Below are 72,089 nucleotides of genomic sequence, written 5' to 3' on the forward strand. Positions count from 1 at the left end.
GAAAATCTTGCAGAAGTGAAATTCCTGTAAATTAAATTTTGGATAGGGCATAAAGGATAAGGACAGAGGGATATTCCATTGTACAAGTCTAAGTTTGAGGAGGAGTATGTAGAATGAGGAAAATGGAAACAATGAAAATATGATGCATTCAAATAACAAACAAGTTACCAATGTCTGTGCTTTTGACTAGTTTAATTTGTGAACTGAAGCCTGAAACAGTGTGATATTTCCAAAATGAATGAATATAATTTTGAATATAATGATTAACTACTAGGGAAGTGGTCTGGTTGAAATAAGATAGGGTACCATGCTTCTGTGTGGTTAGGGAACAAAGCTCTATATTGCCACATCATATTCCCAAATTTTGGTTCTTGGCTGGAATAGCCTGATACTGTTTGACCTTCTGGCAATATTGTCTAGTCACATTGCCAGTAACCTTGCTGTTTTGTCTCAGCCATTCAGTCTTCCTTCCGGCAGGTGAACTAATTTCGCAACAGAAATCAGTGTTCAGTCATCACATTGCTTTTGTCACATTTTTTCAGGGCATTCAGGTAAAATCCTTTATTTAAATGTAAGAATATAATGTATATGTAGCTAGCACAGCAAAGGAGTCACAGGTTTTTTCAACCCCCTGGAGTATTGATTCGAATTAAGCAGCTGGAAGTGATTAATGTTAACTGAATATGAAGGCAGATAAGAAAAAAATCCCAGCAGTTTCCACAGTCAGTTTATTTCTTGAAGTGATGAACTTGATTTTCAGCTCACCCACGCAGGACTTCAGAATCTTTAGGTTGAAAGTTACTACATTGCTACTGAGTGGGAAATGTGAAGTCTGTTGACACCAAAAATGTGTTTATTTCGGCTCTGCAAATTCTCTGATGTTCTGGAGCTGAGGCCATGTAGGAGAGCTGCACTAAGCTAACACAAAGGAACAAACAACTAATCTGTTCAAAAGCTCTGGCATAAAGATCTGTTGGCAAAAAATGGTTGAATGTCATTCTTCCCTCTGGTGCTAATTTCTCCAGAGGTAGTTGAATGGGCCCCTGCTTAGAAGTTAAGTTTTAATTAGTTCAAACTTGCTTGACATTAAAAATACCTCTTGAGAGCTTCTTGTTTGAGTTTATGTGTTTATTAATTAATTTTGCAAATGTTTGTTGTGGGGAAGGCACTTGTTTGTTTAGGACAACTTTATGAATATAAGCACTGGGCAATTTTGAAATTTTGAAGAAGTCTGAGTTATAAAAATTTTATTTGCTTTTTTTTTTTAATATTACAAAGAAGAGGTTGGTGAAAAAAATAAAATGAGAAGTCTCAGAATACAACTGCTCATTTCAGGATAGAGTTCGGCTACTTCTCTGTTCTGCTTCTATACACTGTGCCTAAAAAACTGTACCCTGGAAAAAACAGCAATAAAAATCCAAAAGTCAAATATAGTTTTCAGGTATAGTGCCTGTACGTGTGGCCCTTGAAGGGACATTGGATCCATAGGGCAGAGAATTGCTATTTCATTTCTGGAGGATATTGTAAAACTGGAGTTTAATGGCTGTTGTTCATCTCATGTTTTCCCCAGGTTTCTGAGGCTTAACAGCAAAAATTAAATTTCACACCAGCCAGCCCAAGATGTCAGCATACTGTTTGGATTTAAATATCAAGTTCTGTTTTCAGTAACAGCTAAATATGAACAGGAGTTTGCTAGCACTTCTGTGTCTGCACCAGTGAAACAATTTCCATAAAGTGAAAACACAGCAACTTTTTACATGCTCTCTACTGTGAGAAGAAAATTACTCAGACTGTCTGACTCTGCAAATATTGTATGAGCTGGTTAAAAAGATGGAAAAAAAGGATGGATAATAATTTATTTTGCAGTGTTGATATTTCCCAAATGCAAGTAGTACTGGAGAATTGCACTTCTTTTGAAAGGCAAGGAGCGAACCCCACAGCCTTCATCTGATATAAATATGGAGGTGGCAACTCATAAATGCAAAATACATTTTTAGAACTGGTGGTTAGATGCCAGAGAGAAATATTTGCATGAATGTATGTTTCTTCTTACTTCCAATATTTTTATACACCTCTGACAGCCACCCTCGTTCCTAAATTTCCAGTGGTTAAGTTCGATGGTCAGAGTTACTGGAGGAGGTCATGCACATAATCACTGAAATACCGGGAGTGCTGGAAAGTTCAATGCCTTTTGAAATGCTCTAAATGATGACTCTCCTACATGAATTACCTACGGGGCTTGATTTAGAAGTTGGGCTCAGAACAAATTTTAACTCTTACCAAACCTGATCAGAAATAGTAGTAGCTTTTAGTACTGAGTGATACATACCTGACTATCCTTACCTGACTATATTATTGTTATGGTTTGAGGAACGCACAAAAATTTATTGCAATTTAGACAATTATTCTGTCTCCTGGTGACCCCTCCACCCCTCGGAAGGGGAATCAGAAAAAAGCAAGGAAATTCAAGGGTTGAAATATAAGCAGATTTAATAGAATAAAACTCAATAATTAACATTAATAATACTAAGTAACCAGTATTGATCCCAATAACAATATAAAATATGCAAGGATTACACTCAGCCAATGCTATCAGTAGGAAGCTGTGCACTCCCAGCAGTGGACAGCTAATATCAGACACTGCAAGTGCAACAACTTCAGGAGGAAGGGAAGGCCCCAGGGGTCTGGAACTGGAGCAAGAAGTTCTCAGGACATAGGCGTCAAGGAAGAGAGACAGCTCCTCAGCAAACTTTCTAATATTGAATGTGACATTCATCATTTGAAATAATCCTGTTGGCCAACTTGTGTCAAGTGGCTGTATCTTGGTCCTCCTCATCCCTGCACCTGGCTAGCTTGAAAAAATTGAGACATTGAAACGCACATACCATAGCTGGTTATAACGTAAATATTTTCAAAAATTCAGACTACAGAGTCTTTTAAGAGTGCAGTTTTACCAAGCATTTCCCAAGAGACCTTACTGAAAAGTAAAGTTACTGAACAAGAAATTAATCCTATGTCGAGTAATCCAGGACATTAATAAATGTGGAAGACTTACAATCAAGATCTTTCTCCTCTTTCTCTTCTTGTGAGGGAATCTGAGTTCCCATTTTTCATCCATAGAGAGCCTATCCTTGTTCAAATATCTTTTATTTGTTTGTTTATGTCACTCTGTGTTCGGGAACCCACTTCCTGCAAATTCCCATCTTGGATGTCCAAATGTCCTTGTACTTTCCCTCATAAACCCGAGCTTCTCAGCTCAGGATTGTGATTGTTATCGAACATTGGAACAGGCTGCCCAGGGAAGTGCTTCAGTGTACTTGAATCACCATCCCTGGAGGCATTTAAAAGACAGGGAGATGTGGTGCTTAGGGACATGGTTTAGTGGTGGTTTTTGCAGAGTTAGGTTAATGGTTGGACTCAATGATCTTAATGGTCCTTTTCAACCTAGATGATTCTATGATTACAAAAAGTGGTAGAGCACTGAGAATATAAATGCTCCAAAGATGGGTATTGTGACCCTGAGGTGATCACTGCAACTCTGGCTCTGGGTGGAGAAGTATATTCACCTCTTCCAGAGTTCAGGCCATTCTTTCTAAACTTGGACCTCCAAGGTAAATACACAGAATGTATTACATCTCAGAACAGAATTCTGAATTTTTCAGATATCTGTAGTTGCTTCTCACAATCAAAATCTTTGGCCAAAATCTTGCCTGTGTCATTCTGTCAGAAAGCAAAAGCAGAATTTTGAACAGTTTTCCCTGATGACATGTATTTTTACAGCAAGACAAGAATTTCATTATTTTGGAGAATATCTTTTTGCCAACTGTCTATATGAGACCTCCTACCAAAGTAAAAAAGTATTCATCATCCAAAGGCCTTTCTGGTGTAAGGATTCAAAAGTGAAAAATGCACTGAAACAAACAATAGATCTAACATTCAGATCCAGGTCCACACACTGGCATGTAAAAATCACACTACATTCAGATGTAGTCTCAAAACCTTCCTGGGAAATATAGGCTGTCTGGAAATCAGTTTCAAATTCTGAACACTCCTCATTACTTCTATATTTTCATTTTCTTTAACAAGAATGGAAGGAATAGAGTACACATATTAATAAGTAGCAAATTTGTGAATGTTATGGAAACTGTCTGTCTAGGGGAGAGTCTTTTTAGCTTTTTTAATGAGGTTTAATGACCACCAGAGTCACGTACACCTTCATCGCTAGGTCTATGTACTTAAGAGAAGTTGTCTGAGGCCACTGGCAGCTGCTGCAGTGATGGCAAAACACACACATATATATACACACAGATATATAAAATTCTGAAAGCCACAATTGCTTCATTAACGTTATTGAAGGCATAAAATAGGTTTTAATTGTATGGCTGATTTCCCACAGCAATTTAATGGGGTAAGTATTTGGCAGAAATCAAAAGCTGTAAAATTCATGTTGTTTGTTCATGAAGTTAGCAGAGAGCTAAATCTTTCAGCTATTACTCAGGCAAAAATCCCATTGAAGTGTTTTGAAGTGAACTTAAGTTTCCCCTGAGGACTAAGGTTTGCAGCACTTTTCTCAAAACGAATAGCAACATTGAACCTTAAGGAAGCTGTCATGGTCAGAAAGCCTTAAGGCAAGAACACTGTTACTCTAAATTTAAAACATTTTTCTTTTTTTTTCCTTCTTTTTTTTCTTTTCCCCTCCTTTTCTTTCCAGTATGACAGATGCAGTAATTTAGAGGAACAGCTTGAGATTGCATGGACATTTATTTTGATTAACAATACAGAATCAGTCAGTTGGTTTCCATAGGTGCTTCATTTTTAAGTATGTGCTGTTGGAAATATCAAACATCTGCCTGGAGTGAGTAACTAAGTAGCTGATAGCACTGTATCTGTTCCTATTTTAGGCTTTCAAAGCCAGAGGCTACTTGAACACCCATGTAGGTTCCTAGGTGCTCATGAAGACTTGGAAGCTGGAAAGACCCAAACCATATAAGATCAATTGCTCCTGGCACTTAAAAGGCTAGTAAAAACAGGTTATAATGTCTACATGACTTTTTATGGGTCAGAGTTTATTATAGCTCCATTCTATGGCCTACAGCAGAGGAGCATTTTACAAGGCTTTTGCTGTGCTTGACAGATATGTTTCAGTAAGTTTGCCAAGGCAGGCTATTTCAACTGAGCTGCTAACATTTACAGATTTCCAAGATCCTCTTTGCAGCGAAAGATACTTGGGAATTGGACAATATGAAGCCAAATTGGATTGGACACAATTTATAACAATAAATAAACCCTGTGACTTCTAATCATAAGAATGTTTATACATGTCAAAAGACATTATATGCTGTACTCAAAATGCTGTATTGAAGCACATTGTGAGGGCTGCAAAGTTAAGCTATCAAAAATTAGAGAACGCTGGAATTGAACTTGCTTGTTTAATCCCTTCCTTTCCCTTAAAAAAAAAATACTTGCACCGTGCCTATTACAGGACTGTCTCTCTCACTTCCAAGAGTATTCCCCAACAGTTTACTCTATTTTCTCAGTTCAATTGTTGACCCGTGCCTCATCTATTGTACAATACTGAAGTTGCTCTCAACACAGATTTATTAATTACCTTACAGAGTCTTCTATGGTACCTACAGGTAATACCTGAGTATATAACAGTAGGCCAAAAATGCTCATGATGGAGACAAATTTTTGTGAATAAAGAGAGTGGTGTAAGGCAAAGAAAGAAAAAGTACTGTGATGAAGGTAACAGATTTAATATTTTAGGAACAGGAGCTTGTTGGTTTACTCATGTGGTAGTAACACTTAGTGGTAGTTAAATAATGAACCCTCAGTATCTCAGGGGTCCAAGGTCCTCATCTTGCCTTCTGGATGGAGTGTGTGGGAAGTCTGTGAGAAAGAGAAGAGGAAAGTAATTATTTCAAAGGGAAGAAATAGGAAACATTTCTTTGACAGTTTTCATTTGTTGTCAATGTTGTTAGATCTTTTTATTTAAATATGAATGTTAGATGCAGTATGGTGTAATGTGCCAGTAGGTAGAGTGCTGATGAGGCTTAGAAGCAAAATTCATAGTGATAAGCCTGGCATATAAGGAGGGTCACAATTTCCACGTCTTTCTGCCTAGTTTGTATGTTTTCTTAGCTCTCTTCTTCCTAGACTGCATGTTTCTCCAAATTGGAATTATTTATTCCAGCCTGGAAAAGGAAATTACTAAAGTGATAAATCATGTTGTAACATTGGTACTGGAGATCAAGTGAAATTTCTCATATATATGCAGTTAATACTTCAGTCTCTGGTTATAAAATGCTCACTGTGACTTGGGCAGGTGGAACATCATGGGCAGTGGAAAAGCAGAGAGTGATTTTTTCTAGTGTGATAATTCAGTAACAGATGGAAAACCTTAACAGTTATGAACCACTGAAGACAATTGTAATTTGTAGCAATCTTTATATATTTATATACAAAACTTCAGCAATTTGGCATCCATTTTTAGCAACTTTCAAATAAAAATGTGTACTGTCAGATGAAAATATTGGTGACAAAAGAATCACCAGAAAAAGTAAACCTATAACCTTTTTAAACACCAAAGTTTTAACCTAAAATATCTTGCTTCCCCACCATCAGTGTTAACACTTCAATTTTTGTGGAATTTCAAGTGTTGTTATGGAAGTTCTGATAACACAAATTGTTTGTAGCCAGAAAGCTGACTTTCATTAAAAACAAACTGCCACACCATACTGTACAGTAGCATTTTATTGAGTTTGAAGTATCTGGCTTGTTAACTCCATTTAAGCAGCTGCTATCTCACTTCAGTCTGATCACAGGACTGTTTGAAATGAAAATAAAACCTGCTTTGTTTACAGACCTCTTTTAACTACTATGGATCAAGAATTGTTTGTTCTTTCTGACAGCTTTTACAGGCTTTTGTTACATTTCATTCTCACTGTGATAGATGCTGGTAATTTTCTGCTTGCTTTTTGTGAGTCTTTTTCTACCAGACACACCACAGGGAGTTTATCAGAAAAGGCTGATCTTTCCTAATCCACTACCCCATACCATGTGCCCTTTAGACCAGGTATGCTTTTATATCACAATGTTCAATACAATATTCTGTTTAATAAACAGTTTATTTTTAATTTGTTTTCTTTTTCTTCCTTTTTATTTTTTAACTTCAAAGTAAAATAAATGTTCTTTGCACATGTTTAGACAACTACATTTCCTGTTATTGGTGATGCCAGCAACAGTGATATCACCTTAAAGCATGATTTTAACTAGAAAAACTGTCTATACTTCCTATTTCAAGATCAATGCTTAATAAGTGCTTCAAGATTAAGCAAAAAAATAGCAAATCAATTATTATATGCTTGAATATAAGTAACTTTCTTCACATAATCTACTTTATTTTTTTTTTGGCTTTTTATGACTACTCTTATTTACTATGCAAATATTAATGGCAACATGCAAACACAAATGTATACTAATAAAAATTCTGCAAAGGCAAGATTTGAACTCTTAAATCACATTTAAATCTCTAATTTTAGCATAAATATTGTGTCATTTCTTCAAACAAACAGAATATTCCACCAGATTTAGTTATACAATAAAAATAACTGAATGCATGTCAGAACGTGAGTAAAAGTTGTCAGATACAAATAGTTTGTTGTGAGAATACAATCTATGGACTCTCAAGACCTAGAGAAATGAATATGCAATGAACTTACAGAATTTAGTACATTGTGGGAAATAGCATAATAAAAATAACATAGCAACAGAAGAAAATTGCATACTAATCAATTTAAAAGTTATATAATAATTAGTAAGCCTTCATTTGTATCTCTAGTCATAGGGCTTTATCAAGGGATCATACAGAGCCAAACTTTCTGGGAAAAAAATATGATGAGACATTTTGCCACATTTTGTGTATTTTTTGAAGAAATTTCAGCATGGCCTTGTGTAATTAGCTGATCTGAATGTTGTTATACTACACCGAATAATAGAAAAACTCAAAATGTCTTCTGTCCTTGTAGTGATTTTGCTGTTTTGTCTCCCAGTTCTGAAATCTAGCTTCAGTCTGGGATGAACAATATTCCTACATTTGGAAATAAACTGACCTAAGTTCAGCCCTAGAATTTTAGTTTCAGGAGTTGCCTGTTTCAACTCATTCAGTCTGCAGCAAATGGATCGCTTCATCTCTCACATTTTAAACTGAGAATATTTTTACTGGAAGCAATATAATCAGTATTGTGGGACCAGGCAGAAGTTCTAGACACAGTACTTTTGTGAGGTCTTTGGAAGTCTTCAGACCTGGAGCAAGGTCTGAAGATAAGGAGACAGATGAATGAATGTCTTTGAATGTTTTCTTCAACATCTTGTGTTAATCCACATTGTTTGAAGTTCTTACTTACCTGCTATCCAACTCTAAAGACTAAAGAAGATATCAAGGTTTTAGCAGTAGGTTCCTTTGGTACCTTAACACCAGTTCAGTTTATGTTTAGTTCCACTAACATGGACAGACTCCAGATCACACTCAGCAGTCAAGAAATATTCTTTGACCTATATCATTAGGTAGAGGAATGGGTATTACAAATTCAAGCATCTGTGTGCTGCGACATTCTCAGAGGACACCTCTCTGCCTGGGGCTCACTCAATACCCCAATACCTCATTAGATAACAAAAGACCTCATATTCCTGGGTTCTCTTGTGGGAATATAGCTGGAAGAATTTCTCTTGCACAGGTTTAGACAGTCCTCCCGGCTGATATTTTGTGGTGAAGACAGAATAACATTCTTATGAGACTTAAAGAAGGAAAAAGTGTAACGTTATGCCTTTAACAGTGTTTCTGGTAATTTTCCTATATATATATTTTACATATTCCCTAAGTAGATGATAAAACTTAGTTCTGTGAAATAAAGATTAGACTCCCACCTGGCTGATTTGCATAGGTAGAAACACTGTGCAGGTTGTGTAGCCATGCAGGAAAAGCGTTACTTCTTCTCTCTTGCTTCTCACTACTCTCCTTTAAACTGCAATACACCTGTTTAGTTCAGTTCGGTTTTCTCTATGGGGTTTTCCATCCTATGAAGTCATCTATTCAACTGATGTTTCAGGAGTAGAGTTAAAAAAAAAAAAAAAAAAAAAAAAGAGCATTTGTCCCTTGGAGGCAGAGCACATTAATCCACCAATCTGCCACAGCTTTAACTCTAAAAGTGCTTGGTGCTGCTGAAGAGCTGGATTCCACTCCATCAGCCACCCAGAGAGATGGTACCTCTCGCTCTGCTTCAGCCTGCCAGACACGGGGAGCTTCCCTACCTTTGCGGGTCGAGGAACCAACGCTAAAAATACTGTTTAAGTCTCTTTTCATTCCATAAAATTGAGTTGATCTGCTGCAGCTGGGGCTATGACTTAGGACAAAAGACAAATCTTTTTTATAGTTCATTTTGCTTTCTTCTCACCTCCATGCAATTCAGAGTCCTCCTTGATTTTACAACAGAACGTGGTAGGATGCTTCCTTCAGAGAAAGACTGAGCTATAATCACCATATTGGACATAAGAATTGATTCCAGGATTAGCAAGATTAGATGAAATTTTTCATGCAAAACTTAAGGCACCAACAGAGGGAATTCCAGTGACATGAATGTATTTCTAGATGGCACTGAAAATTTAGATTTCAAGCCTACTGCTTTTGGTGAATGATATCCCTAAGGAGGGTTGCATATGCCAGCTGACACATTAGAAGTTGTATGGTTTAATTAAGGGATAATATTAATGGTTAAGGATTTTATATGCAGCAATGAACGGCTTTTGCAAGTAGTTAAATGCCACGGTGAAGGTAGGCATATAACAACAGCAAAGCTATTTAGTAAAAATAGTATAAGGTGTGTAAAAAGAGAATAACGGTTCAAGGGAGAGAAACAGGTGGACATGGAGCAACAGGCTGTATGAATAACAAAATATCAGCCAGTCTGTGGTAAAAAAGCAATGTATTGTCTTTGCAATTATAGTGACACATGTACCTAAGCTAAATCACCCTCTCCCATATATCTGTGTATATATATATAGATACATACACATAAGTAAAAGAAAGAAATTAGTTTCTTATTCTGTGAAGATATTATTCTTAAAACACAAGATCTTTTTTCATATGGTGGAAAAAATTCTTTGCACCTATCATTTCTATGAATTTCCTATATAGATCACTGGCATTCAGGAAGATTTGTGCATCTTTAAGCAAGACCTTACTGAGGATATGTTTCTTTTCTATGTGTGCAGTGGCTTTGAAATGTTCCCATATCTACTGGAAGTAGTTTGTCAGCTTTATACTAAATCCTATCACAGTATCAGACTTTTAATGAACACCTTAATTAGGTGGCTCTTAACTCCCGGAAAGTTCTGTCTTGTCTGCAATTTTGAATTTATGAAAGAAAACTTTGATGCCTGAAAACCTGAAATGAAAAATCTAAGTGCATTTCTTGCATTTGGAATTTTAAACATCACCAGGTCCAAACACTTGTATTGAGTTCTTCATGTGGGATTGTTTTACTCTTCTTCATACTTGTGATCACATTCTAAGGTTCCAGGACCATAATTTACATAATTTTGTTGCCAGTGTCATTAAGGAAAATAATAGACCATATTAAGGGCAACACATCAGACATCATTCCCTTTTTCTCCTAGGGAGAAGGCACATGTTATTGCTATTAACTCTCCCTGATCTGGAAGACAGAGGGAGGACTCCAAGGGAACTGCTTATTCTAGCTGTGAAGAGAAAGAATAACAAGCTACTAATGAGATCTTATTAAGGAACAGGATGCCCAGCAACAGAATCTGTTCTTCAAAGGGGAAAGTTTGACATTGTGAGCTCAAGAGAAGAATGGACATTTTTCCAGAGCTTCTACAGTAAAAAAAAAAAAAAAAAAAAAAAAAAAAAAAAAAAGCAAAGTTATTTTTCTAATTTTATTTTTGCAAAACCTCCTCCTACTATGAAGTGGAATTGCACTAAGAGTAGTATCACTGAAAGGCTGTTAGCTTTGTAGAAAGAAGCTGCAATTCCTTTTTGGCAGTTTCTAGTTTTAAATTGCTTATAGAATTGTCTGAGTTCATTATTAGCTGAGCGTTTGTCATTTCCAACACCAGACATATTTTTTTAATGACTGGTCAAAAAAAATTGCCCTCCTGCTAACTAGGTTACTTAATGAAAAAATTAGAAGTGACAGTTTCTTAGGGAAAAAAAACCCACAAAAACAATGAACAAACAACAACAAAATCTCAAAAAACTTCCTTTTGGACATTGATCCATACAATTCTTAGAAAGGAAAGTATGGATGGTACTTGTCCCATTATCATCAGAAATGGCTATTTAGGGTTATTCATTATGCATTTAAGCTGTAAACCACACAAAGGTTACAAAACAGCATTGAATCACCTAGTAAAGGTTCCTTTCTTTTTCCTTAGTTGATGCAGTAACAAAAAATTTGAAAAATGATGTAAGGGAGGGGAAGGGAAGTAGAAAGAACAAAAGATCAATAGTTGGATGATATCAATGTAAGGCTAAAGTCTATAATCTCAGTCTAAATTTGGATAGGTTAGATTTCTTGAATAGTTCAAATCAAATTTTGATGGAATAAATAAAAAATCAGTAGGCTTTCATGATTCTATAAAGAGAGCACCAATAAAATTTATCTTATAAGAAGACTTCATTATTGTAATAAATGTAAATACATAACTAAAATATATAAAAAGTGTGCTTCCCTCTACCCAGCTACTCTGAGCTTATGTGTCTTATGTTTAGTGTTCAATGATAGAGAGTATTTGATATTGGCTATAGTCTGTTTTTCTGAGGTTTTGCTTTGTTTAGGTAAATAATTTAAATTTGAAAGGTTTTGGAAGTGAACTATCTCATGCTGCTTCCAGGGTATTTTATCATAAAGTGCAACATTTTAAAACAGAATGTGAATGACTAAAGAAATACTGCAAAACATTTACACAGTTCCAGCATCAGCTTTACTGTAAATTGCACATAAATGGTTTCTTGGGACATGACACAAAGTTAGTCTTGCTGTAGATAGACATTGGTTTTGCATGTTCTTTACACATTCCTTTCCCTAATTTGGGTGGTACCTCATGTATGCTTGAAATACTGTTCCTTTAGTTTGACTGGTGGTTTCTGTATATTGCTTCATGAGATTATTTAAGCCTTTCAGAATCAAATTTACATGCATTTTATGAAATAGCTCAAAAACGTAAAGGTTTGCATGGGAAGTTTTACATGGAACTCATATGGTCATTCATCCTTCAGAAATTACACAAATGAAAATAAGAATTAGTAAATAAAAAGCAATTTGTGTAAAGTAATACAAATACCATACCAAAGATGAATAACATCTAGTCACTGGCTTTCCTGGATAACCGTAGAACTGCAGTTTGTTTATAATCTATAGGTTTAAAGACCTTTTCTGTCTTCAGAAAGTTTCAGAAAGCCACTTTTTCTCTAAGACATCTTATCACACCTTCCAAAATCTTTCCTCCACAAAGAAACCAGCCTTCCTCCTATGAATTAGCTCTCAATCTCTTCTCAAAAGCATCTTTTGTCCTCAATCTCCCTATAGTAAAATAAGCAACTGTTCGAAATACCTTGAAAAAATTTACCTGCAAATGTATATTTTAGGGCAAAGTTGGAGTTTCCTTAAATTGAGATCTTTGCAAGCCTATTTCATGACTAAAACCATCATATTTTTCTCTACTTTTCTGTTTATTCACTTATGTAATAATTCTGGACACGGATAGTTTATTGCAGAATGTGAAAGTAATGCAAAGTACTAGTATTGCAGTTGCACTGTTTTTCACTCTCTGAAAGCAGCTGAAAGTAAAGATTAATCCTTTCTACTGGGAAAATCAATCATATGGAGCCTGGACTTTCATCTTCTGTGTCCATACTATTTTTTCATTGCCTTTGCAGATCCAAATAATGTACGCATGCTTCTAATACCTAAAAGAAGCAAAGGGACATATGAGCAAATATGATGAAGAACTGTCTTTACTTTGGTTTTGATTCCAGCTTTTCTAGCATGCTTCAATGAGGTAAAAATACGGTCATTCTGGACTCTCTGAAGTAAGATTTCAATTATTCTTTGGGCATTCTGTGAAGGCTTTCACTACTTGGAAAAATGAGTAGTAAACTCAGTAAATCCAGTAAACTTATAGGAAAGATATGTTTTCTCTCCCTGTTCTAATGGTACTTAAAGTCCTGTATATCATCACTGATTTCGGTTTTTTAAATAAAATATTTTATTCTCTTTATCTTTTCAGTATTTTTGTCTTCCTCTGTTTCATTTAGACTTAATTTAAGGCTAAAATTCTAGGGGGTTTTTGATGTATATAGACATTATCTACATCTACATATCTCCTGATACATCTGGGTTCATATGCTCTGTTACTGGAGAACTGAAAACAGTTATGCGAGTTTTGGTTTAAAATATGTTTTTACAAAGGACATACCCATTTAAATCTATACTGACATATATAAAAATTGGTTACAAAGGAACTGTGACTCATCATTTTGGATTCTAAAGATATTCTCAATAAACTTGGAATGAAAACTTTTTGTGAACTAAAAATAGTTATTTGTCAACCAGTAGTTGCATATGTGGATGCTATAGGTAATAAAAATGAAACAACTTGCAAGGAGTTTTGGCAGGTCATGATGGCTAGAGTTTACAGCATAACTTTTAATACATAAAATTGCTTCTTTGTATCTAGCAATTTCTTTGCTAGATATCAAAGAAACTGTATACATGTATATATGTATAGATTGCCCATTGACATGATGAAATCATTAGACTTCTTGATTTCAGTGAGTGCAAATAACCCGGATAATTCCGTCAGTTTCAGTTTTCTCCACTGGTGCTCAGTTAATAATTTGTTGGAACTGGGGATGATTTACTGTTCAGATAAGATAAATTAATTGACATTCTCTCATTTGTAATTTCCAAATGGCATAGCATTGTATTTAGAAGTTTACATACTTTTTAACACTGATTAACAGGGAAGTGGTAGGTCAGTTATTATTCCCTCATTATGAGCTGTTATGAACTGAAGTGAAAATTATGATTAAGTGGTTTTGCAAAGGTTCATACTGGGATAAATAGTTCTGCCAACAACATGAGGCATAGTCAAATCCTGAAACATAACATGAAAAAATGTGATTTATATTCCATATTTTGGAGTTGTTTTATAACCTCTACTTCTCAAACTTTCATAAAAATGTTGTTATGGTTTCTCATGGAAATTATGCAGACTGTTACTGTTTCACATCTAGCACATCATTCCAAAAATTACAAGGTAGCAAAAATACATGGAGGGAAGAAACTAATCCTTTAGGAGAAAGCTTGTCTTAACTCAGTTTGCTTGGATAGCACCACATTTTTCTGCCTGGGCAAGTCATTATCAGAATTTCATGGTTCTCCCAATATATGAAGTCACATCTGTTCTGGAATCCGATTAACATTTCCTGACTGAAATATCCTTTTTCTCATCAATTATTATTTCAGTCTTTATTGTTATTTTTATTATTTTTATTTGATTATTCTTTGAATTAAACAAACAAACAAAAATGCCACTATGCTATGCTTCTAACACCTTCATAGTTTTTGCTGGTGTTAAAGAAAAATTACAAGGGTTTCCAAAATTGACTGCTGCTTTCTCCTAGCATTTTGATGAAATTTGAAGGGAGAAATTGCAGAGGACTTGGCCGTGTTTTCTGTGCATTGGCATAGGACAACTTGCAAACATGGTCCTAAAATCTCTATAGTAAGGAATGTTACTTTAGACAAAAAATATTGCTTTTAAAGGGTTCTGGTTTTGGTTTTGGTTTGGGCTTTAGTTTAGTTTTGTTTTTTTTTTTTAAAGATAACAGGGATGTCACTTTGTGCATTACAAAAATCAAAAAAAGCACTGAGTATTTTTAATTATTGATAACTACATATAACTCAAAAGTTAGGAATATTTTCATATAGATATATTGCTTTTTTTCTTCTACCTTTAATTTAACACTATTTTTTCATCATGTGTTGATCCACTTATACCATAAATTATCTTGATTGCCCTTTTTCCTTTGTCTATACATTTATTTATTTATTGTTCTTTGTCTACACATATATATATATATAAAATTGATTGTGTAAATATAAGCAAGTACTCCGGACTAATGTCTATTTGCATTACTTAATGATGTTATTTAAAAATGAATGAACCCTACAGGTGTCTACATACTACCTGAAATAAGAACCTAAAGAATGGTTCAAAGAAGTTGATAACAAACCAAAGAGCCTGTGGCTCCAAGGGCTTTTTCACCTCGTGCCTACTCAGATTATATTAGAGGTGTCTACTGTTTCTCCCAGACTGTATTTCCATTAACTACTCTGCATCTTCTCTTCAATATTTTGAATGATACAAAAGGTACTACACATCCCATTGCCTGCCGCTATTTTTTCTTTCCATGTAAAAGTTGACCTTGTTACTTTTCTTTTTTGAACTGTAATTTCCTGTTAATTATAAATGTAAGGAAATTAATCACTGCTTCCTCTTGTTAAAAGAGTTTTTCCTCTTGTATTATTTGTGTGTGTGCAGTTGTGGTAATGTTAGACAATTTCAGCACACAATATATTTCACAGAATCACAGAATCACAGAATCTTCTAGGTTGGAAGGGACCTTAAAGATCATCCTGTCCAACTGTCAACTTAATGTGGACAAAAAGAAACACCCACACAACAAACAAAAAGCAACACCTCCACTAAACCATATTCCCCAGCACTACGTCAACCCGTATTTTGAACACCTCCAGGGATGGTGCCTCAACCACCTCCCTGGGCAGCCCATTCCAATGCCTGATAACCCTTTCAGTGAAAAATTTTTTCCTAATATCCCATCTGAACCTCCTCTGGCGTAATTTGAGGCCATTTCCTCTAGTCCTGTCACCTGTGACTTGGAAGAAGAGACCGACCCCCACCTCTCTACAACCTCCTTTCAGGTCGTTGTAGAGAGCAATAAGGTCTCCCCTCAGCCTCCTCTTCTCTAGGCTGAATAACCCCAGCTCCCTCAGCCTCTCCTCATTAGACTTTTGCTCCAGACCCCTCACCAGCTTTGTTGCTCTTCTCTGGACCCGCTCCAGCACCTCGATGTCTTTTTTATGGTAGGGAGCCCAAAACTGGACACAGTACTCGAGGTGGGGCCTCACCAGTGCCGAGTACAGGGGGACAATCACCTCTCGGGCCCTACTCGCCACGCTGTTCCTGATACAGGCCAGGATGCTGTTGGCCTTCTTGGCCACCTGGGCACACTGCTGGCTCATGTTCAGCTGACAGTCAACCAACACCCCCAGGTCTTTTTCTGCCAGGCAGCTCTCCAGCCACTCTGCCCCCAGCCTGTAGCACTGCATGGGGTTGTTGTGACCCAAGTCACAACAAGTCTCTTTCAGTGCATAATTTGCCTGAAAGAGAAGTATTTTTCCCAACTCATTGACGATGAATGCATGTTCAGAGAAGTCAAATGATTCATCCTAGAAATCAATGATTGGTTCAAAAACAGAACTAATTCTCATTTTTGTGGTATATTGGTCCCCGTTTTCATAGCATTTTCTAATGGATGTTCTCTGAACATTGAAGTGTAATGTATGAAATGAGACAGGAAGAAGAAGAAGTAGATTAGTATTCCTAGATCAATGAGAGCCAGCGACCTAGATAGAAGTTTACTGTCTAAGGTAAGATTTAAGATCATGTTTTATAAGATTATAGTTCTAGGAAAAAGTAGGTATGGTATAGTATAGTATAGCATAGCGTAGCATAACATAGCACAAAATAATTTCATGCTGAATACCTGGATGGCATACCAGAATATCTCCATACTCATATGCTAGCAGTACCTCTTTAGAAATTTAGAAATGGTTAAAGATGGAAAAGCAAAAATAAGGAAGACTGATATACAGAAAGAGTAAAAGTGAAAGAGAAAATGACTCATGTCTTTATAAGACAGTAGACTCATATTTGAGATGAACATAATAAAAGATTATTTCTAAGGGGAAAACACCAAGCATAGCCTTTTTGGATGACACGTTTGACTAACAAATAAAGCTCAGTATGGTGACAGATCATGGAAAGCAAAGTTCAGAAGAACTTTGTACATGAAGAAGAAAATTCTGCACTGAAAAAAATCAGATACCTTACATTTCTTATAAAGCATCTTGAACCCAGAAATTAATGAAAGGTAAGCATTTTTTCTGTGTCAGAGCATAGAAGCCAATTGGGAAAAAGGCAGCTAGTCATTGATAAATGATCTAAATGCATAACCACTTAGTTCAACAAAGAAACAGAAGATGGAATGTTTATGAGTCAAACAACCAGAGAAGAGAATTGTAGAATTGCAGAAGGAATTGTATAGGACTAGGGTGGGGGTGTGGGTCTGGAGTGTGAAGAGGGTATTCTGTGTCCTTCATCAAAGCTAAGAACTGGGGAGAAAAAATTATCATCGGTAATGATGAAATACTGATGATGAGACAAACAATAGAAGGATACTAAGGGCATAATATCTTAATTAAGGTTAAGTAGTAACTTAGCATCTTAATTAAGGTTAAGATATTAATGGAAGAAATATTAGTTTTAAATCATGGAATATTAGCTGACAAAACTCAGGCAGATATATAGATTAAAGGTATGACAAACAATTGTGAAGTGCAACTGGAGATTTAAAGTCATAAAAGAGATGAGAGGAAGCTTTCATCACTATTTTCTCAACAACAGCACTCACTGGGAAGGTCACAGAATTGCTGGGCACTTCTATGAGTGCAGGAAAACAATTTGACTATGAGAAAAAGGTAGATGCTGAGAACAGATACTTGAGAAAGAACTGAAGAGCACACTTCAGTCAATATAGATAAAGAGAACTGAACAGAAACTAAATATGAGATAAAGTTTTCTGGGCCAGAACGTGACAATTAAATATACATCTTTTTCTGATAATCAGTTTCTAGGCAAAATAAATTCTGTACCTAAAGTTCTGTAAAGGAAGTGTTTTAGTGTGACAGAACGAGATAGGTAAAAAGAAGAAAAGAACAATCTAAGAAACTGTCTGTGTGGAGAAGATAATAAACAGTTCTGAAAAGGCTAGAGAGAATCATTCACGGATTGTTCTTGGGATCAATCTTGCTTAATATTTTCATTTCATTAATGACCTTGGAACAAGTAATAAAATTGTGCTGATGACACATGATTGCTGAGGTATTGCCTGCATGCTACAATATCAATGTATGTAATGCATGGGATGGTGCTAAGGGACTGAAAATTAGAATTGGAATTAAAAGGAATAATACAAAATAGATCATGAACTTAAGGATTAATTACAAGAGTATGGTGTATAAACTAGGCTAAGTTGAAAAACTGTGAGAGCAAGACCTTCATTTATTAGTTCATCACAGGATACCTGAGAATAATGAGTGTGATACCACGAAAAGCAGAACAAGAAGTGTATTAAGAAGCATATTTGTGTGACAGATAAGGAAGTTTTAATATCACCCTGCAAAGCTGTTAGTTTCTGCTCCATACAGCAGAATTCAGAAGGAAACAAATACAGAGAACATATCATACAAGACTTAGGGAAATGAAGATATTTCAGTACAAGAGGAAATAAAAAGAGGAGCTAGTTTGACACAGTTAGGCAATGTCTTCAATGCATGTGAGAACAATCGTATTTCCTTACATCAGTGCAAAGAGAAATATGAAGAAAAAAAATACTGGTTAGTAGAGGAAGATAAGTTAAACATGTGAATTCAGGATTAATAATAGAGAAAAAATTGACTATCACTAAATACATAGAAAGGCAACCCAGTGCGGCTTTTGTAGACAAGAAAATATGGTTAAACAGTTATATACGAAAATTAAATAGAAGGGTTGTTTTTCATATCAGGGGACACAGCATAATGAATCAGGAAGAGTCTTTGGCCTTTTGTGTATTTCTACCCTTTGTTGAAAAGGAAATCCACACAATTATTGCAGAATTGAATTTTGTACCTTTTAAGATGAATATGCAACCTCACTGGATTCTTACTCAATGCTTGTAGTGGATGTTGATACAAATGTTCACAAAAATTATGTGAAATATAGAAAGGAGGTGACAAAGAGTATAGCAGTAATTCAGCAGTTCACAGATGTCGCAGCTTGTAGGAAAATCTTTCCCAGGCTCCTCCTCAGCTTTTGCAGTTTGACTTGTATTCTGAAAAACCACAGATTCTAGCACACCAGAGTACAATTTTTCTTATGATTTGTGGGATTTTGTTGTTTTTACTTTGTCTGTGTTTTGTGTTTAGTTTTTGTTGCTTCTTTTTTTTAAAGAACACTATATACGACTCCACTAGGGCTACTTTCAACATCAAATCACTTCACTCCATGAGAAATTTACTTATTTTAAGTGGTGGGCTACTGTATTGTGAACATAGCAATACAATAAACAGAAGTGTTGGCTTAAGCACTAAAACTGGAGGCAGGTTTTCTAGAAAATTGCTCCACTTTTCTAAATACAACCCACATGCTTATTGTTGCCCAGAGAAACATAGTTGCTTATCTATGAGATTGTTTGAGTCAGGTAGGAAAATACATGAGTCAGAATCATGACTATATACACCCTGCTGTCTAAACCGCTGAACAATGAACTCCAGCTTTCACATTCTGTAGCACTTTTACAATTCACATACCTTACGTTCATGAGCCACAGTATATTATAGAGTTACTTAATAATAATTCAAATGTATCCATACCTATTATATTTATCGGTAAAAAAAAAAGGGAAGGGAAGGGAAGGGAAGGGAAGGGAAGGGGAGGGGAGGGGAGGAAAAGTCCTAAATAATCCTATTAGTTCCAACTTTAACTCTGTTATATAAAGGATCAATTTCACAAGGCACATTGGAAGATTACTGGAGACACTTCTTTAGAGACGCAAATAAATAAATGAACACACTGATTTACAACTGACAATGAACTGCAGAAACTTGTGAAGAATTGTAAAGATGTGTAGACAGACTTGACTGGAATTGTGAAGAGATTTTTTGGATATCATGGGATACATCCATTATATAGGCAAGTTCAGATCTAAGCAATTTTGAAAATCCTAGTAGACAGGATCTCTATCTTTTGACATTAAACAGTTGACCAGTTAGTACCAGATGCCGATTATGGTATATAAGTTAAGCTCAGGCTTCTGGCTGTATGCGTTAAAAAATATGTGGAAATATTGTGTTACAGTGTTACTGAAAGCAAAGAAAAATAGTATAGGAATGCAGTCTGAAGTTTGGATTGGCACAGTTATGTGGAAAAAGATGATCGAAGAGTTAAAGTTCTGCAAACTGCTCAGAACATAATTCATAATGTGGTATTTGCCTGGCTTAATACTTAAACACATACTTAGGATCTTATTTAAATGAAGTCACTGAATGTTGTCTGCCTTTTTGCCAAATATAGGCTGAAAAGCCAATGGTAGCATTTGACTTCGAACCATGTGAAGCTCTGACTTTTTAGGTTTGCATGGGCTCCAAATGTCAGCACCCAATATGAAGGAATATCCTGATACTACACACCCTTTATAGCAAAAGTACAGAAAAAGGTGGCCTTGAGGACCCCTGCAAAGCAAATTGCAGCACAGTATATAGTTTTCTAAATACGGAGAGATTACTTTGTCTGAACTGGAATAGTTCCTTAGAAATAAAATTAATTATATTAATGAGATCAGAAGTGTATGAATACAGGGAATCAGAGAGGTGAAAGAATTCAAGCAGATTCTGTAACTGACAAGAACAACTCTATCCTAAGTCATCAAATAAATTGAATTATTGAATCTGAATTGGAGAGCCAATTTAGATTGATTATGAATAGCTTTAAGACAAAGATTTTCCACGTGGAAGCAAGAGGAAACAATCAGAAGTAAAATATCTATTGCAAATTGAGCTTTACAGTTCATCACGTAAGAAGAGGAGTGTACTTTCAGGCAGAACCTAAATATTTGATGATATTCCAGTTTGAGAAACAGGATGATATCATGATAAAAGAATATTGGAAAAAAAAAAAAAAAGCAGCTCTGGCAGACCAGAGCTTCTGTATTTTCACAAGGTCACTTTAACTGAGCGAAAAAAAAGGAAAATTCAAACCTCTTAAAAATAAATAAATAAATAAAAAGTATATAATTCACTTGATTAGTGTTTAGATTGTGGAATACATTGCTGTTGACTGGATTTTCAGGATTTAGAACACTATTTTTTTTTAACCTGTGATTTAGAATTGTTGGGTAAAAAGGATATATAGATTGTGCCTCTGAGCACAATTCCTTCTCCAAATAATAATAAGGAAACAGAAGTGATTGTGTAAAAGAGACTGGAAATAAAATGCCACACGTCTAATGCTTGGGAGTTAAGCATCTTTCCAAGATAAAATTACATATTATAAGTCATGGGATTTCTGTCCTTTGTAATAAGGCAATTTTTGAGTCCCATCTATGTTGGGTTTTGTTCTCCTTTACTACTGACACGATTAGATTTGAACTTCCTTCTCCCCAAATGTGCAAGTGAATATATTTTCAGGAATATTGAGGGAACTGAGAAAAGAATATATACATAACAAGCACAAAAATTAATGCATGTAAGTATCTATTTTTGAAAAGCTAGCTTAATCAGAAGTTGGATATGGTCTTTTTGGTACAATCGTGAGGGAGATATAATATATAAATTGCTGTACTGACTAGTGGTACAGACCTTTAAAGAATAAATCTTCCTTTTTTTTTAAACCTAGAAAAAAAACCAACTAATATATTGTTGGCCTACATAAATAAAAACAAATGAAAGTGGTCTGTGTCAAACCAGATATAATTTATTGGGAATGTCATTCAGCTCTCCCAGTGTTAGTCAATAATACTCAGCAATAATCTCACTTTGCTTCAATTTCCTTCCACCGTGTTTCCATGTAAAAGGATAACAGAATTCTTGCATAAAGTTCTAAATTGAGATCATTGAAGAGGTGTAACAGATTTAGATACTTTAATATTAGAGACTTAATGAGCACTCAAATTTATAGAACAAATTCCATTGGAAACTGATGTTGTTTGTCCATAACTAATGTTCATTGGAAAGTTCTTCTGGAGATGTCTTCTCTTGATGACACTAGCATGTGAACAAATATTTTCTCTGTAAACATAGCAATTGCAGTTTGTAAATTGATGGGAGATAGAAATAATTATTGTTTACTGTTTCAAGTAGAAAATATACATAGGTTTGTTTGTTCAAGGGTATTTTACAAGCTCCAGGTGCTCTATACAATCATTTGCAGATGATAGTGATGGAAAATATTAACAGCCAATAAATCAAAGATGCAATCCAATACCTGTCACACTGCCCAAAAGACCTTACTAAATACTTTTCCTATACCCAAGAAGTCAAGCTGTTTACAAATAAAGAGTATGACATTAACTACTTTTATACCTACTAAATTAATATAGATTATAATTAATTTTGTATTAAGGGGGAAGAAATAGATTTCATTATTTGATTCTGGAACAGAACTGGCCCTAATTATGCACATTGTTTAATAGTCCTACTGATTTCTGTGACATTACAACTGATGCCTAAAGATGATTAGAATTTAACTTGCAGTATTTAAGAAAAAGGTTAGATTCAAATTAAGAACCAGCACAATAATTTCCATTTGATGGTATTTTTATGCTGAAATTATACTTCCAAAATTGTCCATCTGATTTATTTTATATTTTCAAATATTTTAAAACCTTTTCCCCCCTAGAATCATTAAGCTAGACATTTGCACTTGGCATATCACAAGGAACTGACAGCTCAGCACACATGCTTTCTGTACTTAAAGCAACATTTCCATGCATATCAAACATACTTTAAAATAATTGCAATTTTTGGAGTACTTCATTGTTCACTTAATTTGACCTATCTAGCTTGCTTTACCATAGATTCAACTTTTTGATGGATGTCTCAAAGATTAAGCACAGTTAAGTTTTCTGAAAACAATTAAATATAAAAAAACAGATGGGGCAAGATTGCTGTGCTAGTTTATCTTTTATAAGATACTCACATAGGAAAGATGTGTGACAAGTTCCTCAACTGACAGAAACTCTTAGGTGGTGCTTTCATCATATTAAACAGCAGAACATTGATTGCAAGACAGGGATCACAGGAAATCAGGTTTGTTGTGATTTTTATATTTTCAAAATAAGTCCAGCTACTAAGCTTGGACTGGGTACCCATGACGTGCCTTGAGTGTGTGCCATGCCTTATAAAAGCATGGTATGATGACTAAATGTACCTTATATATTACTGGATATTTCTATTCCTCATGTCCCACAGCTCTATCAACCACAGACATCTGTGGCTGCTCTCGTAGTTTATCACCACCTCTTTTTGCCAAAGCCTTGTTGCTGGTCATTCGTATTAACAGTTCTTAGATCTTGCTCAGTGTAATCTTTCCTGGTTGGTGACAAAGGTGAACCTAATAAAAATAGCCTTCTGAGATATTTTTTTTTTGCAGGCTGTCTTCCATCACCTTACCACATATCTTATGCATTTAAGTCTTTGTTTTTTGGGTTTTTTTTTGTTTTTTTTTTTTTTTTTATTTTATGATAGAGTGTTAGCATTATATTTGGCTGAATGCCCAATGGAAAATATTTGATCTAGTGTGTATTTTATTCCCTTCCTGTCTATTCTATCTGAGGAGTAAGCTGATAGAACAGTTGGAGTTTCATAGGCCGTAATGAGGAAGGAGATGCCACAACGCTTATGTGTTTATTATGCTTATGCTCCATATTGTCACTTTTTAAAAGATTGGCCATAATATTACCTCCTTCTATTTCTTTGGAATTTTTTCAAACCTCTTAACCAACAGGATAATTTGGTAATATCTTTGTCTTTGTGTATCCCCACCTGTTTTTAATACTTTAGAGGGAACACTGCCAGCTCCTTCTGCTTTGCTTTTCCTGAATGTTCTTGCTGCTCCTTGATTTTTCTTTTAAAATTGAGTTTTTTCACAAGTGAGCCAGCTGTCCGAAAACATGTTTGTTTGTTAGTCGCTTCCACCATGATCCCATTTAAAGAAATGTATTAGGTATCTGTGTTTCCAAGTGTCAGTTCTCAGATTTATATGACATTATATTATAGAATATATATTATATTATATATTACATAATATATACAGATATAAAACTGAACAGACTTAAGGGGTTAAAACAACAGACAAAGCCTAGAATTAAAGAGACTATTGTGCCAGGGGAACTACAGTAGTTTCCTAGAGATTCCCAGATTTCTATCACCTCTAGATGTTAGGTTGCCATCCACGGTTCCTGACTAGGCAACCAACTTTCTGTGACAGCTCTAGTTCTTTCAGTTCTACAGTCCATGCAGTCCAAGACATGCCTTGTGCTTTCTGCTTCATCTTCTCTGATCCCTTGAAAATCTGAAAATGACCACAAAGCTTAAAAAGCTTCAAATACCACTGGTTTTGAGGTGAAAACTTTTCATCTTCTTGTCACTCTGTGGATAGGAGGAAGATAAAAAATAGCTTCCTCTTTATGCATGCACCCTTCTCCTCCCATTATAAAAAAATCCTCAAAATGCAGTACTAGTGACACTGCTGAAATAAGTGATGGAATATGCAAGCAAGGAAAAAACATATTTCCCTCTAGTACCTGTGTTTTTCAAAATGAGAATATAATAGCTATTGATTAAACTCTGATATGAAAATTGAGACTTCTACATGTGCTGGTCAATGGTAAAGACAAAAATGAATCAGTAAGCACTACCACTTTAAGAGATAATTATCTTTTCTTCTTTCCTTAGGCCAGAATTCCAGTCTACTGCAGCAGCACACATCTGGCTACCTTCTTAGCAGAAAATTCCAAGGTAACTAATATTTATTACATTTCTTGACATGTCAAGGATATAGTTAAAAGGGGGAAAGTTTCTCCATCCTGGTTTGGGGTGTGTGCGTCCTGGCCAAGTTCCGACTCCATATTGGTGTGAGACTTGGGTGCTTGGGATGTTCTATCTCTCTCCCTATACCTTGTTTTGCATTGGGAGGCAACTCAGGCGTGTAGATATACCAGGTACCACTGTGTGTTACACCGCCTCCCAGACCTGGAGTGAATTTTCAGCAGGCCACAGAGTACAGATGCCACAGAGTTTTTGAAACAGCCAGCATCCCTCACAATAAATAGTGTATTCCATATAGATTACTGTATTTTCTGCCATTAATGCCATTACTGTATTAATTGCCATTAATAGCAGTAAAAAAACCTAAGTAATATATACTTTGGGGATCATATATTATAAGTGCAGGTTAAGTCTTTTTGAAAGAGCATTAGAAAGTTAGTCATTCCCTTCAATGAAATAATATATGATCACCTTATCTACTTATGAAAGTCCCATTCCTAAAATTTGTTTTTTGATGCAAAGAAACAAAAATTCCATGCTGTTTCCTATTTACGCAAAGGATTAGTGAAATTTTGTATTAAGCTCTTTGAATATTCTGCTTTCTGGCATAGAAAGACTTTTAATAAAAGTTATTGGTTATTTAAGGCATTCTTTTTAACAGGTATGCATAAATGTTTATATACAAAATAGTACCTATCTACAAGACTGCTGTTCATAAGCAAACACCCCCAAACCTAATTAACCGTATATTTTTGGAGCTTGTGTTTTCATTTCAGGTACTTATGGTTAGAAGGCTGAGTACTGGCATGGTGTGTAAAGAAGTCTCTTTAAGGCATGCTGAAGAACTGGGAATGGTTTTCAAAAATAATAAAATGACAGGTGACTTTATTTTTAATTTAATTGTATATAACTCATTAGGCATTGAAAAGTGTTATTATTCAAAATGTTAAATTAATGTAACTTAGATATTTATTGTCAAAAATCTATATTTTATAGATTCACCAAGCATATTCAGATTTGAAATACATGTGGTTATTCACTGGAATTTTTTTAATGTCTGGAGGAATTTTACTTAAATAGTCACAAAAAATAAAGAATAAGAATTACATTTACAGAAGGAAATTACTTAACATACTTTTTTTGTTCGTATACATTAGCAGACATTGCATAAGGTTAAATAATTTATTTTCTTAGAAAAAAATCCCACAATCTTTCTAGGAGAAAAAAGGACAATGCATATGGTATTAAATTTAAGATGATTCCGATAAGTCATTATTAATGAAGTTCTGAAATAAATTTAATCAACAAGAAAAGGAGGGAGCTTACATGAATTAGTTTTCTTTCAAATTCAACTGATTGATTTAAGTACTGTCACAGCAAAACCATTATTCCATCACACAAAATGATATTTTGTCTCCTTTGATTCCATTTGTAAGGAAGTGAACAACGGTGGGAGCTGTATCATAGAATCATAGAATTGTATCAGTTGTCTATACATACAACTGTCACTTGATCAGCTGTTTTAACCACACTGTACATTTTTAATTATTTATGCACTCTTTAATCTTCCACTGCTACAATGTAAAAAGATGCAGATGTAAGAGCTTTTGTTGTAAATGGCAGAACTCCACATTGTTAGATAACCAATTTTGCTTTCTCTCCACCCTCAGAATGCCAAAAAAAGCTGAAGCATATATGAAACCTTCATCTCAGTTGTGCTGGTTGTGTGATTTATAAACTCATTTAACAAGTATGATTTAGTTGTATCTGCTGAAAGATCCCCACCCTAGCCCAAAGACATTACTGTCAGCTTAAAACTCTGTCAGTATATAAACTACATGGATATAGTCACAACTTGTTGTTCCAGACCTTATTAATCCTCAAGCTATTTGAATTTAAAAGCTGCTTTTGACATGGAATCCACTGTAAATCTGCACTCCCTGAATTTTCACTGACACTTCAGGATGACATTTAGATTTTTTATTTTAAAGAAGTCTCTCTGTTCTTGTTTAATCTCATTACCTGTATGCAGGCATTATTTTGTCTCATACTAAATATGTAGCTTACTACAAATTATTGTGTCATTGTTCTGCCAAAGCCATCATCCATAAGGGATTTTCCTAGTGAAGCAATATCAAAATATAGACAAGATTACCATAATTTTAGAGCTGGCATCTTGAAAGCCTCAGGGGTCTTTTGTATTAAGCCTCTTTGTTTTGCAAAGCTACCAGCATAAAGTTATGAATGACATTAACAATTTGTATCCCTTACAAAATAAAAAAATCACTTGATTGTTTTCAAAGTAAACTTGTTGCATCGCAGCAGATAGTAGCTTCTTTCTTTCTTACTGCACATTTGCTTTTGTATTTACTGACATTATATTCCAGCAGAAAAAGAAGTCAATTCAAAATCACTTAAGAAATACAACTGATCTTGTCTCAGAAACAACAGAAAGTATCACGCTTCAGAAACAGCCCTTTAAGCCCCCTACCTTACCCCCAAATGTATATATGTATACATATAACTTTAAACACATCATTAACCCCATTTTCTTCAATGGACCTATTTTGGACATAATTATTTTTTAAAAAAAATTGTTGGATTGGGGCCACAGAATGATAACACAGTGTTTCCTCCAATGAAAACATATGCTTGCTTTTGTAACTGGAATGCAGAGCTGACCAGAAAGTACTTAATTTTTTTAAGTATTTCCTGTTCCATAGTTGGCATGCAGTGTTATACATGATGCTAAAACACAAGTGCTTATTTAATTAATAATATAAAGGTGTAGCACTTTAAGTATTTCTTCCATAAAACAAGAAGAGACACCAAAAAAAATCAAAAGATAGTTACAGAAAAAAAAAAGGTTAAAAAGGGGACAGTAGTTGTGTCAGAGGCCACTTATGAGATATTGTCACAATTTATTTCTGATGCATAAAACCATATGACAGCTTGGGCTGCCAATCTGCCAGGTAAGAAATTCAAATGCACTTCTGAGATTAGGACTATGTCATGCAATATAGGTTGGCATCAAGGTTGTTAGAAAGTCCCTTCTCCATTGCCAGAGTTCCGTTTTCTTCAGCTTTCTACCATGTGAGGTGTAGCTTTCAGTCATATGAAGACTTCAATTTAAGTTCAGATGATCAGGCCCCTTTTCCACAGGAGACAACAGCCTATGAAAACTGAGTTGTGAAGTGATGCCAAGTCAATTGCTTCGCAAACAATATCCAGTCTCCTGTCTATATTGTATTTGTTTTATTCCAACTATCACTCAGAACTGCTAAATGACATTACATCTGCTCTTGCAATAGAGACAAATGGATTACCACACATGAATATGTGCTGCTATCTAATAGGAACGATGTGATTACTGGTAATATAATGATTCACGTGCCAGCCTTTAGCAGCTGCTTTGCGGAAAGCAAAATCAAAATATACCATGGCTGTTTGTAAATGAAGTATAGAGAATAAGAAGGTAAATTTTTCAGCATTATATTTTATGAGAATTCACTACATTGTGAGAAAACTAAATTAGTTATGGTTGTTAAATTGTTCAGAAGATGTGCAAGAATGACAGTGAAAGAAGAAGAAAAAGAGAGATCATTAATTTTATAGTTGACAACCATGGTGGTTCTTTTCTAAAGAAGGAAGAAACCAAATAAATATAGACTGCCTTTGTTTGCCAGAAGAAATAATCAGTCTTCCTCCAGCTACACAAATACCGTGTAGTGACTGAGCCAGGAAGAACATCATCTCAGCAATCCAAATATTTCCTTTACACCCACGAAGGGGTTCTGAGTGTTGAAGAGGCTGCAGTGTCCACTAGACAGAAAAGGGTAAGTCCAACATCTATCCCTGGCCTCTGCGCACTGTGCAGAAGTGCATGTGCAACTGCTTAATAGGTTCAGTATTTCAGGGATAAAGACATTTTGAATTCAGATACACAAGCATTGGTCTTGGTTGTCATGGTATTCTCAGCCACTGACCAAAATCCTCTTTTGTCTCATTCTTCCAAAAATAAATGTAACTTTGTAAAGGTTTCAAAATCCTCTATAATAAAAAATATTACAGTATTTACAAAGTATTTATAAAATTAAATATGTGTTTGCATCCACTTCATATAAAGAATAGATGCTACAGTCATTAAAAGCCTGTCCTATATTGTGCTTATATTTGATCACTCTCTGAATTAAATATGCCTATGTTTTGTCTGCGAGAAAATGAATTGAGATAGTTTTGAGCTGTATATTCTGGATCTGAATTGATGGAAAGGCTGTCCAGCTTTTCCGCCACACATCAAAAGCAGATAGCTGTTATAATTTCAAACTTTGATATAATCGTTCTTCAGAAGTTATTTGAGATTAATAAATAAATAAGCCTGATTTAAAATTATCTGAGACTACGTCATTAACTTGCTGGACCTGAAGCTCAGTGAGAGGCAGCTTTTTCAAAGACAATCTTTTAATAAATATAATTATTTTCCTAGCAATAAAATTACAACACTTTTTTAGAGAATTACTTGGCAATAATATTGGAAAGTAAAATTCCCTGAAAGACATTTCTAAAATAAAATCCCAGTTGTACTGTACAGCATGAATAATTGGGGCATATGTAATACAAATGATCAGCTGTTGGTAAAAAGCAGCATGTTTTAGTTTCTAGAAAGAAAGTCTGGGGATGCAGAGGCTTGGAGAAGTAGCTTTTCTGCTTTGAAGGTAGTGGGGATAATTCTTTCTAGATTCAGTAAAGGTTGAAGAATTACCTTTTGCTGAAATCTTCTTGTGGTTCACTGGAACCCTGTGCTGTAATTATCTTCCCTATCCATGAGGCAGACACAATATATTTTTTTGTAGGGAGACATCTGCTTTACATTTGAAAGTCATTATACAATTGTACGATATCAATTAATAGTTTAATTGCAAGCTGATCCAATATACCTACCAAATAGACTGTCATCGATTTCACACAGAATTTTATCAGCAAATCCAAAAAACATAATTCCTGGAAAACTGCATCAACCCTGGAGGATCTGGGGATGCAAAACGCTGTGAGAGAGAAGCAGATGTACCCTGTGAGTCTGCTATAGCTGCATGTATCTCAGCAAGCATGCTGAAGGAGGAATGTGTCAGTGACTCAGTAGTGAAAAGCACCATCCCACACCATTAGTACTCTGTAAGGATGTGTGGCATGCTATCTCTGGAGACACGTTGTGCAATATATGATGCACAGTCTGAGAAAAGGCCATGAAAATCATAAAATCTGATATGTGACGGACATCTATGTGACAGAATAAAATCTATGTGACGGACAGTTCATTTTGTTTGTTGGTCTGCCATTTCAATGTTATGTCTCGTTAAGAGGAGAGGAAGTGGAGACAGTGTCTTGCGGGAGAGAGGCGAGATGGCTCCTGCTCTTACAAGCTTCTGAGTGTGTTGGAAGGAGGGTTTGCTCCTAATCTGCAAGGCGGGACACACAAGTGAAGAGACACTGGAGACTCAGACAGGAACGAGTCTGCAACATCATGTTTCCAAAAGGACAGAGAACGAAGCATGTGAAACACAGGGGAGTTAGAGTTTTCTGCAAACTAGAAAGCCATTGAGTTGACTGAAAGTAAGCCTGGATGAAAGGATATGCTTCAAAAGGACATGAGAAAAGATTGATTTCTTGTCCCTTTTTATTTCTATTCCCTTTTAACTAGAAACTTTTAATTTTCTGTTCTGAAAAATTTTTTCCACTTTATGTCCTAATGAAACCTGTGGCTTTTTTTTTTTTTTTTTTTAAATTTTCTATCTTAGGAATTTAAGAAATAAGGAGAAGAACTAGGTAGATCACTTCAAACTCTTACTAATTCTGGGTCCCACCATATTCTGCATTGATGATGCAAAATCCAAGATGATTGCCCATTATGCCTTGGAATTCCTTTATTTGTGGTATTTCAAACAGAGTTGTCCAATGACTTTTAAATTTTAAGCTCAAGTTACTATTTTTCAGTGAATGTGGAACACTGAATATGAAAAAATTGATGTTTTCAGTCCCTTAACATTTGGAAAATTAGATTTGAAAATTTAATGTACTATAAAAAAATTTTGCACAGTTTTTATTTTTTTAACAGACTCTGATTTTCACAATCATAATAATGGCTTGGAGAGATTCTTAACTTCGTAGAATCATAGAATCACAGAGCAGTTAGAGTGGGAAGGGACCTTAAAGATCATCCAGTTCCAACCCCCCTGCCATTGGCAGGGACACTTCCCACTAGACCAGGTTACTCAAAGCCCCATCCAGCCTGGTCTTAAACACTTCCAGGCATCCACAACTTCCCAGGGAAATCTGTTCCAATGCCCCACCACGCTCAGAGTAAAAATTCCTTCCTGATATCTAATCTAAATCTACCCTCCTTCAATTTAAGACCATTACCCCTCTTGCTATTGCTACACTGCCTCATAAGGAGTCCCTCCCCATCTTTCCTGTAGGCCCCCTTTAGGCACAGGAAGGCTGCTGTGAAGTGTCCTGGGAACCTTCTCTTTTCCAGACTGAACAACCTCAACTCTTTCAGCCTGTCTTCATAGGAGAGGTGCTCCAGCCCTCTGATCATCTTCATGGCCCTTCTCTGGACTCGCTACAACAGGTCCATGTCTGACCTGTGCTGGGGTCCCCAGCATGTCATGCTCTTTTTGGTACAGTCCAGGATGCACTTGGCTTTCTGGTTTGCAAGTGCTCGTTGGTGTCTCATCTTGAGCTTCTTATCCACCAACACCTCCAATACTTCTCAGCAGGGCTGCTCTCAATTAATTATCCACCCAGACTGTATTTGTTCTGCTATTCATATACACAGTAAATTTAAATGATATCCAGCATGAGTAAAGGTGGGTAAAATATGGCCTCTGGTGACTATTCATAGTACTTGCTTGCTTTTGCCATTGAAAGTGTTCTGCGCTTCCTGTTACAGTTACACTGTTTTTCCTTAAATTCAGAACACTGGTTTTCTTGTTTTATTTACAATCTGTTAAAATGGTATATGATTCATTTCTTCTACTGTATCTTCTTACCCTAGAGTATTCAGCATGTGATTATCTTCCCTCTTTTTTTAATGTGTTCCATTAATTTAGTCAGTTTTCCACAAATGCAAATTTCTAGATGACTATATGTGCTTTTCTTAGGCACTCAAGCTACCTAGAACTTGAAACTCTTGATTAGATACACCTCCTTTTCTGGTTTACTTGGAGATACATATTTCAATCCAAAACACTAGACCTTTCAAGAGATCAACTTCAGGGGTTTGTATTCTGCCAAGCTCAGGTCTGAGCCATAACCGTAAGTGTAAATTGCAGTTTAATTCCTCTCTGCATTTGGCCGGAACAATCCTCGCCACCAATACAAACTAGGGGGTGAGGTATTGGAAAGCAGCCCTGAGGAAAGGGACTTGGGGGTTCTGGTGGACGAGAAGCTGGACATGAGCAGGCAGTGTGCAGCTGCAGCCCAGAAGGCCAATCGCATCCTGGGCTGCATCAAAAGATGCATTGCCAGCAGGTCCAGAGAGGTAATTCTGCCACTTTACTCTGCTCTGGTGAGACCTCGCCTGGAGTATTGTGTGCAGGTCTAGAGCCCTCAATATAAGAAGGACATGGACCTGATGGAGAGGGTCCAGAGGAGGGCCACAAGGATGATCAGGGGGATGGAGCACCTCTGCTACGAGGACAGGCTGAGGGAGCTGGGGTTGTTCAGCCTGGAGAAGAGGAGGCTCCGGGGAGACCTAATAGCAGCCTTCCAGTGCCTGAAGGGAGCCTACAGGAAGGCTGGGGAGAGCCTGTTTAGAAAAGCCTGCAGTGACAGGACGAGGGGAAATGGAAATGGCTTCAAGCTGGAGGGGAACAGATTTAGATTGGAGATTAGGAGAGGGTTCTTTACTGTGAGGGGGGTGGAGCACTGGAACAGGTTGCCCAGGGAGGTGGTTGAGGCCCCATCCCTGGAGATATTCAAGGTGAGGCTCGATGAGGCCCTGGGCAACCTGGTCTAGTTGGGGGTGTCCCTGCTGACTGCGGGGAGGTCGGACTAGATGACCTTTGGAGGTCCCTTCTGGCCTGGGCAATTCTATGATTCTATGATTCTATGATTTCACTGCCTGAGATGCATAGTTTCTCTCATGATCAAACTGAAATAAAAGACTGAGGTGAGCTTCAGCTTAGCTGATCTTCTTATTCTTAGTTAAGGTAAATGTTCAAAGGAGGAATATGAATACATTTTCTGTCATATTCAAGAAAAATGTCCAGAGTGGTCCAGCCTTACTATGCTACATACAATAGAAGAATTGCCATTTAAATACGTAGTGCCCATTTCTGTTAGGACTTGAAATATTCAGAGGCACATTGTCAATGCAAAAATTTTGTATTTAGGAGGAGAATTTTGTTATCCATTATGGTTCGTAACAAAGCTTTCCTGTCTCTATGAAGTCATTTATGACTTTTTCTTTCTTTTAATAAGCTATTTCTTTCTTCTTTCTTCAAAGATTAAGCTTATTTCACTAAGGAAAACTGACTACATCATCTTGTGCTGATCAATAGGATATCCCAGTTTCTGGAGTGAAAGGTCACAGACTCTTGAACAGCTTTCACCTGGCAGTATGAAATCCTATTATCCTGGTAATGCAGCACTTCGTATTATCACTGCCTGGCAAGATGGTAATGAGTGACCAAGGTTCTACAGCAAAAGCTGATGTGAGATTTTTCCTTTGAATATTTGAAGAGCTAGGCAATTTTCTAAAGTACCATTTTAATATTTATTTTTACTATTGGGAAATATATTACCATTTTGGTAGGCAATTTAGCTGCTATGCTGTGTGTGGAAGCAAGTATTTATTGTAGTTGCTGTGTATCCAATAACTGGAATTTGTGACAGTACCAATTTGTTCGTGTTTTTTACTGCTCCTAAGTCTGTTTATTCTTGTTACGTTTCTTTAAATCACTAACAAATCCCCTGCCATTTTAAGACTTTTCCTGCAGTGAGGTAAACATGGATGAAGTATGACATGCAATGAAACTAGCAAATGTATTTGAGCTTTTTTAGTGTTTCAATAAGGATTTTAGCAGAACTCGAGTTGCAGAAGGTAACTACATACCCACTGTGTATTCACCTCAGCATGACTCAGACACTGTTATTTTCATTTGTGAGAGAACATGTCAGCCTACTCTCTAGAAAAACTTCAAGTTTCAGTACAACCTGGTCAAGCACTATACAAAATATTTTCAAAAACTGAAGTAAAAATCCCAAAATAGTAATTCTACAAACTGATTAGAAAGGAAGAGGATGCCATTCTCCCTATGGTTTTAAGTATGATCTTATCATCTTTCTTTTACATCAATGAGATGGTGATGGCACTTAGGCATAATTACTCTGTAAATGATGAGAAAGAGATGTTTGGAAGACTTAAAACAATGGAGAAATACCTGGTGGAGGGAACTGAAGGTGCAGTTTGAAATGGTATCTAAACCACTGTGAAATGAGGAGCCTGCAGGTCTTCTTGTTTTTAATGATTTTAAACACAACTGGACAAGTAATGAAAATATGAGTAGATACATATGTGAAGTCTTTTGGTTTTCTTTTTTAAATCTTTACTTAACATGTCACATCATAGTGATGTACTCACAGGCTCTTGATATATACTTGGTAGGCATTTAAGTTCTGAAAATGAACATTATTAAACTTGCAGTCATTGCAACCAACTATCACAGGGAACCATTATAAGACAGAAAAGGATTCATGTTTCAAAATAGTTTTGAGGACCAAATAATGAAACAATTATTCTGTAGACTAGCTGAGAGGACCAAGGCTAAGATTGGCAGCAACATGAACATCGTCTGAGTAGCAAGAAAGAGACTTGTGAATCAATGCATGCTCAGAACTCATAAGAAGAAACATAACACTTTAGCATTCTTTCCTTCCAGGAGAAGAATAAGGAGAATTTTAGAACAGAGGCAATGTCTTCCTTAAAATGGACAGATCTTTCCGCAGACCCTGATTTTATTAGAATCTAGTGCATAGCCTTTGGTGCACTGTGGGGTTATCTGCTAAGTGCATGTTAGTCATGTGATGGGGAAGTGTATAGGATGCAAGATCACTGCTGCTGGTGGATTTGTTTATTGGTGTGGTCTCTGCTGCTTTTGTAAATGCTAGTGTAAATATTAGTGTAGCACAGTAGCTTCATAAACCTGCAAGCCAGGCGTATCCTGTAGGCATATCACAAAAGTGGAATACATGGTTATGACTGGAAAAGACTGGCACAGCAGAGCTGCCAATGCTTGGTGGCCAAGGTCAGGGGTGGAATGAGCAGGTACTGCATTAAGTGTGTCAGACTTCTGATGCCCATCCTAAAAACAGGGCTTTACTTTGAGTCCAGGGACATGTCTACACAAAAACAGAGATTCACACATAACCTTGGGTCTAGGCATAGGGAAAGAAGGCAGATGTCCTAAAAAATTGGGAATGGTAAGAACTTACAAAATGACTACAGACCTCCTATCTACTTTACCTGTTCTCGAGCCCTGGGAAAAAAAACATTATGAAAGCAGCTTCTGGTGTTTCTTCATTAGGAAGAAATGGAGTGAGTATGGCAGAAGTTGCTGCTGTTATATAGGCAAGGGGCATAATGGTATCTAGTGTCTCCCTACAGTAATTACTGTACCAAACCTACATGACCATACTGAGCTTTCTGAGGGTGACTGAATCAACTGAGCCAGGCATCAGTTGTGTGTGACTGAGTCAACTTGTGTCTCCAGGGCTGTGCCTCAGTAATATGACGACGACAACTCCTCCTCCTCCTCCTCTCCTCCTCCTCCTCCTCCTCCTCCTCCTCCCTACTAGCTTCACCATGACCCTCATTCATTACTTAAGTTTTTCCTTTAAAAAACTCAAACTCACACATGAATAACAGACGCTATATTGTGATAGTCAATTAAAATAGACTTGACAGATATTTAAATCTTATATGCTGTACCCACTCATCATGACAAAACATCATATAAAGGAAAAACAACAGTAAGCACCTACAAGTGACTAGTGACGAGAAACAGATGAGAAACTGCATGGCCTGACCAGGAATGACCTTTCATGGGGAGCCACTGTTTTCACATCCCTGAGAAAGTTCGACCCGGCCCCAGTGCATCTGCTCTCTCCATGAGTCAGACTCTGTGCAGAATCTCTGTTGCTCAGGGGCTGGACAAGTACATGGGCAGAGGAGACGTGCAGTTAACTGCCCCAGTACATGCAGCCGTAGTCATAGCCACCTACTGAGCAGTCATGACACCTGTCTTTCCTTCCAAGAATTTTGGATTTGCTAGTAAAGTAACTACTGTCATTCACACTATTGCAGTGTTCAGTGAGTGATGTTTAGCTTGTTCTGTTTTGCTCTTTACAATGAATAATTCTTCTACCTTTTTTTTTTTTTTGTGAGAATAATGAATAGTTTTAAAAACAGTTGTATTTATTTTTCTTCTCTACAAAAATAAAAAGGTAAGCAGAGGAAGCAAGCCACATTAGCCTGAGTGAAAGGAAAGGTAGTTCAGCTGTTGGAAGGGGAGCTGTGTTCTCACTTGCAGTGGAAAGTTTAGTCTCCCATTTAATAAGACTGTGGGTTTACACTTTGGGTACATGAAGAAATTATCATGTATGGTTTAATTTCTAAATGTTCCTTCATTAAAACTTTCCCAGATGGGGATTAAGGGAGTGTAATTTGTCAGTGATCCAGAAATCAGTGCAGGGGTTGTGGTTCAAGTTGATAAGGCCTTGGAGGAAATTCCCTCCTACTGTTAGGAAAACTGGAAAGCGGAAACCTGAAGTATGACTGCTTTAGTCGATAAGAGAAAAATAAAATTATCTTAAACTAAGGAGGGTTTTTTTGTTCACTTTATTAGATTTATCAAGAGGAAAATATTGATACAATTTATTATTAAGCTGAAAGTTAAGTGCACACAAAACTTTATTTTCTTTTTTTTCATACCAGCTGTATTAATTGACTTCTTAGATTATAAAGTATGACGTGACTAAATTAGTAAGTGTTATAAGCTGAGGTAGCATGAGTAAGTTTTCAGTTTGCTTGTCATTCCTTTTAGGCTTCTACTTAAAATGATGGCAAATTGCTCAACTGATGTTAATATGACCCTTCATGTGAAATAGTATTATTAAACACTCTGGTTATCAGCTGTGCTGTAGTTTGCAGTGTTTGGAAGATGTGGTGAAAGAGTTTTAATCAAAATGAGTAATAGCGTTCCCTTCAATTTCTGTAGTCTAATTATCCAATTTTCACTTATTTCATACCTGTGCAATGCCTGCTAAAGGACTGAGGTAAAGGTTGTCTTACTGTAACGTTTATGTTACTGTGTGGGTATGCTTACATAAATTATGTGAAGGACAGTAGAAGCTGAGGCTGCAGCTTGTTTTTATGAAAACTGACTGCTTTCATATTTGCTTGTGTGATAGTTTTATAAGCATTTGCTTTTAAAACTTACAAATTCTGGTTCATGCTTTAAATTTGTCACTTGGCACACTGCTGCATCATGAAACACTTTTTCATTTGGGTATCCATCATAGGTTGGGAGGCTGGGACAACCGTAGTCATTTGTACTTGTTCACTCATCTAAGTGAATTGCCTTTGGCGATGGGTTTGCTCAGCCTGAGAGATGAAATTTCTTCCTTTTCTCTGAAATGAGAGAGAAGATGAAGAGTGAAGTGCCCAGGGTAAGACATCTTGCATAGATGACAAAAGATCACTGGCAGTAAGGGTGGATGTGCAGGGAGAGTAAAGGGGAGACAGAGACATTGAGAAGGACAATATGCTTTAATAGCAGACCTAATCAAAAGCAGAAGGGACAAACTATGCAAATCCTCCCTACATGAAGACAGGAAGATCTGGTGAGCTCTCAGTGACAAAAAGCAGATTAAAATATATTTTATTTCCATATTTAATTTATTTTATCTACTTTGTATTTCATACAAATAGCAGTAATGTGTTCCGTTCTGCTTCTCAGGCATGCAGCTTCAAAAGAATGTAATTGTAAACCAAAGGACTCACAGCTTCAGTGGTATTTTAGAAAGACTACATTTAAGCTTTGGGCGGAGACAGGTGGAGAATATGACTGAAAAGTCAGTTCTGAATGGAAAGAAGTGCCTGGAGCATGGATACGAGCTTTCAGGTCGAAACATAGGCAGAGTTTTAATCTCAGGCATGTGCTTCTGGGTGTGTCTCAGGTATGAGGACAGAATGTCGCTGGACCTCTGTTCAGAGCTGTGGTATTCACATAGCCTGAGCCCCTGGCAAATGCTTATTCAGTATGGCTTAGTCAGCCAAGGTTATATCAGACTCTGCAATGGACTGCTGCACTTTGGTACCTGTAATCAATTAGTGTTCACAGCACCTCTTAGCCGTTAGGAAGCAGTGTTGATAACGGGGCTAGATGTTTAGATTAAACGTGTTCATTTAGTAATAAAGTACATGAGAACTAGTTGAATTCACACAGAAAGCCTTAAACAACAAGAATGGTTTGCTCACAGCCTTCCTACACAACCCTCAACATACAATTTTTTTCTCAGAGCCATTCTTGGTTCTCTTTTACTCATCGCTTGGAGCTTCCGTGACTTTTCTGTCACTGCCAGTGGTCTTTGCAAATCTCTCTCTCTCATGCACGCTGAAGAAATACTTAGTGAAGTCTCTCTGCTGAGAGTCCCAGAGGCCTTGTACAGGGCTTTTTTGTTTGGACAGTGACTGATTTTTCTTTGGCTTAGGAATCCGTTTTCAGAATGACATTTTCCTATTACAATTGTTTCACTTAGAGCAATTTTTTTTGGTTCACAAACTTAAAGCCATTTTGGCTAATATATACCAGCCTTTCAGGGCCATCCTACGAAACAAAGTTGAAAATGATGCTTAAATATTCCAATAAAGAATAAAATATAAAAAAGAAAAGAGTGAGCTTTTATAGTGCTTTGGTTTAAGAACATTTTTTACTTAGTATAGTGGTTTAGTAAGGTCATATTCTACCTTGGTACGTGCTGCCCCTTATAGTGTAATGCAAGTTGGAACGTAAACTTTCTTCCCCATTCACAAAATCTGCATGGACTTTCAAGTGCTTATAATGCAGGACATTCTCCCAACTATGAAGGAGGCATTATTCTATATGTATTTAAACTTAAAACATATAAAAAAGGAAGGGATGGATAAAAATACTGAATATATAGATCCATATATTAGGGGGGAAAATTTAACTTCAAAATAAATTTTTCCTTCCAAAAATTCCTACCAATAAAGTAAGTAGAGACTGAAAGACATCATACCATTGGCTTTTGATTAAGGGTGATCTGCTGTATGTGCAGGTTGTTGCCACAAGAGGAGTCCTACTCCCTCTTTCCATGTCTTTTCTTTACTCTTGATACGGGAACTGTGGCTGTTGTGTGAGCCACTTCAATATGCTGAGCATACACAAAGCCAGCCTTCAAAAAAAAAATAAAATATTCGGGAAGTTTCCACTGGATTGACTTGTATAAACTGGAGAACCCCCCACCACCACTTAGAAATGACTCAAAACCCCTTAACTGAAATGGAGGTTTTGAACAATATTTGTGTTACAGTAGCAGTTTGTAAACACAAAATTTTTTGCTACTATTCATAAAAAGTGTACTTTACGCTAGTGTACTGCCTTCTTTCAGTCACAATCTCACTCATATTTGTCTTTGGAAAGGTTAAAACTCAATAATAAACAAGTTTTGCAGAGTTTTGGGGTTTTGTTTTTTTGTTTGGGTTTTTTTTAGGCTTTGGGATTAAAAAGTAGCATTGCAACACTTCAGACAGAATATGTCAGGGCAATTTAGGGAACCAGAATGAGAATAAGTTTGTTAAACAAAAAGTGAACCTGTAGAAACATTATCCTCTAGTTTGGGGGAAATACCCAAATGCATAGTATTTGTTTCCATTTTGTATTGTGTGGTTATTTAACTCCTTTCTTACACGTGTTGCAGTCTCTTACATTCAGGTCAGCTGGACAAGGGTGGTTTGGTATGGTAAACACACTGTGCAAGCACTGCAATGGTATGCAAAGGAATCCGTTTTATTCAGGGCAATTCTAGCTTGTTTAACAGGAAAGGCAATGTGTACTGAGGTTGGTGAGATAGATTTCATAGTATCAACTTGTTGAAACTGTGTAATAAATGGCATACTCAATTTGGACAAAGAGGAAAAATGAGCCTTTGCCCCTGATATCTGTATCACTGGTAGTAGGCACTGCCCCTCTTGATCTCCTTGGCTCAACATCCAGCTGCAGTTTTGACTATTTAAATATGACTATGAAAAATGACCAGACATGGTTCTCCAAAGAGCTTGCATTGTTCATTATAGGCTTATCAAACACCATCACCACTCTATAACTCTGTATGCTAAGCAGATATATTTGCGGTACTATTATATTGTCTGGTTTCCCTGTAGAAACCCAAATAGGAATTAGTGAACAAGTCAGTTTCTACACAAATATATATATAGGCCTGATTCCAGTCCCATTTACTCTTGTGATATCAAACATTGCTCATTTTAAGTGCTGGCATTCTCTAGAGCCAGATAAAGAATTTTTGTACAGATTAAACAGCAACAGAAAGGACAGAGATGTGGGATGTGTGGAGAAAGGAGTCATTTCCATTCAGCAAGCCTCCCACTTGCTACTGAAAAGCTCTCTCTGTTGCGCTCAGGGAGTGCAGTGGAAGGAGCACAGAAGATAGCTCTTATATTTGCTTCAGCAGAAATACATGGCTCAGTTAATGCCAATCGACATTGATTCTCTCAGTGCAAAGTATTACCAGACACTTCAATCTGTGCAGCTTTTAAGACAACACTTGGAGAAGGGGCACGCAAACAAGCTATAAAAGATGTCACAGTTCCATTTCCATTAGTGGAACCACCATACTGATTTATACCAGCTGAAGATGTGCTAACAAGGCACGCACAGGAATGTTGTGTTTAATTTAGAAAAGAACAGCTCTCTTTTTATAGTATTTTTAAGCAACAATTTCAGGTATTACAGAAGGAATAGCACTGCTCAGTTTTGCATGTTTTGGATCAGACTGTGCAAAACCATTTACTTGTACTTAATTTCTTTATGGCAGTCCCATAAAAAGAGGCATGGTAAGTGTCATAGGAAAAGGGTGGAGGATCATCTTGGGGGATCATGCTTATTTACTTATTTCAGTTAAACATGCATAAAATGCTCAAATTTTTTGGCCCTCCAGATGTTCCAGCGATTTCTATAATAATTATTACTTCATTCTAGCCATATTCTAGCTACGAATATAGCTAGATGGATGGGACTATGCCTCACTGAACAACCTAGAATAGTGAAAGATCATGAAGGAACAAAAACAACAAAAAAAGTATGTTAAGAACATTGAAATTTTAGCTTTCTCTAAAACTCGAGCAAGCCAGTTGACAAAAATTTAGCATAGTTTGCTTTATTTTTTTACTCATGAGAATTTTTGAGGCATTGAATAACTTCTCAGGGTTAAATCCCAATTTTTCCTCCCTGTTTTATTTTTTTATTTTTTAAATTGATTAACGATCAAAGCCTTTCTATTGTTTTCAGAGAGGAATGCCAGCCATTTGACTACAATATATCATTCATTGTTTTCAGTGGACCTTAATGCAAGGTCATACTGACCTGTGTAAATTTCGCTTTAAGAACTTACAGCTATCAACAATAGACTTCTGGTGCATTTGTTTCTGCATGTCTTGTTGGCATCATGTGAAAAGCATTTTGAAAGTATAAGTAAAACCAATCAGTTTCAACAGAAATAATGACCCCATTTGCCATGGAAACTAAAGGACTTTATGAAAATGCACTGAGCTGTTTTCCATACTAAGGTAAAATAATTCTAAAAATAGGACTGGTGCTTGATGCTAACTGGCCAAGTTGCAGAGATTTTACTTTCTGAGCCTTTTCAAGGAAAATATAAACAATTTTGAATATTTTTGAGAAAGTCAACAACCAAATTCTCTTTTTTCAATATAGCTTCTCTTTCAAAAATAGAAAAAATCAAAACAGCCAACAAATTTTTATAACAGCAGATGGTCAGTATAAGTAAACAGCTGAAATTTAAAATGACATTTAAATGACATTTAAAACAAGAATTTTATAATAAATGTATGTCACTACAGCACACCCTTGCCTTGCCTTGCCTTGCCTTCCGTTCCTTTCCCTTCCCTTCCGATATGCAGGTCCATATATTAAAATGAAGGAACAGTAAGAGAAGAAAGAAAGATAGATCCACCACAGGAAATCTATGCACTTGGGTGTTTGGAGCAGCTGGAAACTCTTCAATCCTCACTCCTTTTCCCCAGAGAACTTGATTTCAAATCCTTTTTCCATGTCATATTGAATGAAGATGTCAACAAAGGTTTCTTGATCTAGTCATGAGGCACAGGCCTCACCTTCTTCTCAGAGCTTGCAACCAGAAAATGAAGTGGTTCACTGTGAAATTATCCTTTATAGCCTATGCTCCTCACCTTACTTTGCATTGTATAAAAAACTTAATTAATGAGAAAGTATTTTATTAGGCTACAGGGCATCTAAAAGTTAAGTGCTGCCTAGAAAGTGTTGCACTGTTTCAGTAACTCTAGGGATTATGATCTTAGTGACCCTATGGAAGGTATTACTTCTATGTGCAAGACAGGCCAAAATTTTGCTGTCACTTAAAAAAATTACCTTTACGGTGGGAGCAAAAAAAAAGTAAAAAAACCCACAAAACAAAAACAAAAGAAAAAGAAAAAGCTTGTAGTCACATTCCAGTGTATATTTATGAATCACAGAATGATTAGGAAATCTATCGAAATACACAATCTAAGCTTTGAACTGTGAAGTCTAGCAGTTCAAATTTAAAAACCCACAGAAAACAGTAAATCTCAAAAAAGGATAGAATTTGCCTTAAAGACCACCTAGAGGATGAAAAGAGATGGAGTGATAGCTAAGGAATTTTCAGTCTTAAAAAGGTGTATCATCAGGAAATTACAGTGCTTTTTCTCTGGAAAACTTAACATTTTCACAATGAGTCTAAAAATTAGTATGAATACTTTTCCTATTGACCTTCTTTTGGATTTGTGTGTTAGCAACAGCACCTTCCTTTACAGATGTGTTATTCCATAGAAGACATAGTTAAGAGGATATTTTATATGATCTGAAGTTGAAGCTGGCTCAGAATCACTAAATAATATTAATGTTCTTTCAACAGATCAGTAATTTAATTCGTTGCATTCATTTAATATAACTATTCAAATGGGATTTGAGTATAATTATCTTTTAGTCCCTGATTTTGCAGCTCTGGGGCCACAAATCAGTGTTTGGTAAGGAGGACAACAATTATTCTAGTCAAAGGGATGTAATATATGGTAAGTTAGTTGGTTTTATTTCTTAGAGGGCTAAAGTCTTCACAGAACTACACTGAGGTTTGGCAAGGTTTGTGAGTTGGCAGGCTTTGCTCTAAAGGGACACAGTCTGAAATAAGTATCAGCAGAGAAGTACAGTCTCACCCCACTGGAAAGCTGAAGTGCAGTTCCATGAACAATTAACACAATTACACATTATGACTGTCTGTTCTACACCAGCCTCTCTTAAGACCATAAACCTGATCTCAAGTGCCTTGAGCATTAGAACTTTGAGTTCAGCTTCCTCCTCGAAAAAGCAATTAGCATAAAACTAGCACCAAACTGTAGTGAGCAGAGTTAACCACTGCTCTGCATTAGCATTCTTATTTCTCTTATTGCATTGGATGTCTTTCTTAATTCCAATTTCATAATGGACTGTGTACAAAGATTTGGCTTTGAAATGTATAATCAAGTATTTATAAATAAATACACCTTTTAAAAAAATCTTCCATACTCATTCACCTTTTAGCAATCTTTCTTTTATCCATGATAATGAAATTAAAAATATAAGACAACTTAAGTTAGGAAGATTCAGTATAAAAATAAACAAGGGAAATCTAATATTTAATTTATTTTGTACAGTACCAGAAGCTGTACTAAACCCTCCCACGGTTGTGTGCCAATAAAAACCACAGGATGTTTTCATAAAAGGAAATATTTATGAGGAACAGAAATGTTTAATTTGAATATATTACCTACTCCTTCTAGTTGGGTTTAGCAATGAGATATTCTTGCTTTAGATGATACCCTTTTATTCCTGAAAAAATTGTCATCCAGAAGACAGATCTACAAAATGAGGAGGAAAATGGAATTCTGAAAGACATAGAGTAATTCAGATTAGGAAACTTGCTTTTCTTTCTTGCAATTTTAGTATCACTTTATCCAGAAGAAGAAGATTTATTGATCTTCCTTGATGTAAGAGAACAAGGTCAGATCAGGGCTTAGAATTAAATCAAGGAAATAATTGAGATAAGTATTAAGTTTAACATTTCAGAAGAGGAAGATATTTCTCCCTTTTTACAAAGGGAGATACAAATACACATACAAACATACATACAAGAAGAAGGAATGTCTTGAAGGTTTATGGGAACACCTTTTACAGTTTTGCTGAGATATGAAGAGAACAGAATTTAGTCTTGTCTTAAAGTGGGAATACATATACATCCTGGGAAATGCCCCAGCACCTCAATGCCTTTCTTGTAGCAAGGGGCCCAAAACAGAACATGATATTTTAGATGCAGCATCAGCAGTGCTGAGTACTGGGGGATAATCACTTCCCTAGTCCTGCTGGCCACAAACCAGGAAACTATTGGCCTTTGTGGCCACCTGGACATACTACCAGCTCATATTCAGCTGTCTGTCAACAACACCTCCAAGTCCTTTTCTACCAGGCAACTCTCTAGCTACTCTTCCCCAAGCTTGTAACACTGCATGGGGTTGTTGTGACCCAAGTACAGGACTTGGCACTTGGCCCATCAATCCAGGCTGGCCAGGTCCTCCTGTAGAGACTTCCTACCCTCAAATAAATCAACACTCTCACTCAACTTGGTATCATCTGCAAACTTCCTGAGGGTGCACTCAATCCCTTTGTCCATAACATTTATTAAGATATTAAAGAGAATTGACCCAAATACAGTGCACTGGGGAATGTCCCTTGTGACCAGCTGCCAACTGGATTTAACTCCATTCATTACAACTCTTTGGGACCAGCCATCCTTCCAGATTTGCACCCAGGAAAGCATACACCTGTCCAAGCTAGTAGAAGCCAGTTTTTTCAGGAAATCTTCTGTGTTTCCTCCTTTGTGAGATAAACTTTAAGTACAATCTCTGAATATCTTTAGGTTCTAGACCTGAGGAGCTTAGTGAGAGAAGTGTTAAGTATCTGCTCAGGTCCTTGCTGGAATTCTAGTTGAAGACTCTTCAACCACTGCAAGGTGGGGATGGCTCTGAGGCTATGGGGAGATCCTTTTCCAGGCCACCTGTGAAACATTAAAGTGCACACATGGACAAAAACAAACTCCTCACTCATTGCTACTGATGTGCCTCTAGATTTAAGAGGAAACAAGCAACAAAATCACAGATTTCATTTGTGCTGTGTTTGCACAGAATAGTTTGCTGTAAATGTTACCTGGATGTGGCCCTCAGTTGCCGAGTCTCTGGTTCCTATTCAAGTTTTTTTTCCTTAGTTCATTCATCTGCATTACAGATAGTAGAGACACTTATGAATGACAGAGAGAAAAAGATTGCTAGTGGCTAGACAGACTATTAGATATCCTCAAATACATTTTGAATAATGTTACTGAGACATCTTCTGAGTAGTGTATTTTAAGGCAATCTGCATAGAAAAAACTTGGCCAAAAAGCAACCTCATGAGAGAATACGTGGAATTTTTTTAATGTACATTATACTCTCTGAGAAAAATGTCACTGTGAAAAAATGAATGTGAAGTGCTATACTGACTTAGTCAATCACAACAGGACTGATGCCATAAAGTAATTACCCAGCAAATCAAAGAATTTTTTTGTACTTGCTATGTTGTTATCACAAAGTAATTAAAATTGAGTGTGTATTCATGCATTGACGAAGGTTTCACTGTATGACTGAAATTTTGCGCATAGTGTGCCTTTCAGAATCTTTCCAAGAAATTTCAACTCAATTCTCTCAGCATGCTTGCTAAATTTACATTATAAGCTGCAGCAATGCCAATGTATTCTGGAATCAAAGAAAAAATTGCCCTTAAAAATGATGTCACAATTCTTCTAGCCGGCAAACATGTGGGAGAAAAATTAGATCTTAAAAAAATAACCCAGCCAAACTAAAAAAAAACAAACCACCACCACATCAACACAAAAATGCCATTGTTGTGGAAAGGTGAACAAATATATAGAATAAGGGAGGGAACAAGTTATGCCCATGTGTTTTTCTTGGATGAAATCTTCTGTATGAGACAATGTTCTGAAAGTCTCGGACTGTACCTAAATCCCTTTGGTGCTAAGGCCAAGGTGATCAGAAAGATGAACAGTAACGACAGGAGTGAGTTATTGATGTACCTGTCTTTAAAATGTAGTGTTTAAGTGCCTTTACAATTCTGCTTTTCATGGATGTAGTAGCTACACAGGGAGTCTAGCGTGACTACTTCAGCTGTAGAGCTTCATAATTGGAGAGATAAATATCCCTTTTTTTACATTTCTGTAGTGACACTGGATGTTACCAACTTGCAAGACAAGTGTACTTGTGTTGAGCCTCTCAGTCCTGTTCCATAATCAGCTGTATTACAGGACCTACTGAAGCCAACCATGCTGCCATTCCTCAAACCTGGTTTTGCTTTTTTTCTTGCTTTTTATTTTACCTCCTCAGAGGAAACTAGCAGAAAGCATAGAAGAAATAAATAAGATTTGGACAGCTGAATCTCATCCTGCATTTTCAGTCAAAATGAAGCCAGACAAAGATAAAGATAACCAAGTGGACAAAGTAAACTAACCCCAGGTTGCTGGTTGGATAACAGTGAACTGTAAAAATTATTTGTGACATTGTACTGCTGTCACAATTTGGGCTGGGTTGGACAGTGACAAGGCAACAGATGCTCTCCCCCATCTCTCACTCCAAGGAGAGGAAGGAGAGAGAGATATCTATCGGTTAGGAAAGACGATACTATTTTCATGAAATATTAATAATAAAATAAAAAGGAAATAACAAAATAGATAAACTATATATAAATATATCTACAAAACCACATCAAGCTCCCAGGAAGATGTCACTGGCAGGCACTGGTAAAGTTCCAAACTGGTCTCAGTGAGGAATAGGAACTGGATGCTGGAACACACACTGATGAGTACAAACTGACAGAGTCTGCCTCAGGTATCAAAGAAAGAAAAGCACTGAAGAAGCAACCACTCAAAAAGAACCCATCCAAGTCCTTTGGTCCCTCAGTTCTTTGACTGAGCACGGCAGATAGGATAGAACAGCCTATTGGTCAGTTTGGGTCACCTGTTTTGTCCACTCCTCCCCATAGGTGCAACCCCTCCAAGGGGTAAACAACCAAGTCAGCTGACCCTGACTGCTGTAGCAAAGAGCAAGAGCCTTTCTTACTGAACAGGAAGTTGGCTCTGCTCCACCTTAAACCAGGACAACTGCACACATCTGAGCAAAATCAGTTTGAAAATAGTTAGCTGATCAAAGACCAGAGAGTCAAATTTGTAAGGAATGTAACGTACATCAGGCAATTTTGACTAGCGATATGAAAATATATTTTTAATAGCTCCTTTAATTTTTTTCAAAATAATTATTTTCAATTTTTTTCAAGTTCTGAAGAACAAATCAAAGTTTTAAGAGTGTGTGCAACACAATTTAGGGTTACAGAGTTCATGTTTACACCATTTTCTCTAGAGATATACTAAGTATACACACGGTAACATGAACCTGTCCCTGTTATGAGTCTCCTGTGAATATTTATTTCCTAAAAATATTAAGAAGACCAGGATGAAAAAATAATGCCCACTTAGCTCTCTGAACTGCTTATTATTGATGAAGCTATAAGAAAAACAAAATAAAAATACTGTTTTTATTATATTATTAATTCTTTTATTATACTGTGCAATCCCAAGCACAAATGCAGGCTCGGCAAAGAATGGATTGAAAGCAGCCCTGCCAGGAAGCACCTGGGGGTGTTGGTGGATGAGAAGGTCAATATGAGCCAGCAATGTGCACTGGCAGCCAAGAATGCCAACTACATCCTGGGCTGTACAAAAAGGAGCATGGCCAGCAGGTCGAGGAAGGTGATTCTGCCCCTCTACTCTGCTCTTGTGAGACCCCAACTGGAGTACTGTGTCCCGCTCTGGGGCCTCCAGCACAGGACAGACATGGACTTCTTGTAGCGATTCCAGAGGAGGGCCACAAAGATGATCAGAGGGCTGGAGCAGCTCTTCTATGAAGACAGACTGAGAGAGTTGGGGTTGTTCAGCCTGGAGAAAAGAAGGCTCCAGCCTTCCGGTAGCTAAAGGGAGCCTACAAGAAAGCTGGAGAGAAACTTTTGACAAAGGTGTGTAGTGATAGGACAAGGAGTAATGGCTTGAAACTGAAAAAGGGTAGATTTAGGCTGGGTATTAGGGAGAAATTCTTTACTCTTAGGGTGGTGAGACACTGGAACAGGCTGTCCAGAGAAGTTGTGGATGCCCCATCCCTGGTTATGTTCAAAGCCAGGTTGGATGGGGCTTTGAGCAATGTAGTCTCATGGAAGGTCTGCCTGCCCCTGGCAGGTGGTTTGCAACTGGGTGATCTTCAAGATCCCTTCCTACTCAAAATATTCTAAGATTCTATGGTTATAATTTAGATAGAAAGTGGGTCTATTGCATTATTATTCATCAGTTCCTCAAAAAAAAAAATTACCTACATCATAAAAAAGTAAATTATGCCTGTATTACTATTTCTATGCTATAGTTTTTTGGCAGCTCACAAATGCTGTAATTTGACAGAGGTAAGGTATAACAGAATCATAGAATCTTAGAATTGTATAGTTTGGAAGGGACCTTTAAGATCATCTAGTACAACCATCAACATAACTCTGATAAAAAAAAACCCCAACAAACCATCACTACACCATGTCACTAAAGCACTATGTCAACCTGTCTTTTAAACACCTCCAGGGATGGTGCCTCAACCACTTCCCAGGCATTCCAATGCCTGATAACCCTTTCAGTGTAAAAATTTTTCCTTATATCCAATCTGAACCTCCCCAGGTGCAACTTGAGGCCATTTCTTCTTGTTTTATTTCCTGTGGCTTGGGAGAAGAGACCAACCCCTGCCTCTCTACAACCTCTTTTCAGGTAGTTATAGAGAGCAATAAGGTCTCCCCTCAGCCTCGTTTTCTCTAGGCTGAATAACCCCAGCTCCCTCAGCCTCTCCTCATAAGACTTGTGCTCCAGACCCCTCACCATCTTTGTTGCTCTTCTCTGGACCCGCTCCAGCACCAAAATGCCTTTTTTATGGTAAGGGGCCCAAAACTGGACACAGTACTCAAGGCGGGGCCTCACCAGTGCTGAGTACAGGGGCATGATCACCTCCCGAGTCCTACTCACCACGCTGTTCCTGATACAGGCCAGGATGCTGTTGGCCTTCTTGGCCACCTGGGCACACTGCTGGCTCATGTTCAGCCAACAGTCGACCAACACCCCCAGATCCTTTTCTGCCAGGCAGCTCTCCAGCCACTCTGCCCCAAGCTTGTATTGCTTGCGGTCACATGCATGGGGTTGTTGTGACCCAAGTGCAGGACCTGGCACTTGGCCTTGTTGAACCTCATCCTGTTGGTCTTGGCCCATTTATCCAGCTGGCCCAGATCCCTCTGTAAAGCCTTTCTACACTCAGGCACGTTGACAGTCCCACTTAACTTGGTGTCGTCTGCAAACTTACTGAGGGTGCACTCAATCCCCTTGTCCAGGCCCTTGATAAATATGTTAAAGAGAATTGGCCCCAATACTAAGCTCTGGGGGACACCACTCGTGACTGGCCGCCAACCGGAATTAACTCCATTCTCCACCACTCTCTGGGCCTGGCCCTCCAGCCAGTTTTTAACCCAGTGGAGTGTACTCCCATCCAAGCCATGGGCAGCCAGTTTCTCCAGGAGGATACTTGGGGAGACTGTGTCAAAGGCCTTACTAAAGTCCAGATAAACAACATCCACAGCCTTTCCCTCATCCACCAAGCGGGTCACTTTCTCATAGAAGGAGATCAGGTTTGTCAGGCAGGACCTGCCTCTCATGAACTCATGCTGGCTGGGCCTGATCACCTGGGCGTCCTTCATGCACCACATAATGGCACTCAGGACGATCTTTTCCATGACCTTCCCAATAGCCCACAAGAATTCTGAAATGGGAAGAGCTTCTGGGAAGAAGGGGCTAAGAACTCATTACCTTTCTTTTTAATCAAACACCTGTATAACCCATACCCTTGCTGAATTGTAATGACATTTTTGTATTCCCTCTTTCTTAGAGGTGGTCTACAAGTTTTATTTGTGAAAATCTGATCTCTGGTAACAAACTTCAGAGAGCTGAAATAAGTATCTTTTTGTTGCTCTATTCTAGGTAAAAACATTGAACATCTTACGTTCCATTATACAACGTTATTCTGTTTTCATTATCTCACTGATGGTTTTAGGTGCTTTCAATTGCCATAAAATAAGATACCACTTAAAAAAAAATCATATTGAGATCTGAAATGTAGAACATTCATGGTAAAACTAGTTGAAATGTTTTGCAAAATAATATCTTTTTATTGGGAAAAAATAAGGTGTTGAGATTTACCTTTTCATGAAATGCTTCTTATAGGCTTTTAAATTGAGATGCTTCAGTAAATCTCTTACATTCTCTTACATTTACCACTCAATTTTTTTTGTTTATCCATATTTGCATTTTAATTTTTTTCTTATTCAAAACAAGCATTTTAATATTGTTGAAATCAATTGTTTTAGTGTTTTGAAGTTAATGTTTTGAGAATTTGAGCTTTATTGTTCATTAGAGAAAAATACCTTCTTTTCACTTGGGATACGAGAAATTTCAGGATTCCTTTTGGAATGGACATTTCTTTATGGAACATGAACTGTTTGGAAATATGAGTTTCTAACCATGGCCAAGATAATAAAGCTCCGTGTAGCATAACATAGCTTTACTGAATATAAATGTAGAGAAGTCAAAATTCTAAAGAAACTTTACACTTAAGCATTACCATGAACAGTGATTGGTTTAGGTCTTACTCCCAGGTTGAATGATGTGGTCATGGTGATATAATTGTTTACCCTTCCTTTACATCTTTGTGAACCTGGCCCAAAAATCTATTGGAGAAGTGAAGTATTTTAGAAACTTTGTGTCAAAGTCAGCAAAGATAACATTCAATCGGTTGGATAGTATTGCGCTTTTGGAGAGCTGCTGGGTAAGCTAACATATACATAATGTAAGAGAACTACAGAGTTCACTTTAAAAATGAAGTATTGGCTATGTAGGCAGAAACGGAAGCCCGAGAGCAGAAAAGAGAGTGGCAAGAGATGCATATAAATCAAACCTGCTCATTTCTAACAGCTAATTTAAATGATAAAAAGTGGCCTCAGAGACTTTTATTCATTCTTATTTACAGAAAAAAATCATGTGTCATATTGCATCATATCATATCATATCAGGTGTCTAGTTTTTCCTGGATGCTCATTTACAAAACAGTTAATCTGTGGTGGAAAACAGTCTCTGTAGAAGATGATATTTAACATATGCACAGTGATTATGACCACTGTACACAGGTTCAACATCACTGCCGAACAGTTGAGTGCTGAAATTATGAATCACTTATGCTAGGATAGTCTTAATTGAAGGAATTTTTGCATATGCATACAATATGCTGTACACTCAGTCTGTTTCAATTTGAATTACATTCTTTTTCCTCTGTCATTCAGCTCTGGAGTTTTGTGTGAATTGGGGTTTTGGGGGGGGTTTTTTGGTTTTTTTTTTGGGAGGCAGACAGGGAGGGGAAAAGGGGAGGTGGAGGATGTTGCTATGTTCTGTCCAAGAAAAAAAAAGTGCCCAGGTAGAAAGATAAAGAGACTATTTAAAAAAAAAAACAACCAAACAAATGTGTTCAGAAGACAAGAAAAGGCAGGATTATGTGTAAGGTAATTACTTTCCTCCTAATTATAATTAGAATCATAGAATCATAGAATGGTTAGAGTTGGAAGGGACCTTAAAGATCATCAGGTTCCAAACCCCTTGACGTGAGCATGGACACCTCCCACTACAGCAGGTTGCTCAAAGCTCCATCCAGCCTGGCCTTGAACACTTCTAGGGATGGGGCATCCACGACTTCTCTGGGCAGCCCATTCCAGTATCTCACCACCCTCACAGTAAAGAATTTCTTCCTAATATTTAATCTAAATCTCCCCTCTTCCAATTTAAAAAATGTTACCTCTTGTCCTATCACTACACTTCCTGACAGAGTCCCTCTTCTGCTCTCCTGTAGGCTCCCTTAAGATATTGGAAGGCTGCTATAAGTTCTCCCCAGAGCCTTCCCTTCTCCAGGCTGAACAACCCCAACTCTCTTGGCCTGTCTTCATAGGAGAGGTGCTCCATCCCTCTGATCATCTTTGTGGCCCTCCGCTGGACCTGTTCCAACAGGTACATGCCCTTTCTATGCTGAGGACTCCAGAGCTGAACACAGTACTCCAGGTGGGATCTCACAAGTGCAGAGTAGGTGGGTGGAATTGCTGGTCATGCTTCTTTTGATGCAGCCCAGGACACAGTTGGCTTTCTAGGCAACTTTCATGAACTGTTATTCATGGACAAATTAATTAATGAACTGTTCTTTTCATTTCATGTTCTTTATTTTGTGTATGCTTTTCCTGTAAGGTCTATTTTGTTCAATGGGCACATTTGGCTGTTGCAGCAAAGTATTTTAATATATTTTTACTTTTTATTAAAATTAGATGATACTTAAAACTGAAAGGAGGAAAAATTCCATTCCTGCATATTGTGTTTCCAATCTCTGCAGGTTACAAAAATGGCATAAGCGCAATTTGCACAGGTATTACTGAGACTCAGCTTTGGAATGCTGACAAGCTGCCATGCAGTATTATACCTATTCTGTTTTTGAGGTACATTTGAAATGACTGGCAGGAGAATTTAGCATTAAGGAACTGAACGCTTGTGTCTTGCATAATGGGATGTCCCTTTTTTGGTGTCACAATTCTGAGGAAAATACTGTTCTTTCTCTTTAGGTATTTTTAAGAAAATATGCTGTGCACTCTGAGGATGTATGTGTGTATCCAGCTTTGGGTTATGGAAACACTGTGCTTGGCCTCAGAAACTTGTCCTGGAGGTGAAGCCAAAAAACGTCACAAAACACCCAACCTACTGTCCTAGCTGTTACTGAAGACTGAAGAAAAATAACCAGTCAAATAAATTTAAGATATCCATTGGTTGCCCAGATAGGTATATCTTGAGAAAAGCTATTTATTTTCAAAACTTATTTTTTAAATCTACTTTCTTTTACTGTCCCTAGCTTGGTTGATTCCCAAGTCTGAAATCCTGCTTGTCCCGAGCCTCTTCTCGTTCATCGTCCTCTCTAGTGGTACTGTATCAGATGTCTTTAAGAATGTCATAGACTTCTTCTTTTCAGACATGCCTTCCACACACAAGTGTTCACTTGATTTTCTCATAACTCCTCCCTCTATATCTTGCCTAACATAGAGTAACCCCAAGGTAGATGCTGACACAGAGTATGCTATCTTTTTGTTAGAAAAATATTATTATTATTATTTTCCACTTACTTTGATTTATGACAATGGGAACCTAAAATATATTTTTATGTTGATGTCTTTCCTTCCTTTTTTGTCTTTCTGTGTATGCATCTCCAGAAATTGAAACAAAGGTATTATTTTTTTAATGTCTATTTTTGACAAATTCTTATTAAATAAAATGTAGTGTTCTGGAGGTATTTGTTACAAATTCTTCCCCAAATTCCCAACAAGCGCATTAATAGATCCATGGACTGAGAATAGGTCACATTCTCCATTTTTCATGTGTTCTGTGAGAACACACAGGGTAGATCCTGACCAAAGAGCAGCTTTCATTTTCCTTTGCTATACATGTTCACTGTAATATGTCAACATAGGTGGTGAAAATCAATTTGTCATACTAAGCAGAGAAGTAAAAGAAATGGCTTTTTTGGTATGTAGATGCTCTTTGTGCCGTGACACCAGTGGACAATGACTGGTTAAAAAGAGAGATATCAAAGGTCTGATTTTACACCATTTTTCTATGGAACACAATTTTAGTGCATCGGTTAGTGTTGATTCCCTTCACGTTTTCCATAGTGATCTTGTATTTGATTTAGCAATAATGATAAGGTGAAGGTATAACGCCCTGGATTTTGTTTATTTATTGTTTGCTATTTGTTGCTGAGGGATTGGTTGGTGGAAGTCGGAGGAGATCAGGAGTTAGAATCTTCAGCCAGCTCAGACTTGCAAAAAGAGCTGATAATTTCTGTTTGCAGGTAAGTTGCCACAGGTGCTCTCCAAATGACTATATTGTACTGAAGTGATAGTGACAGCCATATTAGTCTTTTATTTCTCATTCTTGAATTTTTTCAAACATCAGGCACTGAAAATAATAGATAGAGCTGAAGTGACTTCAACCATTTGAAACTAGTTGTTTTAGTCTTGAACAAATGCTTTACCTTCAGGACTGTAGGTCTGGATGCAATCTGAGTGTTACTAATCACAGTCAAACATATGGAGATTGCTTTTAGGAACAACAGTAAGAATCATGGTAGAAATTTAAATCTAATTTCAGTTGGAACTGAGTTCCCATTTCATTCTCACTATAAGCCATGGGCAAGGAGAACAGAGGAGGTGGAATGGCTTTTGTTCTATACTCATCTAATTTAATTCCCTTCTCAGTTAAAATGAAACTTAATTTCACCAGCCTTTGCCCTTTTAACAGAAGCAAAAGAAAGAAAAAAGAAAAAAAAAGAAAGAAAAAAGAAGAATGGGTTAACATACACTCTTTATCTGTTGCACTTGATATTTATTATGATTAAAATAATTAAATAAATGAAAGGCTTGATTTTATTACTTATAAAATCATCAGGATTTGTTCCAAATGGTGACAGTGTGAAATCATTTTGGTTCATGAGCTCTATCAGATTTCCTTTACTGTCTCTTTTTCTACTCTCTCCATGGGTGATTTTACTATACTCAACAAGAAAAAATGAGATGACCCAGAGAACGTGTATCTGAGATATGATTACTGATTTCCACTTTGGAAATCCTTGAATTGAATCAATTTTTTACAGTATTTCAAAATTTTGAAGAATGTGATCAGCTGCAATTGTTTGTCATTTCTGAACACAATCCTAAGAATGCAAAGGAAAAGAGACTAATATCTTGACATAAAAGATTAGCATTAATATTTCTTTTATCCTTTCACATTAGGAGAAAAAATTGAAAAAAAAAATAATTGCTGTGTTCCTGCAGTGGCCCAAACAGAACAGCAGCAAAGCAGAATCTGGAATCTTATAAGAGGTTGTTATGTTGTTGCTATGATTCAGTTTCAACACCTGCTTTCCATAGTTTCCCATTTTCCCAAAGTTTCATCTGTAAAAGTCCTTTTTATTTTCCCCTCCCAAATTATCTTTTCATCACATTTTTCATTTAATTGCATTATTAATGCAAAAGGTCGTGAGTCTCAAGATAGATAGATGTGAACGTAGTTTTAATGTATACTTCATTGTTTTACTTCATTTCATACATATGAATATATACTGCTGGAACAGAAAACTCCATTTATTTAACACAAATGATGTCTATATTTGTTTTGTATTGAAAATAGCTGTATTTCTGTTGTTAGTGACTGCCATTGCAGCAGTGTAAGGTGTGAGCAGGTATATTTTGCTTCTGTAACTGCACATGGAATAAATTCACTGTTTTCAACATAATTACTGCACTGACAGGCATGTTACAGTCCTGATCTCACCTGACAGCTAAAATGGTTCCTGTCGCCATCAGCAAAATTAAAGCTCACACAGAAACACACAAATAAAAATAAATCCTATAAAATATCTTCTCTGAACATGTCTGGGCCATGAAACAAGCTTCTGAGATATTGACTCTTATCTTAGAGGTGCTTCCTTCAAGGTCAGGATACAGGCATGGTAACAGCATTTAGAAATCATGCCTGTTAGTGTCTGTTTTATATGCTCCCTGTGAAGACAATAAAGGGCTCTCAAGCTTTTCATCCAGTATTCTACAAAAGTGCACAAAATTGAAAAACTGATAACATGAGCCTTGATATAAATTTGAAGTGAAAAATATACCAGACAACTTCTTTCTTTGTGGAAACTGGTTGAGGAAATATTTGTTCAATTCCATTGAAATATGCCCTCTAGCAACTGAGAATCTCACAAAAAAATTGCTAGAATATAAAGATTCAGCACAAAGAGCAAGTATGCTGAGAGTGTAATACCTGAAAGATTCAAAAAACAATACAGACTCCATCAATTAATTCCTCATAATACACAGAATATTTTGAAAAAGAACAAAAATGTTTGGATATCAGGATGCAGGGGTAGATGTTTTCACTAAATAAAATAAAATATAAGATAATATAAGATAAAAATGTTTTCACTAAATTGGTGTGAGAAGGGCATAAGTAAGGCACTGAAGAAATAAAACACTTGAAACCTAGATTCAAGGAAAAATCTTTGCAAAAATAGTAACAGTCATGTACTAACAGCCTCCATCTGTCCCGTCTAATAAAAGACTTAAGCTAAGGGCTTAGGTATTTGAAATGTCTACCATTTGAGTATTTGATGGCAAAGTTGAATTCTGTGTTAGACATCCTTCTCCACAGAGAGAGAAGAGCTCAGAATGACATCTACAAAACCATGAGAAGAGAAGGTTCAACGTTTCTGGAAGTGGAGAAGGATGACGGGTCAGTGCCCAAACGTTCAACTTTATAGGTTATTTTGCCTTTTTGAGCCTGAAGAGCTTAGATTCACATCGTCAGTTGTTGGTTTTTGGGTTTTTTTTTCCTAAAAACTAGAGGGAAAGTAAGCGAAGTAAGAGTTTCACCATCCCCCCTTCCCTGGTTAAGTTCTTTGATAGGGAAGAAGTAGCTAAATATTGGGTCTGATTGGTGGAGTCACCCACTGTAATTGAATGAGGTTTTAAGTCTCAGACAAGGTATGCAGATTTCAAACAAACCTACGCTTTTGTATTGAGTGTATTAATACAGCTTGCTGGCTGCTTTTTATTCCTTTTCTGACACAAGGGGAATAAGGATCTAACTTCTAAGTGCTCAGGTTTGTCTCTGCCTCTCCATACTTTCCTCTCAAGAGAGTCTTCATTTACCAGTTCAAGATTGTTCTTTATCTTTGATCTTTCTTAACTTTTTCCTTATGGTGTCGTTAGGGATCAGATGCAGTATCTCTAAGCACATAAGTGCAGAGATTTCTTCAAGTAAAGACGGTATCTGTATGATACACTGGGAACAAGACTGTATCACAGGTCTCTGCACAAAACACATGCAAGAGAAGGGTGGGTAATTCATTATATTCAGGATCGAAGGCATATAGAAAGACAGCTGTCTGGTAATTTGCTTTGCTAATCCTTTAAAGGAAAATGTCAGTGCTGGTTACCCTGAGGAACGGACCCAACTCTTTGAGATTTTTAATTAGAATTAAAAAAAAATCAAAACACTGGAGTTACTATAATCCTTTGAAAGTTGAGCATTTTATAGTCGTGATTATGCTAGATATGCTACAACAAGAGAATGTGATACTGCTTCAGTGTACATTTTGCCAGCAATAATTTTAACAGCCTTGGGCTTTTCTTATAGTTATTAATCTATATGATAATATCTTCATTATTAGATTATAATAACTGAAGTAAGGCAAGAAAATTCTTTGTTCTAACTTAAGTCTGGGTGAGGTTTTTTGTGGTTCTCAATTTTTTTTTTGCTATGAGTAAATATATTGTGAAGAATGATGCCTACGGAAAGCAGAGGGGTGAACATGTTACTGATGTTTGTTTCTGAATGACTTTGAAACAGAATGCAAGTTATATCCAAGCAGACTGAGCCAGCAAAAATATTGAATGAAGCTCAGTGATGATGGAATAAAGGTAGTTCAAAAAATGAAATAACCCATTCTCTCCCATAGCTGACCACAGACTTTTTTCTAGCCAAAGGCAGGTAAACACTGAGCATGTGTATCCCAATACAGCTTTTACAGTATCGACCTGAAAAGAGAGAAGTTAGAAGAGGTTTTTGACTTAGATGATATTTCACAGTCAGAATTGCATCTGCAAAGGGCAATTCAGGTATAAGGCCGAATAACCCTATGGTAACTCCTTTCTACTGATTTTTAAGGTTTTCAATATAAATGCCACTGTAGTCAGCACTGGTGAGGCCACACCTCAAGTATTGTGTCCAGTTCTGGGCATCTCAATACAAGAGAGATATCGAGGTGCTGGAGCGAGTACAGAGGAGGGCAACGAAGCTGGTGAGGGGGCTGGAAAACAAATCGTATGAGGAGCGGCTGAGGGAGTTGGGACTGTTTAGTATGAGGAAGAGGAGGCTTAGGGGAGACCTCATCACTCTCTACAACTACGTGAAAGGACACTGTAGAGAGGTTGGTGCTGGTCTCTTCTCACAGGTAATTAACAATAGAACGAGAGGGAATGGCTTCAAGCTCCAACAGGGTAGGTTTAGATTGAACATTAGGAAATAATTTTTCACCGAAAGAGTGATAGGGCATTGGAACAGGCTGCCCAGGGAGGTGGTGGAGTCATTATCCCTGGCTGTGTATAAGGGCTGTTTAGATGCAGTGCTAAGGGACATGGTGTAGGGGAGGACTTTGTAGAGTAGGATAGATGGTTGGACTCGATGATCCCAAGGGTCTCTTCCAACCTAGACGATTCTATGATTCTATGATAATATTGGGTAGGAAGATAGAACATACAAACACATGCATACATCAAATAATTGCTCAGCATTTGTCTTTTGGTATTGCTCAAGTCAATTGACTTTGAGTGTGTCTATATCAGTGTTTTGATTCAGATCAGGGTTGCATTTTTGATCTCCTGAATGTCCTGACTCACTCTGCATTGGCTCACATTGAAAAGCAATCTTGGAGTGTGAGTGTTAGATTCCTTTTTTATGAAACAGATTTGGAAGATATTCTCCAGGAATGCATCTAGCGCACATCAAGCACTGGTAGATAGTCAGTCCATTGTTCCAGGGTGCTGCAAATGCAAAAATACATCAAATGTAGATGTTGGGAACCTAACAGAAATTCTAGAGATCCACTGTTACAAATCTATGTCATGACAACTTACAAAGTGGGCTATGTAACCTAAATCATCTCTAAACACCTGCTTCAGTCATTTTGAAGCATTATCTTCAGCATTTTTTCAATTTTTTATTCCAGTGTGGATTGCCTTCTAGTGTTGGGATGTCCTAAATGGAGGTAAGACAATGCAAATTTATATCCCAATGTCTGGGCTGATACTTTTCTGTGTCTGTTTGTGTCTTATCAGTTTAATCAAAAACCAAGATTATATTTTGATAAAAGAGCTATAACATTTTTGATCATGTTAAGACCATCTTCCTGTGCAAGCAATCTCAAGCCTGGAATGGGTATGACATCCTTCATTATTTTTCTTACTTTCACATATCTTTTTCTGGGATAGAAAGCAGGAGAAGTTACCCTATAAGCTACTTTATATGCTCTCTTTTAATTTTCACTGACTCTCAAAACCAAAGTACACTTAGCAGTATGCACAATTCAGGAGTTAGTGAGAAGGTAAGGAATAGTGACTTTTTGATCATAAGAGCAAAGAAGAACAAAAGGAAAAATCTGGGAAAATCCTCCTTCAATGAAACAATTGTTTGCCACACTGGAATGGTCGGAAAACTGAGGACAAAATCTAAATGGCTTTAAAATATCCAAACATTTTTTTTTTTTAAGAATATACTCAATATAGCTGCTTTTCTCTGCAATTTAGATTGTGGGTCATGGAAAGTACAGGAAAAAATCATCTGCTGGAGCAAATTCTTATTGTGCCTTTGAAATCAGTGGGATTGCATATATTGATTTTCTTAAAACTCTATCCACATATAAATTTAATGCCATTTTGTTTTAGATAACTAACAGAGGGTTTTGCAATGTTACAATTTTATTTCTAAAATATACTGTGTGATATTACAGGAACCTGCGGAGAGTAACATTAAATACAGTAACACTGTATTTAGTCCCATGAAGTATTTTCATCCATTACTTTTGCTTCAAAGCTGCCAGGCTTTTACATAATTATTTTGTCAATCCAGAAACAAATTTTGGTGTGGTTATGTGAATCTGAAGCATGACTGTGTGATGTGGAAGCATCACTCAATATTTAGAAGGGTCCATGTTTCATTCACTAATCTTTGTTGCTATTGCATTGAGGGCCAAATTTTAAACTTCAAAAATGAAAGGATGCTGAAAGGTTCTGGATAAACTAATTCTTCCTTAAAAATACCTTTAAGAACTAACTTTGGAAAATAATTAGCTTATAAAGTATTGTTTATCATATACCCCTTCTAATTATAACGAATAGATGAGCAATATTATAGAAAATATAGTTGCTATCAAACAAGGAAAGGCAGACACCTCAACTTTTACATATGACCATTATTTAGCAATCAAAGAGAAAAAAGTTATTAAATGAAGAAACTTGTCTAAACAGAACTGCAGGAGACATGTAGTTAGAATATAATTGCACATTTTCAGTACAACACTTGCAGAACACGCCATTATGTTTTTAATGACCACAGGTGTGTAGGTGTTCTGTTTCATGTCTTGTAAAAAAAAACCCAAACCAATGTCAGAAAAACAAAAATCTGTAACCTTCAAGCATGGTCTTTGGATTATTTTTATGATGTTTAAAATACGTAAAGTGCTCCTATTATTATTAGATCTGGGTTACTTCAGAATGCCACCTGCTGTCTCCCTGCCACTTTTGATACCTCTTCAGTACTGATACAAGTTTTTATGTTGATCCAGTCTAGCCTTCCATAGTTTAGCAAGTACAAATAAGTGCCTGGAGTGTGATAGCTACAGGCAAATTTACTAGAAGAAAAACTGCTTGGAAGGATTTCTCTGGTTTGTTTTACTTTTCTACATCAAGAGAATGATAAGTGGGAGTCTATCTCTGAAAATATGTTCAGAGCTAACAAAGCTGGAGTTGGTCACCTTTTAAACAGATATTTGAAAGAGAAGAAGCATTGGAATTATATTCATACTGTAAGAACTACTCATGCACCCTGTAATTTATTGTACAGGGTCATAAATTTTTGTCTTAAAACATGTGAAGTAGAAGGTTAGAAAGAAAAAATTGAGTTCTGCCATGGGCTACTACCAGCAGTAGAAACTATAGTATTATGCCTCTTCCTAGTCATTATTATCGGCTTTATCATGGACCACCTTAGCAACTATGAAGTATGCCTGTAGTGTGTCTGATTGCCTTTCCTTCTGTGTAATTTTTGCCCCACCTTTAAAGATAAGTTTAAGAGCTAAACTATTGTTTAAGAACAATACTATGTTACTATATCATATAATATAACTAAACAATTTGGCTACAATTATAGCCAGAGTGTTGGGTGGAAATTTCATTCACCTAAAGATATGAACTAGTGCTTTTATAACAGAAATGTTATACAGAAATGTTTCATTTCAGTAAGGAAAAACTTTGATTTTGAAACCTTTTACCTCTATTTCTTGTTATACATTAATTTAATATTTTATTACATTTTTTATTATTTAATTTAAAATAAGATAAAATTAACAAATGCATAAAGTTAATTTTATATGTGTCATGGTAGATATAATATCATAATGTATACTATGGGTTCAGTATTCTGTTATGGAAACAAAAAGGCGCTATTCAACTATTTTATTTGGAAAATAATAATTTTATAAATTTTTTTCCTATGTTTTGTCTTTTAAAGCTTACATTCATTCCTCAAAAAAAAAAAAGTGGAATTTTCCACAGAAAGAAATAAATTTGATTTTCTGATTGTTCCTGTTTCATGCCCTAGACTTTCAGTTTTCTTCCTTTTCTCTGAGACCAGAAAATAACCTATTGGTGCTACGCATGAAATGATAACTTCTTCCTTGCTGCAATTCAGCCATTTTTTTTGAAGGTACTATAATGAACAAGTAGGGATAAACTGAACTACAGTCTTTTCCTCCCTTTTCCGCTATTCCTTATTCCCATTTTCATCACTCCCTGTCTGAGAATGAAACTATTAGGTACTTTGCAGCTGTAGAAAGCTAGTGACAGAACAGGTAATCCCGCTTTGTCTTGTGTCCCAAACTGTAATTTTGTTGTGCTGAGTTTGTAACGTCATTTAGAAAAAGGGACTGCATCATTAAGAAAACTGAAGAATTATGTGACAAAATGAGATTTAACATCTGTTCATGTATTCCTTGCTGTTGTTCTTTATGTTTGAATACTTAATTTTTTATCTTCAGCAGCAATCTCTAAGGTCCGTTTGTTAGTTCACAATGGAAAGCTTTATTCTAAGTCATGATCTTAGGTTATTACTTTGTGTAATTGGTTTCATGATCTTCTGATGTTATACTGGAAATATAAAACATACATCCTTAAGTGAAAAAAATTAAAAAATAAAAAAATAATAATAAAAAAGGAAAATCATGTTGAAAAAAACCAATACACTTGAATTATATAGTTAGAGCAAAAAAGAGGAATTAATTTCTGTTTCACACATTTTTGTTTCTTTAGTGAATTTGAGAAATCACTTCAAATGTGTTTTCTGCAACCATTGAGGAGAGAAGAAGTCAGCATTATTTTTTTAAATCTAAACGTATAATAATTAGGCAAAGATAATCCAATTTTGAAATGTTGGAATCATCCAGAAATCTGAAATAGCTACAATGCTGGGAGGAAGTTCTTCCATACAATCTAAACTCTTACAGTCTTCCTCATTTTACATCATCTCTTATGCATATTGTCCTTTGTTCTTCATACAGTTATGTTCATATCTTCTCAAAATCATACGAAAAACAAGTATAATTATATTTATTTACATTCTTCAAGCAGATAAGTGTAATTATATTTATTTTAATGTGGTTCAGCCACACAGGCACTCATGCTTTGATGAGCAGTTACTGTTCTGAAGAGGTCCCCAAGTTTTTCTTTGCTGAGTTATTCTACTGTTCTTTCCTTTTGTTCTTGCCCTCTCTCCAAAGGCTAGGGATATAAAAAGCTTCTATTTGCTTGAAATGCCACTTCTTTGTTTAAATCGTGCTGTTTAAATTTGTCTAGCTCTTTCCCTTTGGCTCATTTTGCTTTTCTCAATCTATGCTTTCCCTCTTCAGTTAAATTACTTTTCTGTGGTTTAATTATTAGTTCTAGTTCTTTAGCCAATATCAATTTTCATTACAAAGCTTTAACTTCTTTGATGCGTTCCATTATCATTTTTTTTGTCACTTATTTTCTAGGTAAGAAGGTGACCAATAAATCCTAGTCTCTACAGTAAGTATTTCAAGGCAGATTGAGGCATATTGTTGATCAAATATTTTAATATAATTTGCATTTTAGCAAGGACCATTTCAGCTTCTTTCCATTTCTCTTTATCTTTGGACCTTTCATCATCATGTAATAACATTCGAATACTAGTTCTATTAATACTCTCATTCACAAGGGAGATGTCTGATAGATGATTAAGGGACCTGGGATTTCAGGCTCTCTCACCGAATGAATATTGTAACATTCATTATACATCCGTTTCTGTTCTTGCTGTATTTTTCATGGAGGGTGAAAAAAAGAATTCTGTTAATCTTTCAAATAATCTGTCTGCAAACTGCTGTTACTTCTCTACCACCAAACAAAAACATCTGTTATTCTTTTACCTCACAGCTGTAAAATAAGTAAGGCACACCTCAGAAGAACAAAGTAAGTCAGATGAAAAAGAAGTGTATGCAAAAAATCACCATGGATTTGAATTGACATTTTAGGAAAGATTAGTGTGTCTCCCTGTTATCTTTTATTTTTGCAAAATTCTTTATCTGTGTGTTTATTCTTTAGGATACCCTGTGGGTAGAGTCTGATGAGATGAAATGTGTCGTCCACCTGCCTCCATCCAAGACTGGTCCTCAGAATTGCAATTTACTTTCAATTTCTAACTTTTCAGTATTATTTTACTCTATGAAGTTTTCTTAAGGGTTTAGCCAATGCAAACTACACCATAAAGCTGCTATTGTAGCGGCATTGGAAAACTTTTTGTTGCTGAAGTTGAATGGCCCATATACATTTCTTACCTGGGTATTCTTAATGTATCCTGAATAGTCCCTTCATGTTTATTCTAAACAAATGGAAGCATTAGAAGTAGTTTCTGAAAATGTGGAATTATCTGAAACTCTTATTTCACAGGTGATATATTTCTCATTTGTTTTCTAGAGCATATGCTACTTCAACCTTTTGCTTTGATCAGCTGTGGCTCTACCTAAACCTATATTCCACCCTAATGTTTCCTCAGTTGATACGCACTTTCCTGCACACCACACAACGGAAGCTGAACTATGCTCAACTAGAATAACACATATCCCACCTTTTTCTTTTCTAAGTTAGTAAAAATGCCACCTCTGCAGAAGAAATTTTTTTTTCACTCCTATGTGACCTATGATGAGGTCATTCTTTGCAGTATTGTTGTATTGAGTACCAAAAGACATTGGAATACATGCTGGTCTGTAACACATAATTGAATTTCCTTCACTGTACTCCTTTATTTATAGTTAGTTTACTGGGGGAAGAAATAGTGACACAGTAAATGCAAAATATGAAACACAATATTTTAAATAGCGTGCAATACTATCTAAGCCACAAGCACTAGTCATGTTTTAATTAACCAATGCTTGACATTAAAAATTCTGAATGTACCAACATAAATTTGTGCTACCTTTCCAATGACATCATTAAAGGCTGTAAATTTCATTACTACCTGTCAAAAACAGGAGAATTGGAAGTTGCTCTTCCTAAGTTTCTTGGGACAAAGATTTTTTTTTTTCACTTATAGTGCTCACAAGAGTGAAATATAGTATGATTACTGATTTGAAATTGAATGAAAGTCTGCAGAGGAGTTGAACAACACTACTTATTTTAATCTCTGGATTTATTCACTCAGAAAGTATCTTTCAGATTTCCCTGATTATATCACCAGGTAAGTATTTATTCTTCTTAAAAGATATAATAGATTAATTGATTCCACTAAGCCCCGCATGCTTAAATGTTCTTTTATCATAATCTTATACAAATACCTGTACCAGTTCCACCAGTTTGGCTCTAACAAAAACAAAGTAGCAGTCATCATTGTCATCATCTTCCAAACCTGTTGTGTCATTTTACTATATCAATACTTAACTGCTTTTATTTAAAAATTATGATATTTGCCCTAATTTCTTTTGATTTCCACAGATATTTTCACACCAGGTTCAACCTCTAAGCTAAGGAAAACAGCAACAACAAAATACTCAATAAAGACATCACCTTTCAGCTTTTCAATTCCACTTTAAAAAGCTCTGGTAATTTAATAGCAGTTAGGCAGGTTATGCACATTTCTTGATGATTCTCCCTCTTATCTGTTCCAAAATATGTACTATTTACTGAAAAAAATTCCCATAGTAGTGACTGGAAATGTTCACAGATTCAGGGTGAAACAAAGAAGTATTTTCCGAAAAGCAAAACAAAACAGAACAAAGAGATGTAGAAGAAGAAAAGAGGAAAGTGATTCCTAATGTTTCCTTCTAATCATATTTTTTAAAGTACTAGTTTTATTTTTAATCTAAATGAAAATGAATATTTTTTTAAAAAATTGAAATAAATATTTCTCATTTTTTTCATTTAAATATTTTGAGTGGAATCAAGTATTGGTGATTGGAATCAAGATTGGGTGATTTTGGTCAATTTTTTGTCAGTATAAGAAAAAGGACTTCATTCAATCAGATAAATGCATTAATTAATATAGCTCTTCCCCAGAGCTGACTAATTAGGTAGTGATCACATAGTTAGCCTGTAGTTAAACATTCTCTTTTTTTTGTTGGTTTTGTTCAAAATCTTATCTACCCCATCCAGGTTCTTCCATTTACTTGTTTGTTCTCCCAAGATATTCTAGTCTTATGTTTTTTGGAGAAGTCTTATTCTCTTTATATCTGTACTGTGTATAAGATGACAGACATATAATCTAACATAGTCTAATATATTGTGTATGTCAATAATAGTTCTCTCTTCTTTGTCACAGATCTTATTATTTATTATACCAGGCTAGTCATTCTTCTCCCACTAAAAGGGAGTTGAGAGTATTCTTAGTAGTGCAGACAGTTATCTTCAGTGCAGTTTAAAAGTATGAATTATCCTTTTTAAGGAAAATCTCTGATTTTCTGTCTCCCAAGATTTCCAAATGTAGCTCATGCCTGCAGCACCATACTCACAGAAACAAACTCAGTAGACTGTGACAGAGACCTATATTTTTTCAAAGAATTTGAGCAGGAAATTAATTTTAGCACAATTAAAATAAAAGTGCTAGTTATAATGATGATGATGATTAATCCTGTCTTTTGGCCACCAAGGCATCACACAGAGTCTAGAGGAGATTTGTACTAATGCAGTGTGGATGAGACTGATGTATGTGAAATTTTCTCTGAGGAAAGAGAGAGTGAACCAACCTGTACCTGCTGCTTAGACAAATATCCTGAGTTGGGCTGAAGATGCTAAGTACTAGAATTAAAATTAGCTGTCCAAGTTATCTGCAAGCAACCAAATTATGATCCTTATTGCTCTTCCCAGCCACTTCTACCCAATTATTATTAAACTATAGAGATGTGTAAGGTTCTTAGTGAAATTATTTCATGAGTTTTCTCTGTTCCTCCATTTGTATTCACATATACGTAAGAGAGAAGCATAATGAAAATCTAAAGATATTCCCAAACTGGTAAACCTCCAGTCAGATCTCACACTTTTTCAGATACTTGTGTCAATCATCCACAAAATAAATCTACAGAGAACCAAAGTTCATTAGTTCTGCTAAGCAAAGAGCTACTTTTTTTTTTCTCCTGAATTTCTAATTTCATATTCTCTCTAGAAGACTATTCTCTAAAGGGGGAATGGAGCAGGTACTGCAGTGTAGATGACATTCTGAGCTGTAAATCTGGTTTTTCCAATATTTATTTTTATTTCTTGTTTTGGAAAGTTCAAAGAAATTATATTCAAGAAATATAATTCTTTAAGATATATATTGAATTTGGCATCACCTCTGTAAAACTACCTGCTTGTAAGTTTATTTATATTACTCATTTCAGGAATTGTAATATCTCTGTGTTGAAAAATATTTTGTACTACATATGATATTGCATATTTTATCTAGGACTAGCTATATCTAGTACTTGTGGTTTATATATTATTTATATATTATTATACTTGCTTCAGTAGTTTCTTCCAGTTTTTAATAAAAAATATATATATTTATATATTATTATACTTGCTTCAGTAGTTTCTTCCAGTTTTTAATAAAAATTCACTAAAATTATTTAAGCACACATTTGTAAGCTGTCTAAATTTTTTCTATAGTTTTGAGCCAGAAGTGCATTGGCAGGTGTGGAATAGAGGTTGGAAGCTATCAGCTGTTATTCTGGTGCTATAGTAACATATTATAGAGAAAGGCAGTAGTTTTAGGAACATTGCCATATCTCTCATTATGTAGTATGGATTTAACTGGAAATATTATATGCCATACAATGTGTCTATCTACTTTGTGTCATGTGAATATTACCAAAATCAAATTTACAAACTTGAACAGCATTAGAATGCCTTATTTATGCACACACACATACCTAGGGAGATAATTTTTAGTAAGAAAAGAATAAACAAATTCACAGAGTATTTTGTGATGAGCAAGCCAATTGCTGATTACAAGGAATACACCAAATAATAATCTGATTAGAGCTTGGAATTTAATGTGAGGCTCAGCTTTTCCAACACAAGTGACACTGAAAATCAGCTGGAATGATAATTGGAGTAAGTTCACATGTACCAATTCCCCTTCTAATAATACTGTAAAGAGATTGTAGCATCAGTATCACTATATTGCCTACTTTTGATAATGGCAAAAACCAGTCAGCAGGCTGAAATTATGAGTTTTGAGTTCAGTCAGCTGATATAAAACTCTTTGGTATGAATTTTAAAGTGTGGTCCGTGTGAATAATTTATAATGAAGGTTGAAATCGAAATATCTGAAATTAACTGAGAGAAGAGGGAATTTTGCTGATATTTATTTTTGAAACACAGAGGATAACTTTTTTTTTAATTATTGTTAAAGACAGTATTCTGTAAAATTAAGGTAAATTAAATCTCATCTTTTTAATAGCTCTTGATGCAAGACAGATCACTGAAACTAAGACATCTTTTTAAGAAAACCTCTGCATTGCTTGTATCTGTTCTGTATGTGTTACCACTGTTACTATTCTAGTAAAATATTATAAATTTTCCTGTGTAATCCTGTAAATGTATGAGCCATAGGGATTTTTGGATCTCTATCATCAAGATACCACTTTTCACTTTACACCAAAAATCAAAATAATATAGGGAGAAATTAGAAGTTGCATCAAAGTGCAACCAGGCATTGCATTTCAGATCTAATTTAATTATATAAAGAAGGTTTCAAATTTAGTGAAGTACTCATCATACCGCAAACAGAGTAATGGTATATAAAGGGAAATTACCCAGCACAGGGTGAATTAAAATTTTACTTTTAGTATCCCTGTGATGTTATAATATTGATTACTCATTAAATATCACTGTTGTGGTCTTGACCGAATCGACCAACTAGAACAACAGACGGCTTCTCCCTCCCCCTCTAAGGAAAAGAAAGGAGAGGAACAGGGGGAAAAAAAATTATGAGTTTAGAAAAAAATCTAAACTGCTTTAATGAAAATGTAAATAAATAATAAAATAAGAAGAAGAAGAAGAAAAGAAAAAAAAATGGAAATATTAAAAAAAATAATGTATACAGTATATACAAAACCATATCAAGCTCCCAGGATGATCATCACGTCACCAGCAGGCACAGGGGAAAGTCCCAGGCTGGACTTGGTGATGGACAGGAGCCGGATTCTGGATCTGGAGTCAGGAACACTAGGATTGGGATCAAAGGCAGACGAACAGACAGGGTCCTCCTTGGATGTCAGCCACTGAAGGAAAAGAGTTGACCCTTTGATCCCTCGGCTTTTATACTGAGCATGATGTGGATGGGATGGAATACCCTGTTGGTCAGTTTTGGGTCACCTGTCCTGTCCCCTCTTCCCTACAGGTGTGACCCCTCTATGCTTTTCTGCTTCCAACCCTCCAATGGGTCAAATAACAAATTTGCCTGACCTTGGTTGTTATAGCAATAAATATAAGCAAGGGCCTCTCTGCATACCATTCCTTGGTATGATCAGGCCTTATCACTGTGAGAGTGAACAGTTTCTGAATAATATGCTGTTAATTTCAGAGTTTAGTTAGTTAGAAGAGGCCCAGCTAAAAAAGTAAAATTATTGAACAGAAAATTAGTTCTGTTTTACCTCAAACCAGGACAATCATTAAGGCCTCCTTCCTGCAAACTCTAAAAAATATGCAAAGAGTAGCTTGCCTTGAAAGTCCACTGGTGGCTGAAGTTTTGTTTCTAGGAATGAGCAAAAGTTCTTCAATCTCAGTGAAGCAAAACAATTCAGTGCCTGTAACACAATAAAAGCCTTCCTTAAACCAAGAAAATAGGTGCCCTGTATCTATTAATCATGTCATGCATAATCTGGTAGTTTCTTGACTGTGTTCTTGGCAATCAACATTATCGGTATTTTATCCACCTTTCCTCAAAGACAATAGAATCTTATATCTGTTGGAATTAGTGAGTCTGTCAGCAAAACCCCATATGACTATGTAGATCATACATATTAAACTGTATGCCTATGGTAGTCAAAAAAGAGCTTTGCATTGCTGTATTTTATGCACTTCCAAGTGTATATGTAAGTGCCTATGTATATAATATGATATAATTCATTGAAAACAAGACATGAATTTCATAAAGTAGGTTAATTTGACTTCGATACATATCTGTATGGTCTTCTGATATATTCTTATTTAGCCTATGTAAGAGACCTTTTTTTTTCCTGTCAATGCTGTCTTATTTTTTCAGCATTGAATAATGTCATCATCTGGTATTTATTAATTATTTATTTGTTTGAATTTCACTGAATTTCACTGAATTTCTAGAGTTGGAAGGGACCATAGAGATCATCTAGTCCAACTCCCCTGCTGAAGCAGGATTGCCTAGAGCTAGAGCATGTTACTCAGGACTGCATCCAGGCGGGTTTTGAAAATCTCCAAAGAAGGGGACTCCACAACCTCCCTGGGCAGCCTGTTCCAGGGCTCCGTCACCCTCACCGTGAAGAAGTTTCTCCTCATATTTGAGTGGAACCTCTTATGTTCCAACTTGTGCCCGTTGCCCCTCGTCCTCTCGGTGGGAACCACTGAAAAGAGTCTGGCTCCCTCCTCCTTCAACCCTCCCTTGAGATACTTGTAGGCGTTGATAAGGTCTCCCCTCAGCCTTCTCTTCTCCAGACTAAAGAGTCCCAGCTCTCTCAGTCTCTCCTCATAAGGGAGATGCTCCAATCCTTGAATCATCTTTGTAGCCCTACGCTGGACTCTTTCTAGTAGTTCCCTGTCCCTCTTGAACTGGGGAGCCCAGAACTGGACACAGTACTCCAGTTGTGGCCTCACCAGTGCAGAGTAGAGGGGGAGAATGACTTCCCTTGACCTGCTGGCTACACTCTTCCCTATACAACCCAAGATACCATTGGCCTTCCTGGCCGCAAGAGCACACTGTTTACTCATTGCCATTTTACTGTCCACCAGGACCCCTAGATCTTTCTCTTCAGTAGTTGCCTCTAGCGGGTCCACCCCTAACCTGTATTGGTACCTGACATTCTTCTTCCCCAGGTGCAGGACCCTACACTTTTCCCTGTTGAACCTCATGAGGTTCTTCTTTGCCCAGCCCTCCAGCCTGTCCAAGTCTCGCTGGATGGCAGCACAGCCCTCCGGGGTGTCAGCCACTCCTCCCAGTTTGGTATCATCAGCAAACTTGCTGAGGATACACTCTGTCCCCTCGTCCAGGTCACTGATGAATATATTAAACAGCACGGGTCCAAGTATTGACCCCTGGGGGACTCCACTGGTTACAGGCTTCCAACTTGAACCTGCTCCATTAATAATTACCCTTTGGGTCCTGTCACACAGCCAGTTCTCAATCCACCTCACTGTCCCCTCATCCAGCCCATACTGCCTCAGTTTCCCAATGAGGATGTTATGGGAGACAGTGTCAAAAGCCTTGCTGAAGTCAAGGTAGATGACATCTGCTGCCCTCCCCTCATCCAACCAACCGGTTATGGCATCATAGAAGGCTATCAGATTGGTCATACATGATTTACCCTTGGTAAACCCGTGTTGCCCACTTCCAATAACCCCCCACTCTTCAACTTGTTTGGAGATGACATCTAGTATGAGTCTCTCCATCACCTTCCCAGGGACAGAGGTGAGACTAACTGGTCTGTAGTTCCCAGGGTCCTCCTTCTTGCCCTTTTTGAAGACTGGAGTGATGTTGGCCTTCCTCCAGTCCTCAGGCACCTCTCCTGTTCTCCACGACTTCTCAAAGATGATCGAGAGTGGTCCAGCGATAACGTCTGCCAGCTCCCTCAGCACTCGTGGGTGCAACCCATCAGGCCCCATGGACTTATGAATGTCCAGTTTGGCCAAGTGGTCCCGAACCTGGCCCTCCTCTACTAGAGGAAAAATTTCCTCTCTCCATACCATCCCCCTTGCCTCTAAGGCCACAGATTCATGAGGGGCAGTCCTAACAGTGAAGACTGAAGAAAAGAAGGCATTCAGCAACTCTGCTTTCTCCGTGTCTTCCACTACTAGGGTGCCCACCTCATCCATCAGTGGGCCCACATTATCCCTCACCTTTCTCTTGCTGTTAACATACTGAAAAAACCCCTTTTTGTTATTGTTAATATTGGTGGCCAAGCTGAGCTCCACTTGAGCCTTGGCCCTTCTAATT

Source organism: Calidris pugnax, unplaced genomic scaffold (assembly GCF_001431845.1).
Source record: "Calidris pugnax isolate Ruff unplaced genomic scaffold, ASM143184v1 scaffold69, whole genome shotgun sequence".
NCBI lineage: Eukaryota > Metazoa > Chordata > Aves > Charadriiformes > Scolopacidae > Calidris > Calidris pugnax.